Raw genomic sequence first — 72,089 nt, forward strand, 5'->3', positions numbered from 1 at the left:
GAAGGATCTCTACTCCTCTGAAAGGCATTTCTCCCCAAAGTACACTACTATAATTAAGGTAGACACTGTACACTGGCACCGTACAAATTTCCCCTGAACTATTCCCTCAGGAAAGAGAAATAATCCTTAAGGAAAAGGAATCTTAAAAAAAAAAAAAGGAAAGGAAAGATCAATGTGTAAATTAAAAAGAGAGACATTATACGTAGTGGATAGAACACTAGGCTTGGAGTCAGGAAGACCTAAATTCAAAACCAGTCTCTGACATTACCAGCTGTGTGACCTTCTACAAGTCACTTGTACTCTCTGAGCCTCAGTTTCCTCATCTTTAAAGTGAGGGATTTAGACTAAATGGCTTCTAAGATCTCTTCCAGCTCTTAATCTATAATTCTATTATTTATTCCTTTTCTATTCAAAAGAAGGAGAAAAAATTTCTCCCCCTAAATCTGAAAAAGGAGCGGCTCCAAAAGGCATGAGTTTAAGAAAGGCCTAATTGTCACAGTCTCTCCTGATAAAGTAACAGTATATTTTTCAAGTGTGGGGGAAAAAAATCAGACTGCTGTACAAATAAGACATCGGCAAGAAATTAGAAGGGCTATACACTGAAAGGAAGGGAGTTCATCATTACTTGCGAGATGTTAAAGATGGAAACTTTTATTGCATTTGAAGGGCCTACTAGCTGGCTGAAATATAGATCGAGGAATAAGTTATGTCGCCAACTTTTGGCCTAGAGAAAATGATGAAAAAATCTCATATTTGATAGGAGTTTAAGCCATATGAAGCTTCACAGGCCTTGTGCTTCAAATAAGCTCCAAACATCTATTTTAGTTCCTTGGTTCACTAATTTTACTGGGGAAGTCTTACTTTGTGAAGTAAAGACAGTATAGGAATTGTTTCAATCCTTATACATAGCCACCAAAATATAGCTAAAGCCAATCCCTCTGTTCTCTCCCCTAGAATCCACTTTGTTCTCACCTAGAATTAATCAACAAGTACTCTCTTTACTTGGGCAGCTAGGTGGCACAGTGGATAGCATGCCATGCCTGGAATCAGGAAGATTCATCTTCCTGAGATCAAATCTGGCCTCAGATACTTATTAGCTAAGTGAGCAAGTCACTTAACCCTGTATGCCTCAGTTTCCCCATCTGTAAAATGAGCTGGAGAAGGAAATCGCAAACCACTCCATTATCTCAGCCCCCCCCAAAAAAAAAACAAATGAGATCATGAAGAGTCAGATACAACTGAAACAATTCAACAAAAATAAATCTTTGTACTGATTTCAGATTATGTGTCAACCCTCACACTATGTTGGGTAGGCACCTGTAGCCAGAATGGACTTTGTTTTCTTTGAATGACTCAGCTCGCCTCGTTGAGCTTCCCTGGACGCTGGGGCTTGCTCTTCCGGGGCAGGACCAGAGCTTCCTGTGTGATGAGTCCTGGTGCTGGCTGAGGGGAGGTGTGTTAACGTGGTCTACGCTGGGGGAGGGGCCAAGTCAAGAACCAATCGGCCCTGGTCGTTCAGGCGGCGCTTGATGATGTCAAAAACTCTATAAGAGGGGAGAGGACAGCTTGAAGATCCTCCTTTCCTTTTCCGGTTGGAGCCAGAGACACCTACAGCCGAAGCTGAGCTGCCGGTAGCAGAGCTGACTAGAGGCTAGTGGGTAATCTTACCGTAGAGGGGAAGCATGTATACGATTTTGCCTTATACCATCTCGCTTCTCTGTGGCCTTCTGATTACCCTTGTAAGGCGGATTTATTGGGCCTGGAAGCTTTTGATGAAAATATCAAAATGGGGACGCTGGTTTGTGGGCTTGTTATTGTGGAGTATAAATACGTGCTTTAGTTCTCCTGCCTTCTGCCTAGAGAATTCCTTATATCCTGCGGTTCCAGACCTTTTAGGCACATATGAGATTCTCTTCGAAATCATAAATTCTGCCTTCCTAATATAGCACCTAATATCCTTTCCTCTTTCCAAAGTCCATGAACAACTATTCATTTTTTCACTAGAGATCGAACCAAATGTTACTTCCTTCTCAAAGCATTACTTGAATAATCCTATTCCATGCTGACTTTTCTTTACTTTATATTCCCTGACATATAACATTTGTACTAAATATAAAATCCTAGAATAGTAGAGCTGAAAGGGATCTTTTATAATCACCTCTTGATTATCTGTGCTAAATGAACCATAGTGTGGACAATACAAAATGGTGTACAAAATGGCAGCATGGTCTCTTGAAAACATTGGACATTAAGTCAGAAGACTTGGGTTCTGGTCCAACTACTAACTTGCTATGTGACCTTGGACAAAACACAGAACATCTCTGGGCCTATTTTCTAATCAGTAAAGTGAGAAATAATAATATTTGCTCTATTTTCCTCATAGATTACTGTGAAGCTCAAAATGAAATTATGTTTACTGAAAATGAGTTAATAATCAAGCTGCCACTAAAATCCTACTCTTGCTTCATCATGCTACAAAAATGACCTTGAGATCTCAAAGGCTATGCCAGCATTACACAAACTCTTAACTGGTTCTACCAAGTAGTAAAAGCATTCAATACAGGGCTGGTAATTGACTGTGTCATTTACTGACCAGGCTAAGAGCCAAGATACTCACCAAGAGAAGTTTGGCCACCAAGTAATTATTTTTGGCTACCACCAGGATTGCACCAAAGCCAGCTTGTACCAGCTCAGAGCCAATTGTTAAATTTTCATTGTCAGCAGTTACTCAGAAATCAGCAAATGCTACAAATCAGGACTTAATTTATTATTTTGTTGAGTGTTTAGTGTTAAGAAAATGATGGAGAAAATGTTAATAATGAACATTACATTTAAAAGTATGTCATTCATACATTTTTCCCTAGAGCTGATTGTTAAATATTTATCAGCCTACCCTTGGCTGAAACAACTCATGAAGACTATCTATAAAAATCTAGAGGGCAGCTTTTTGCTTTGGTGGGATCTGACAAAGCAACACTTGGTTGACCTGGAAAGCTAAGTAAAAAGGGCAACAGAAATAATAACAACATAAAGTGTCGAGGACTTAAAAATCCTTGTAATAAAGGGTTTTGTCCTTGATTTACAATGGCCCAGCTGGCTAAATGACCTTACCCTTTGTTCTGTGACTTTTTCTTTAACTTTTGAATAACATTGTATGAATATCCATGTCTCCAGAGGACATGAATCATGTTGCCCACTTCCTGTCAAAGAGGTGATGGACACTGAGTGCAGAAAGAAACATAAATTTTGAGGCATGGTCAATGTATGGAGTTGTTTTATTTGACTGTTTGTTACAACAGTGGGGTCTTGGGGTTTCTTTTTTTGTTTGTAACAGGAGGAGGAGATTTGGGGGAGTGGAGAGGTTAGCAATAGTGATACAAAAACTCAGTAAGCCAAGAAAGGAAAGCAACAGCAAGATCAACTGAGACATTCCCTCTAGAAATACATAGAGCCTGGTCCTAATATAAAGAGGAGAAGGAGGCGGAGGGGGAGATGGAGGAGGAGGAGGAAGAGAAGGAGGAGGAGGAGGAGGAGGAGGAGGAGGAGGAAGAGGAGGAGGAGAAAAAAGAAGAAAAAGAAGATGCCTACCATAAAAAAACTCTAACAGATGCTAAAGGCATAAACTGAGAAGAAGAAAATTACTTCAAAACATCTACAAGCAAATTGGCAAAGAAAACCACAGATGAGGCACAAACTCAACTAGAATTTCTAGAAGAAAGGAAGCAGGAGTTTTTAAAGTTTTTAAGTTTTTTAATATTTTCAAAATTTTTTTATTAAAGAAATGAGAGAACTAGAGGAGAAAATGGAAAACGGATGATATGGGGGAAAATAGAGTAATAAATAATGCTTGGCACAAAAGATCCAAAACCTTGACCAAACAACAAACTCCATAAAAATTAGAATGGACCAAATTGAAGCCAATGACTCCATGAGATAAGAAGAACTATTAAAACAAAGTCAAAAGACTGAATGTAAGGTATCTCATAGCAAAAAACAACAGACTTTAAAATCACTGGATAACCTGAAAGCCATGAACAACAACAAAAAAGTAAAGCAACACATTTCAAGAAATCATACAAGAAAACTATCCCTATCTCTTAGAACCAGAAGACAAAATAGAAAAAAAAAATCATTGGCTACTTTCTGAAAGAAACTCCAAAATGAAAACCCCAAGAAACATAGCTAAAATCCAGAACTTGCAGGTCTCTACATATATATATCTATATAGATATATATATAGATATATAGATATAGATATAGATAGATATGTATATAGATATAGATATATATAGATATGTGTGTGTGTGTGTGTGTGTATATATATATATATATATATATATATATATATATATATATATTGCAAGCAACCAGGAGGATCACACATGATTTAGCAGCCATCACTTTCTAGCAGAAAGCTTAGAATATGACATGCCAAAAGGCAAAGGAAATGGGCTTAAGAATAATTTGCCCACCAAAACTGAGTATAATACTGCAGAAGAAAAAAATTGGCTCTTTAATGAAGTAGAGGACTTCTAAGCATTTCTGATTAAAAGACCAGAAGTGTATAGAAACTTTGAAGGGCAATGTTCAAAGGTAAAAAGAGAATGAACAATCATAAGGGACAAAAAGTGTCCCTTCTGAACCTTATCATCATGAGAGGGGGAGGGGAGTCTGTATGTAAGGAGGATTTTGTTATTCTTTTTAGAGTTCAGTTTCTCAGGATTCATGGCCATGGCAATGTCTAGTTTCCAGGTGTTAAATAATAACTCCCAGAATAGCTCCAAGGATTCTAGATAGTAATTCCTAGAATCATAGTGACAGACAGTCCTACTGAGTCTGCACCGTGAGATTTGGGAATGACATAATTGATGTTTACTATGCTTGTGCAGAATGACAATATTGCTAAAGTTAACCTGTGAGCTTAATGTAGGCAAGATGCCTTCTTTGTGCCCTATAAACAAGTGGGCACTGGTCAGTGAGTGGGGAAACCATAGGTAATGCATAGAGGAATGCATGCACCTGCCTCAACCAGACCCCATTGAGGCTTAAGGGGATTTAAGGGAGTGCACAAGCTATGCCTGTCTCGATTGACCACATCGAGAGGTACAGGTAGTTGCCCACCTCCCTTCTCACCAGCCCCTGTGAGGAGGGTTGTTAGGGGATGCTGTAAGAGCTGGTTCTCTCATTATCAGCAACCTTCTGAGAAGATTAGACTAGAATAAAGCAGATAATTAACCCTTCTGAAGCTGTCTTCCTGTCCTTCTTGCCTGACCAGATCAAGAGTGAACCTGTTAGAGGCTGGAGTCTAGAAACTCCAGTGCCTCCTGTGTGTCATCTGTGAAACAGTCATAGAGGGAGTCCTATTAGACTGAAGACTTAGGAGTGATTCTGTTTTGTCTTGATCTTAAAAGAAGAATGGAAAGAGAGGGGAAAAAATGGAAGAGGAGTGTTAGGGAAAGTTTTCTCATATAAATGGATCGTTGAATTTTTGTTGTTCAGTCATGTTGGACTCTTCCTGACTCCATTTCAGGTTTTCTTGGCAAAGATACTGCACTGGTTTGCCATTCCCTTCTCCAGTTCATTTTACAGGTGAAGAAACTGAGGCAAACAGAATGAAGTGACTTGCCCAGGGTCACAGAGTTAGTAAGTGTCTGAGGTCAGATTCGAACTCAGATGTCAAACTCTAGCCATTGCACCACACAGCTGCCCTATTGATAGGTTAGGAGTGGAGAATCAAAGCTGATAAGGAACCTTACAAGAGAATGAAGTTAGCTCAATAATGAACTTCCTGGGACATGGTGAAGAACAGAGAAGTCCCAAGGTAGTGCAGCCAGGTTAAGAAAGGAGGAGATACCTGCAATGCCCATGGTATTTTATTGGTCTTTTTTGCTTATTTGTGATAAGGCCTGTGATTTCACTGATATAAGTAGCTCCAAGTAAGGAAACTCTGCCTGTTCATAGAAATCTATACTTTCTCTGCAACTTGTGGTATATTGAGTTGCCTGAAGTTGGATGTTGAAATTTATTTCACTCAATGGGGAAATGGGAGAGAAGAAAGGAGAAGGGGTGATTAGGAGGGAAGATTAAGGCAGGAATTGGTCCTAAGCAAAACAAACTCTAAACAAATATATGCAAAAATATTTATAACTCTTTTTGTGATGGCAAAGAATAGGAATCTGAAGGAAAGCCCATCAATTGAGTAATGGCTGAACAAGTTATGATATATAAATGTGATAGAATACCATTGTGCTACAAGAAATTATGAAGGAGGTATCCCAGGGGGCGGAGCCAAGATGGCAGCTGGAAAGCAGGGACCACCTTGAGCTCCCTGCCGAGTCCCTCCAAAAACCTATAGAAAATGGCTCTGAACCAATTCTAGAGCAGCGGAACCCACAGAACAGCGGAGGGAAGCAGGGCTCCAGCCCAGGACAGCCTGGATGGTCCTCTGGGTGAGGTCTACCCCAGACGGAGCTGGGAGCTGGGAACGGAGTGGAGCAGAGCCCAGCCTGAGCGGCGTGGACCAACCAAACCAGGAGCCAGGTGGAGCGGGCCCTGGTGCCCTGTATTGGTGAGCTGCGGCAGTTGCCGGTCTTCTCAACCCACAAACACCAAAGACTGCGGAGAAGGTTAGTGGGAAAAGCTGGGGGAGTGGAAGGAGTTCCGCTTCCAGCCCCGGGGGCAGCGGAGGTGGGGCAGCTACAGTTGCTGCTGCTTCTGGCCCCAGGCCCACCTGGTGGGAGGAATTAAGTGGCGGATCAGAGCAGGAGTGCAACAGCCTGCTGAAGATCTAAGCCCAGTCCAGGTTGGGGGTTCTTGGGGAAGGAGTAGTGCGGGTGTGACAGAGCTGGCACCTCCCCCCCAAACGTGGAACATAGAACTCATTAGTCTACAAGCAGTCATACCCCACTGAAAAACTCAAGGGTCAAGTTAGTTGGTTGGGAATATGGCCAGGCAGCGAAAGGACACCCAGATTCAGTCTCAGACTTTGGATTCTTTCTTTGGTGACAAAGAAGACCAAAACATACAGCCAGAAGAAGACAACAAAGTCATAGAGCCTACAACAAAAGCCTCCAAGAAAAACATGAACTGGTCCCAGGCCATGGAAGAGCTCAAAAAGGATTTGGAAAAGCACGTTAGAGAAGTAGAGGAAAAATTGAGAAGAGAAATGAGAAGGATGCGAGAAAACCATGAAAAACAAGTCAATGACTTGCTAAAGGAGACCCAAAAAAATACTGAAAAATATACTGAAGAAAACAACACCTTAAAAAATAGATTAACTCAAATGGCAAAAGAGCTCCAAAAAGCCAATGAGGAGAAGAATGCCTTGAAAGGCAGAATTAGCCAAATGGAAAAGGAGGTCCAAAAGACCACTGAAGAAAATACGACTTTAAAAATTAGATTGGAGCAAGTGGAAGCTAGTGACTTTATGAGAAATCAAGATATTATAAAACAGAACCAAAGGAATGAAAAAATGGAAGACAATGGGAAATATCTCCTTGGAAAAACCACTGACCTGGAAAATAGCTCCAGGAGAGATAATTTAAAAATTATTGGACTACCTGAAAGCCATGATCAAAAAAAAGAGCCTAGATATCATCTTTCAAGAAATTATCAAGGAGAACTGCCCTGATACTCTAGAGCCACAGGGCAAAATAGAAATTGAAAGAATCCATCGATCGCCTCCTCAAATAGATCCCAAAAAGAAATCTCCAAGGAATATTGTTGTCAAATTCCAGAGCTCCCAGATCAAGGAGAAAATACTGCAAGCAGCCAGAAAGAAACAATTTGAGTATTGTGGAAACCCACTCAGAATAACCCAAGATCTGGCAGCTTCTACATTAAGACATTGAAGGGCTTGGAATATGATATTCTGGAGGTCAATGGAGCTAGGATTAAAACCTAGAATCACCTACCCAGCGAAAATGAGTATCATGCTCCAAGGCAAAATATGGATTTTCAATAAAATAGAGGACTTTCAAGCTTTCTCAGTGAAAATACCAGAACTGAATAGAAAATATGACTTTCAAACACAAGAATCAAGAGAAGCATGAAAAGGTAATCAAGAAACGGAAACTGCAAGGGACTTCCTAAGTTGAACTGTTTTGTTTACATTCCTACATGGAAAGATGATGTGTATGATACATGAGACGTCAGTATTAGGGTAGCTGAAGGGAATATGCATATATATATATATATGTATATATATATATATATATGCACATATATATATGTTTATGTATATATAGGTGAATGTGTATGTATGTATATATCTATGTGTGTGTATATATATACATATATATACATATATATATATATATATATATATATATATATATATATATATATATATATATATATAAAAAGAGAGAGAGAGCAGACAGGGTGAGTTGAAGATGAAGGGAAGATATCTAAAAGAAATAAAATCAAATTAAGGGATGAGAGAGCAACGTACTGGGAGAGAGAGATAGGGAGAGATAGAATGGGGTGGATTATCTCACATAGAGGTGGCAAGAGGAAGCAGTTCTGTGGGAGGAGGGGAGAGGGCAGGTGAGGGGGGAATGAGTGAACCTTTCTCCCATCAGAGTTGGCCTGAGGAGGGAATACCATACATACTCAATTGGGTATCTTACCCCACAGGAAAGAAGAGGGAGGAAGATAAAAAAAAAAGGGGGGGGGAATGATGGAGGGGAGGGCAGATGGGGGTGGAGGTAATCAAAAACAAACACTTTGGAAAAGAGACAGGGTCAAGGGAGAAAATTCAATAAAGCGGGATGGGTTGGGAAGGAGCAAAATATAGTTAGTCTTTCACAACATGAGTATCGTGGAAGGGTTATACATAATGATACACATGTGGCCTAGGTTGAATTGCTTGACTTTTTAGGGAGGGGTGCTGGGAAGGGAAGAGGGGAGAGAATTTGGAACTCAAAGTTTTAAAAACAGATGTTCAAAAACAAAAAAAAAGTTTTTGCATGCAACTAGAAAATAAGATACACAGGCAATGGGGTGTAGAAATTTATCTTGCCCTACAAGAAAGGAAGGGAAAAGGAGATGAGAGGGGAGAGGGGTGATAGAGGGGAGGGCTGACTGGGGAACAGGGCAACCAGAATATATGCCATCTTGAAGTGGGGGGGAGGGTAGAAATGGGGAGAAAATTTGTAAACTATTGTGAAAATCAATGCTGAAAACTAAATATGTTAAATAAATTCAAATTTAAAAAAAAAAAGAAATTATGAAGGAGATGGTTTCAGAGAAACCTGGGAAGGTTCGAATGAATTGATGCAAAGTGAAATGAGCAGAACCAGGAAAACTACTTATACAATGACAAGAGTATCGTAAAGACAAACCACTTTGAAAGACTTAAGAACTATGATCAGTATAATCACTAACCACAATTCCAGAGGACTCATGATGAAACATGCTAGCTACTTCCTGCCAGAGAGATGAAAGACTGAGTACAGAATGAAGTGAATGAAGAAAGACATGATCAATGAGTAAATTTGTTTTGCTTTGCCACACTGTACATTTTTGCAATATGGGTTCTGTTTTCTTTCTATTTCAATTCGAGGTAGGTGGCTAAAATGAAATTGATTAAATATCATGATGCAAATAGGCCATTAAAACTTTTTTTTAAATGCACAAAGTGGAAAAGAAGGAAGTTCAGAAGAAACACAGACAAGAAGGAAGTTTTTTGAAAATAATGTTATGAAATGGAGATTTATGGATTCATAAAAACTCCTCTTTTTTCTTCTGTTATGTGTAATGAATTTGGGTGATGTTTAAGTTCAAAATTTTTAACAAGAAAAAAACATAAGTAAGATTTTATATTATAAATATCTTTGTATTGCCAAGGAAGGATAAACCATGTATATGTGTGTATGTATGTATATGATGGGGAATGAGATCTGGACACCCCCCTTGAACTTTCCCATTTATTTCAAGAACCTGGCCTCTGAACCTAGATCCCTGGCATTTGCCTCAGGCATCAGGCTCATCCCACTATAATCCTTCTAACTGTCCTTTCGTGGTGGCCCCTGCCCAGCCCAGCCCTTCATTCTCTGTTACCTTCAACCCAGTTCCCGAATTTTCCCATGCATTTCAGTAGCCCAGATCACCTTGGCCTCTGCCCAAGGCATCTGGCCCACCCCAGCCCACCTTGATTACTTAGTTTACTTGACACTCCTTAATCCCATCCAAATCTTCCCACAATCTTTTCCCCTATAAAAATATCAGTCTTGTCCCTATCAAATGCACAGACTCATTAGGAATCTGGTCCCCTTGTATTAGTGTTACAAATAAACTCCCTACTTTGACTGGAAGGCTTAAGCGGTCGAATTTTTTTTGAAGCAGACCAGTGCCCTGTAGCCTTGCATTTCAGGGTACCTAGCACCCCTAGACTGCCAGATAGATAGATAGATTACATGTATATGTATGTGTGTATGTGTATGTATTTATATGGTATATATATTCTTTTTCTAAACTCTAACAAAAGCTCCCAGTTTCCTAAAAAAAATCCTGTGGTTTGTATTTGTTGATGATTTTTAAGTTTATAAAAGATCCCTAAAGCGTACCTGTGTTCCCTTGTGTTAAAAGGGAGCAACTAACACAAGGATTACACTATTGTTATTCTTCAACTTGGTTCTGTTTGCCTAACACTTTTGAATAGTGGATATATTTGTTTCTAAGTAGTGTAGAGGTAGAAGGTGAAAGGTTGGTGAATGGAAGTGTTGGGGTTTAGACTGTGGGAATGATGGAATTTAGACTGTGGGAGTCCCACCTGAACTGTCCTTGAATCTTCCCACTAAATGAGAGTTTTTCCTGAGGCTATAAGCCTTTCACTATCACTAGGCCCAAATCTCTAGGTTACTCTTAACCTAGCCTAGTCCACCACTGTCTGGCTACTTCCCTTGATCCTATCAAAATGTCTATGCCCAAATCTGTTTTCTCCAAGTAGCCTTTAGCTACTTCCCACCCTTAATCCCAGTCTCTTGGTTCTTGGAGTCTGACCTCACTCCAGTACCATCAAACTCCTCCTGAAACTCCTCCTCAAGACCCTCCCTAAACCTCTCCTCCCATCACCCAAGGACCACCCCAGATCCCTTCCACAATCTTTCCATATATAAGTCTCATCTTGCCTCCATGAAGGGGCTCAGATTCAATCTAGCTCAGCAGATTGAATCTGGCCTGCTCTTACAAATGGTGAGATTTCTTTATTTAATATTTTTAGTTTTCAACATTGATTTCCACAAATTGTGAGTTACAAATTTTCTCCCCTTTTCGACCCTCCCCCCATCCTAAGATGGCATAAATTCTGATTGCCCCTTTATCTAGTCTGCCTTCCCTTCTATCACCCCACTCCACTCCCCAACTCCTTTCCCCTTACTTTCTTGTAGGGCAGGATAGATTTCTATACCCCATTGTCTGTAAATCTTATTTCCCAGTTGCATGCAAAAACAACTTTTTTTAAACATTTGTTTTTAGAACTTTGAGTTCCAAATTCTCTCCTTTCCTCCCTCCCCACCCACCCTCCTTGAGAAGGCAAGCAATTCAACATAGGCCACACATGTATTGTTATGCAAAACACTTCCATAATAGTCATGTTGTAAAAGACTAACTATATTTCCCTCCCTCCTATCCTGTCCCCCTTTATTCACTTTTCTCCCTTGACCCTGTCCCTTTTCAAAAGTGTTTGCTTTTGATTACCTCCTCCCCCTATCTGCCCTCCCTTCTATCATCCCCACTTTTTTATCCCCTTCCTCCTCCTTTCCTGTGGGGTAAGATACCAATTGAGTGTGTATGTTATTCCCTCCTCAAGTTGAATCCCATGAGAGCAAGATTCACTCATTCCCCCTCACCTGCCCTGTCTTCCCTTCCAACAGAACTGCTTTTTCTTGACACTTTTATGTAAGATAATTTACCCCATTCTATCTCTGCCTTTCTCCTTCTCCCAATATATTCCTCTTTCATCCCTTAATTTTTTCTTAGACATCATCCCTTCATATTCAACTCACCCTGTGCCCTCTGTCTATATATATGTATATTTCTTTCAACTACTGTAATAATGAGAAAAGTCTCATGAGTGACAAATATCATCTTTCCATGTAGGAATGTAAAAAAAAATGGTTCAACTTTAGTTAGTCCCTCATGATTCCTCTTCCCTGTTTACCTTTTCATGCTTCTCTTGATTCTTGTATCTAAAAGTCAAATTTTCTATTCAGCTCTGGTCTTTTCATTGAGAAGGCCTGAAAGTCCTCTATTTTATCGAAAATCCATATTTTGCCTTGGAGCATTATACTCAGTTTTGCTGGGTAGGTGATTCTTGGTTTTAATCCTAACTCCTTTGACCTCTGGAATATGATATTCCAAGCCCTTCGATCCCTTAATGTAGAAGCTGCTAGATCTTGTGTTAGCCTGATTATGTTTCCACAGTACTCAAATTGTTTCTTTCTGGCTGCTTGCAATACTTTCTCCTTGACCTGGGAACTCTAGAATTTGGTGACAATATTCCTAGGAGTTTTCTTTTGGGGATCTTTTTCAAGAGCCAATCGGTGGATTCTTTCAATTTCTATTTCACCCTCTGGTTCTAGAATATCAGAGCAATTCTCCTTGATAATTTTAAGAAAGATGATGTCTAGGCTCTTTTTTTGATCATGGCTTTCAGGTAGTCCAATAACTTTTAAACTATCTCTCCTGGATCTATTCTCCAGGGCAGTAGTTTTTCCAATGAGATATTTCACATTGTCTTCCACTTTTTCATTCTTTTGGTTCTGTTTTATAATTTCTTGATTTCTCATAAAGTCACTAGCTTCCACTTGCTCCATTCTAATTTTTAAGGCAGTATTTTCTTCAGTTGTCTTTTGGACCTCCTTTTCCATTTGGCTAATTCTGCCTTTTAAGGCATTCTTCTCCTCATTGGCTTTTTGGAGCTCTTTTGACATTTGGGTTAGTCTATTTTTTAAGGTGTTATTTTCTTTAGCATTTTTTGGGGTCTCCTTTAGCAAATCATTTATCTGTTTTTCATGATTTTCTTGCATCACTCTCATTCTCTTCCCAATTTTTCCTCTACTTCTCTTCCTTGCTTTTCCAAATACTTTTTGAGCTCTTCCATGGCCTGAGACCAATTCGTATTTTTCTTGGAGGTTTTTGATGTAGGATCTTTGACTTTGTTGACTTCTTCTGTCACCAAAGAAAGATTCTATAGTCTGAGTCCCTTTATGCTGCTTGCTCATTTTCCCAGCCAATTACTTGGCTTTTGAGCTTTTTGTCAGGGTATGACTGCTTTCAGAGTGGAGGGTGCTTTGTCCCAAGTTTCAGGAGTTTTGCACTGCTGTTTTCAGAGCTACTTCTATTCTGAGGTGGTTTAATGCTCCTCTCCTGGCCTGTGCTCTGGTTTGTGAGTGCAGGCACTCCTTTTTGCTGTGTAACCACTAGAAGGACTCCCTCTCCAATGCCACCACAACGTTCTGCCACACCAGCACTCCTTCTCCCCCAAGAACTGCTGACCAGGACCATGACCCAGACCCAAGCAGGGCAAGAGAACCTTTCCTCAGTGCCACCAAAGAGATCCCTGCACTCCCATTCTGATCAGTTGCTTGATTCTCCCCGGTGTGTGGGCCTGGGACTGGAAGCAGCCACTGCCTCCACTGCTGCTGTTGCTGCTACTGCTGCTGCTGCCACCACTGCGGCCACTTCCACCATCCCAGGGCTGCAGCCAGACCACAGCACTTCCCTTACCCATATCCAGCAGTCTTCCCACTGACCTGCTCAATTGTCTTTGGCATTTGTGGGTTGAAAAATCTGGTAACTGCCACAGTTGGGTGATTCAGGTCCCTGAGGCCTGCTCCACCCAGTCTACTCCATGCCTGATCTGTCCTGGAACAGCCCACAATGGGCTGCACTCTGCTCCCAGCACAGTGCAATAGACCCTTCCCAGCCACCATCCAGGCCGTCTTGGTCTGGAGACTTATTTCCTTCTGTTATTTTGTGGGTTCTGTAGCTCTAGAATTTGTTTAGAGTCATTTTTTTACAGGTGTTTGGAGGGATTTGGAGGAGAGCTTAAGCAAGTCCCTGTTTTCAAGCCACCCTCTTGGCTTTTCCCCCGACAAATCCTCCAAGATTTCTTAAGACTACTCATTATGGTGAATCTGTAATAAACTTTGTTTTTCTCTTTGGCTGAGAAGGCTTGAATCAAATTCATTCAAGCAAGACCCAGTGTGTTGATATTTTGGGGTCTCAAGCACTCGTAAAAACATATGGTTCCTTAACCTTATCAGGAACCCCCTTGAGCCCCACCCTGAATCTTCCCACTTGATCTGGCTTTTCATGACCAAATTGCCTAGCCTTCCATTGTCTGGTTACCTTTGGATTGCCTTCTGGCTGTTTCCCACCCTTGATCAGATCAAAATATCTATACCCAAGTCTGGTACCCTAGCCCTCTGTTGTCTGTCATTCCTGGGTAGCCTTTAGCTATTTCCCACCCTAGAGTCTGACCTCACCCCAGTCACCCCTAAACCCCTCCTCCCATCACCCCAAACTACTCAACCACCCTACCTCCCTCCCACAATCTTTCTGTATATAAGTTCCATCTTGCCTCCATGAAGGGCTCAGATTCAACCTAGCTCAGCTTAGATTAATCTGGCCCGCAGGCATTAGTGGCACAATGTTCAGACTCCCTAAGAGTCTACCCAGTATGGTGAATCTTTAATAAACTTTGTTTTTCTTTGGCTGAGAAGAACTGAGTTGAATTCATTAGAGCAGGACCCGGCATGTTGGTATTTTGAGGTCTCAAGCACCCCTCAACCCCAAACCTCAATAGAAGAATAATTTACTCCCAATTGACTGACTCCTACCCTTGTGTGGAAGGCTTCTGGTTTTCCCAACTCCTGTTTCCAGGCATGAATTTCTCTTTAGTCAATGCCCTTGACTCTGCCCTCAGGGGGATCTTTAAGTTTCCAAGTAAGAATAAAGAACCCAAAGATTCCTGAAGCAACAGGCCCCAACACAACTTACTCCAGCCCTTCCCCAGAAGAAAATTCTAGAAGGTTCAGTTGTGGTTAGGTATATTTTGGTTTAAATTCACTTAATCTTTCTTTGTGTTTGAGATGTTATACTATGTTAGTATTTAATGGGGGCTGGGGGAGTTGGAGGTGCTGAATGGTGCATGTGAAAATCCCTATCAGCTTCCTTAGCTGGTACAGCCATGTGGAGGATACTGGGGAGCCTGTTATAAGAGGAGTGCCTTGGAGAGACTGTAAAGCATGCCTAGATATTCCATAACAGATTCCAGTTGACTAACCAGTAGGGAGAGGGCTTTGACTGGCTTTAACTGGCTTCAGAGGCATTCAAAAAGGTCTGTCAGCATCAGCCTCAGCCTCAGTAGCTCTCAAGACATCTCAGAGACTCCTTAACCACATCCAGGGCCTTTTCCAATATGAGGCCATATGGGGCCATATGGTCCAGAGAAACAGGTCTCAGTCCTTGGCCTCTTCATTTGTTCTTTTCCATTCAAGGTGAAGGAAATGGAATCTCATGACCTAAGGAATTCACAAGGTCATAAGGAAGGCACTCTAAAACCCCAGAGTTCCCGAGTCTTTGAGTTAGTAGCTCCCTCCCAACACAAAGGGACCTAGGTACACTTTGGGAACCTATTCTGAGCTTAATAATCATCAATAAAAATAAAGCAGGACAAGAAAAGATTTTGTAGGAAACTGAACTTTTCTTAAAGTTTTTTTAAGAATATATAGATATCTGTGTATGTATACAAACATATAAATATATACCTGCATATATGTATGTGTACATGCATAGAACATCTAGAGTGCTCAGTGGATAGAGTGCCAAGCCAGGAGTCAGGAAGATCTGAATTCAAATCCAGCTTCAGACACTTACTAGCTGTGTGACCTTGGGCAAGTCACCTCACTTTGTTTGCCTCAGTTTCCTCACTAGTAAAATGAACTGAAAAAGGAAATGGCAACCACTCCAGTATCTTTGCCAAGAAAACCCCAAATGGGGTCATGAAGAATCAGATACAGTTGAAAAACAACTATGAGAAATGGTGGGAGGAGTTTTGTTTCCACAGGATAGTGATAGTAGATTGTGGGTCAGGGTACTGGTTCTAATCAGAGCTGTGATCTAGCACGGACCAGGCTTCTGATCAGGTGAAAGGTTAGAGGCTTGTACACAAGCTCAATGAGCCATTTGAGGAGGGCATGACATAGGCAGTCGGGGGGTTGCATCTGGCCAATGAAGAGCCAAGCAGGAGATTTGAATTGGGAGTCAATAAAGGGACGGGTATTTCCCTGAGTCCTTCTACTCTGCTGTACTCTGTTCAGGGGATGTACCCATTTATTCAGATCAAATAAATGTAAAATATAATTAAAACCTTCCTGGCTTTCCAACAAGTATTGTTTATTCCTAGACAGTGTAAGTATATTGATCACACAACTGAACAACAGTAGTTGGATGCCTTTAAGGTACCAGAGCACTTCAACATCATTGCCTCACACCCTACTTCTTGATTTGTATCACTTCTTTCAGTTCTTTATCAGCCATCTGCTCTTGTCATTCACAGACAGGGAGAAGGGCTACACCAGGGAACCCAACACAAACTCAGGTAAACCAGTTAACAGAGCTGAGGAGAAGGCTTGCACGAGCATGTCTAAAGCAGTCATAGGTAAATGAGTTTCAAGCCAGCCAGTGAAAAAAATTAAGGAAATTATTAGAAATTATTTTGCCCAATTATATTTCAATACAACTGATTACAAATAAAATATGAAGATTAACTGAATGCAAAAGAGAAAATTTAAATAACCCAATCTTAGAAAAATAAATTGAAAAAACAATAAAGGAACTTCCAAAGAAAAAACCAAATTACAAGTGAATCAAATATTCAAAGAACAGTTAATTCCAATAGTACACAAATTGTTTGCAAAAATAAAGGATATCATCAAACTCCTTCTACAAATATGGTGTTAACACCTAAGCCAAGGAAACATAAAACAGAGGAAAAAAAGTATAGGCCAATATCCCTAGTGAAAATAGATACAAAAACATTGAGTAAAATATTGTCCAAAAGGTTAAAACAACATATTTAAAAGATTTTACAATATGACCAGGTTGGATTTGTACAGAGACATAGTGTTGGTTTAATATTAGAAAAACTATAAACATAATAGAGCACCTTAATTTAAAAAATAAAATCGTGCATCAGCAGTTGCTGAAAAGGCTTTTGACAAAATACACCACTTTATTTAAAAAAATACAAATATTTAAAAGCATAGGAATAAATAGGTGATTCCTTAATATGGTAAATAGTATCTACTCAAGAATAATTATTATCTATAATGAAGAACAAGAGACCTTTCCTACTGGAAGATTAGAAGCAAATGGAGGTTATCCATTGTTACCTCAACTATTTGATACAGTTGCAGAAATACTAGCTGTAGCAATAATACAAAAATAAGAAATTGAGGTAATAAGCATAGGAAAGGAGGGGGAAAAATCATCACTTTTTTTACTTAGAGAACCCTGGAAAGTCAAACAAAAACTAAACAAGAAGAAGAAAATAAATTACATTTGAAATAATATAGAATGGATACACTATCTGGGAATCAACCTACCAAAACATATAAAGGAACTATATGAATATAACTACAAAACATTTTTCATAGATATAAAGGCAAATCCAAGTAATTGGAGAGAAATTAATTACCTAATGTTGAGCTATACCAATATAATAAAAACACTACCTAAACTACAGTTTCTCTTCACCACCTGTGTTTAGTTCCTAGTCACCTTTCATCTAGATAACAATAATCTTGTAAGAATTGTTCTCTGTGACTCAAGACTCTCCCTGCTCCATTCCATCCTACAGAGTACTGTCAAAGTGATTTTTCTAAAGAGCAGATCTGACCACATCACTTCTTTACTCAACAAACTCCAGTCACTCCCTATTGCCTCTAGGATAAAATATAAAGTACTCTGTTTCTCTTTTAAAACATTTCATTACTTTGTTCCAAGTCTTTCCAGCTTCAGTGTATGTAACTTCCCTTCCAGCATTTTACAATCCAACCAAACTGGGCTTCTCACCATTCTTCACACAAGACAGATGATCTCTGGTCTCTGGGCTTTTGTACTGGCAGTACAAAAGAGATACTTTTTATGCTAAACCTCATATGCCCACCATAACAAAAAAGGACACGAATACAATTCTCTCAGTAACATTATTAAAAAAGTTTAGCAGATGTGTTCTAGCATTATGGACGCTAGTCATAGCACTCCTTTCACACCTCTGTCTCACAGAGATTTCTTTTCCCTTCAAGACTCAGCTCAAATACTACTTTCTTCTATATGAAGCCTGTCCTGATCCCTCTCAACTGCTCATGCTCTTCTTCCTTTAAAAACTTTTACATAACTACTTCATTTTTATTTTCTCTTCTCTCTCTCTCACGCACACATGCACGCACACACAGACACACATACACACATTTAGAGTCTCCCATTAGAATATGAACCCATAAGGGTATGGATTGTTTTGTTCTTTGAATCTGTATCCCTAGTACCTAGGAACCTTTATAAATCACCTGGCACTGTTGGGTGTCAGGTGCAGCTCAGATGGCACAGTGAATAGAGTACAGGGCCTGGAGTCAGGAAGACTCATTTCTCTGAGTTACAAATCTGGCCTCAGACGCTTCCTGGTTGTGTGACCCTGGACAAGTCACTTAACCCCATCTGCTTTAGATCCTCATCTGTTAAATGAGCTGGAAAAGGAAATGACAAACCACTCCAATGTCTCTGCCAAAAAAAACCCCAAATGGAGTCAAGAAGAGTCAAATGTGATTGAAACAATTGAACAACTGTTAGGTACTGTGGATAGGAATACAAACATTAATAAACATTAATCTATAGACTCAGTGCCATAAGGATCAAACCACCAAAGGTTTACTTTATTGAGCTAGAAAAAAATAATAAGATTTATCTGAAGAAACAAAAGATTAAGAATCTTAAGGGAAATAATGAAAAAAGTGAAAAGGAAAGAAAGGAAAGTGGCTTAGCAATAACATAGCTCAAGCTATGCTACAAAGAAATGATCATCAACCCTGGGCAAGTTACTTAACCCTGTTTGCCTCAGTTTCCTCATCTGTAAAATGAGCTGGAGAAGGAAATGGCAAACCACTCCAGAATCTTTGACAAGAAAACTCCAAATGCAGTCACAAAGAGCTGGACATGACTGAAATGACTGAACAACAAAATGTTAGGTTTGTTAGTGAAAGAGACTATGTATACAACACACAAAGGGAAATGAACATAGTGTTGGATAAACCCTCAAACCTCAGCTATTGCAGTAAGGACTTACTATTTGACAAAAACTGTTAGGAAAATGGAAAAGCAGTCTGGGAGAAATAAAGATTAATTAGACCAACATTTCACACCACATACCACAATTAAGTGCCAAATGGACACATGACCTACGTATAAAAGGTCTCACCATAAACAAATTGGAGGAACAGGGAAGGAGATCCTTTTACATCTATGCATAGGGGAAAAGTTCTTGACCAAACAAGGGATAGAGTAAATCACAGGATATAAAATGGGCAATTTTGATTACATAAAATTGAAGTTTTTGCCTGTACAAAGTCAATGCAGCTAAAATTAGAGACGAAGCACTTAAGTGGGAAAATAGTCTTTGCAACAAATTTCTCTGATAAAAGTCTGATATCCAAGATATATGGTGACTGACTCAAATACATATATAAGAATAAAAGTCATTTCCTATTAGATATATGATCAGAGGACACGAGCAGTAGGTAGTTCTCAAAGAAAAATAGGTTATTGACAATCAAATAAAAATTCTACAGATCCATAAGAGAAAGTAAAATTAAAACAACTCTATTTACTCAACATCCATCAGACTGGCAAAGATGAGGAGGGGAGGAGAAGGGAAGAAGAAGAAGGAAATGACAATTGTTGAAGGAGCTTTGGAAGGCTAAGAACACTAAAGAATTGGTAATGGATCTATGAATTAGTCCAATCATTCTCTAAAGAAAGTTGGACTTCCATCCAAACTACTAGTTGGCAAAGTGGATAGAGTGTTGTACTATTTTGAAGACCTGGGTTCAAATCCTGCCTCTGACACTTACCAGTTATGTAACCTAGAGTAAGCCACTTAACCTGAGCTCCAATTGTCTCATTTGTAAAATGAGGATAATGATACCTGACTGTTATGAGAATCAAATGAGCTAATACATATAAAACCCTTTTTAAACCTTAAAGCATGTGTGAATGCTAGCTATTATTATTATTACCAGAATTATACCTCAAAGAGATGAAAGAAAAAGGGAAAGAACCTATATTACAATGATAGTTAAAGCAGCACTTTTTATTCTGGCAAAGAACGGAAAACATGAGTAGCCATGAATTGGGGAATGGCAGAAAAATCGTGCCATACAAATATAATGCACTATTAATTTGCTATAAGAAATGAGAATGAAAAAAAAAACCACAAAAATAAATGAAATAAAAAAAGAAATGAGGAATGGGATAGAGTCAGAGAAACCTAGGAAAACCTGTATGAAGTAATATAGAGTGAAATAAACAGAACCAGAAGAACAATTTGTAGGGCTTTATCATTTACTTTTTTTTTTAAGGTTAATATGTACTTTTAAAAAATTTTAATTTATGGAATAAAACAAGCATATTCATAACAGTAGAATAAAAAAGTTGATTGCACATGAAATTGCAAATCTACTATGCACAACTTGCTATTCCTGTGAAATATACAATAAAATTATCATGCAAATTCTTTTTTTTCCTTTTTTCCTTCCCTCCCCTCTCTGCTCCCTGCCCTAGAGATGGCTACCATTAGACACAAATAGGTATGTATATATGTGTATATATATGTAAAATATAAAATATAATAGGTACATATATATGTAAAATTTTTCTATACATACTTCTATCAGTTCTTTCTTTGGATGCAGATAGTGTCTTTCTTCATATGTGCTTTATAATAAATTTAGGTATTTATAAAAGTCAAAATAACTTATTTGCTCAAAGTCATTCTTAAAACAATATTGCCGTTACTGTATACAGTGTTCTCTTGGTTCTACTCATTTCACTCTTCCTTATTTTGTGCACGTCTTTCCATGTTTTTCTAAAATCATTGAGCTCATCATTTTTTTATAGCACAGTAGTATTCTATCACAATTATATACCACAACTTATTCAGCCATTCCCCAATTGATGAATATCCCTGCGATTTCCAGTTCTTTGGCACCACAGAGAGCTGCTATAAACATTTTACGACATACAGGTTTTCTTTTTCCTTTTTCCCTAATCATCTTGAGAAATAGACCAAGTAGTGGCATTGCTGGGTCAAAGGGTGAAGGTAGCTTAATATACAGATATATGACCTATGTATAAAAGATCTCACCATAAACAAATTTGAGGGACAGGGAAGGAGATCCTTTTGCAACTTACGGATAGAGGAAAAGTCCTTGACCAAACAAGGGATACAGTAGATCACAGGATATAAAATGGGCAATTTTGATGGCATAAAACCGAAGTTTTTGCCCATACAAAATCAATGCAGCTAAAATTAGAAGGGAAACACTTAAGTGCGAAAATAATCTTAAGACTATATCATTTAAATAATGTTAGGGCTAATATCACTTAAAAGAAAAACAACTGTGAAAGACAATTCTGCTCAATGGAACAATCAACTACTACACCAGAGGACAGATAACAAAGCTCCCACCTCTTGGCAGAATTGGTAGATTAGAGGTGCAGAATGAAATGTGTTTGCAGACATCGCCAACTTGTTTTGTCTGTATTTGTTACATGGGGGCCTTTTTTTTTAAAGGGGAAAGAATTAAAAGCGCGAGTAGATGAGTATTAATAGTGATAACAAAAAAGAATGAAAAGAATATCAATAAATCTTTTTTAAAATACATAGAAAGGAGCAGTAAGAAGTTAAGAAGAGATAGAGACGAGCAGGAGAGTATTATGTTTAATTGGAAACATAAGTCATTTTTTAAAAAGCTATATGTAGCAGGGATTCATGGTTTCTTATGCAGTCTTTTTTTCCCTATTCTTTATGTAGGGAAACATGAGAATTTGTTGATGTTTGTCAAGGTTATATTGATGTTAAGATCTTTACTGATGTTTGTCAGTAATAAAAAGGAAATTTTTATTTTAAATAGCATTATGGAAGAGGTGAGAGTTGTATGGTCTGCAGACACGAAGGAACAGGCTATGCAAAGGCATCAAGATGGAACATTAAGGAAACATGAGGAACATTAAAAAAAACTATTTTGAAGAGTATCTTGTAATATGTGCTCTGTAGTGTTAGGATAAGTGTCTATGATTCTTACACACGAAAGGGAATAAAGTACAATAAGCCTGGAAAGATGGGTAAGAATCAAATTTTGAAGGGCTCTAAATGACAACTGGAGGAGTTTATTTGATCCTAGGAAGCCACGGAGTTTTATCTGCAGAGGAGTGACAATCAGATTTTAGAAAGACCACTTTGGTAATTGTATAAAGGATAGGTGGGAGAAGGAAGGGGTTTCAGGGAAGTAGAACCACTAGAAAGCTATTAAAAATAGACCAGGTGAAAGATGATGAGGGCATGAACTAGGGTAGTGGCCATATAAGTAAAGTCGGTGAGTCAGTCCATAAGCATTAAATAAGCACCTACTATGTGACAGGTACTTTGCGGTGGAGATAAAAATACAAAAAAGATAGCCTGGGCTCTCAGAGAGGTAACAATCTAATGGGAGAAGATAACATACACCAAAAGGAAAAGGGGGGGGAGACAGGGGGGAAGGGAGGAGAGAGTATATGCCACTCACCTCCTGACTGAGAAGATTTAGATGCAGAAAAAGACATACCTTAACGAACATGACCAATGGGGGAATTTATCTTGCTGCATTATGAGGTATGTATTGAGTGCTTTTTTTTAATTTGAAGAACAAGTTTTTAAAAAGAAAAGTAACAAGATACTTATTTTGTGGTATGCCACATGTATTTCAACATAATGTATTGATGTGCAATAGCACTGCTCTGAATTAAAATTCAGGTATGGAACCACAACACCAAAAAAAGGAGTGAAAATACTATTATTAAATATTATTAAATTTTTAATGTTAAATTTTATTAAATTGTCAATAAATGCTATTAACTATTATTAGATCATTATTATTATCAATTTAATAATTATTGTTAAAACACACTATATAATTTTCCTACTAAAAAAAATAATTCAATGCATTGCCTTAGTAGAGTAAGACTGTTATTGATATCCGTTATTGAGAATGAATGAGAAGTATTAATTGAAAAAAAATATAAGGGCACAAGATTTAAAGTGGACATTTGTATTTTTTAAAATCATTGTATTGCTAATATACATGTTACTGTACATAATTTAAAAAATGAAGAAAAATATATAATAAATGTTTAATGAATGTTTATTGTTTGCTGAAGTTCAAAATTCCCCATGATCCTTCCAGTTCCGACTCTGGGGCATTCTAGGGTGCCAAGCCCCAGCAATTTCTTCCCAGCTTTCAGAGCGCCTTCAGAAAGCTTTTCATCTTGAAAGAACACTAGCTCTGGGTTCACAGCCTGTGGTTCTTACTCATGACAGCTAGGTGGCACACTGGATAGACTGCTGAATCTGGAGTCAGCAAGACGGGAACTAGTTGGGCAAATTACTTAACCTCAGTTTTCCCCTCTGTAAAATGGGAGCACCTTCTTCCTAGGGTTGTTTTGAGGACAAAATGAGATATCTGTAAAGTCCTTCGCAAGTCTTAACTATATAAATGCTAGACGTTATTACCTGTGTAATCCTAAGAGAGTCACAGCCTCTCTAAATCTGTTTCTTCATCTGTAAAATGAGAAGGACCCACTGCAGCAGTAGCTATAGGTCAGAGACTGGTCCTATGATTTCATTGATACAGGGAACTCCCGCATGAGGAGCTCCCTTCTACCACTGCATGTAGAGACCTTCTCTGAAACTCCTAGGCTTAGAAAACGGCCGAGATTCTTAGGCCCTAGAATGTACAGATGTGACTATATCCGAATTCGAGTCTCGGTTTTTTGGTTTAGCGGCCACCTTTCCATCCATTCTTACGCCACGTCAATCCTCCCAGGGGGGAAGCCTGACTCCGCCCAGGGCTTTCCCCGATAGGCGGGGCTCCAGTAAACCGGAAAGCAAGCCCAGAGAAGGATGGAGTCAGCCCCGCCCCTATCTCCCAAACCGTACCCGAACTTCCTCCTTCTCCTCCAATCAGACCCTAGATTCTTCGCCTTCTTTTTCCCGCCCAGTCATTTTGACTCTGCGCCTGCGCTCGGCCTTTCCAGCTCTCTGTGCCACCCAGGATGGCTCTTAGGGGACTTCTCTTCAGGGCGGAGAAAGTATTTCCGCTTCCTGCGTCATGGCCGACTGTAGTCCGGGAGATATTTCTGCTGCTAACGGCGGAAAGAGAGTACAGTTTGGCACTCGGTTCTTGAACGATCCGGCCCGTGTTTTCCACCATAATGCCTGGTAACAGCCTCCCCTGCTTCCAACCCACCCCTTTGCCTTCTCTTCCGCTTCCTCAACCTCTGCCCCTCCCCCAGCGTCGCCATGGAGACAGTCCTAGGGGCAGCGGCCGGTCTCTTCGTAGCCGGAGGTCACGTGCTGCCGTTCTGGGAATCCCTTTTTTCCCCCGGCGGTCCTGCAGCCCTGCAGGATGATGGGGGGGGGGGGGGGCAGGGTCAGCCCTGTGGGTCCCTGAAACACCCGTTTGCTTTTCTCCGACAGGGACAACGTGGAATGGTCCGAAGAGCAGGAGGCGGCGGCGGAGAAGAGAGTCCAGGAGAACAGCGCCCAGCGGGTGCCGCCCGAAAAGCAAGGTGCTGCCCGACCCCCAAGGGCCCCTAGCTGGGACACCCGAGGGTCTTGTAACCTGAAGGGGTGGGGCGAGGGCCGGCAAGTATCGTACCGTGGGTTACGTTTGTCTTTAGGCACGTCATTTCCCCACGTCTGGAAACACCCACACTTTGCTTCCTTCTTTTGAGCTCTCAAAATTTTGTTCCTGTTACGCATTTTTTCGTCTTTATTTACATTGTTGTCTTATTCTGCTCCCACCGCCTTTAAATTAAAGGTTAGAGATTGTGTCTTTACTGATTTTTATAGAATCCTAGATTTAGAGCTGAAAAGGACCTGAAAGAGGGACCTGAATCTAAAACCCCCCATTTTATGGATAAGGAAACTTAGACATTGAGAGATGAAATGATTTACCCACGGTCACATTGCCAGTAAATGTCTGAGGCTTTCTGACTCCAAACCCATTGCCCTATCCCCTAAGTCGGTAGTGTCAAACTCATATGAAGGACGGCCACTGAAACCTGGGGCAGGGGCAGGGGCATTTATTTTGTTAAGTATTTCCTAATTACATTTTAATCTGGTTCAGGAGCACTTGGGAGTGTTGCATTGCAGGGTTTGATGCTTTTTCACTAAGTTTAGTGTTATTTTGTTGTATGATAGAGCTCTAGTACAGGCAAATCATTTGCTATAGAAAAGGAACTTCTGTCAGGTTGTTTTGTATATATATCTATATATAGTTTTTGTGTTCATGCTAAAAAAACAGTCTTGGTGTCCTAAGGATAACATTTTCAGTGTTTATCCCAGTTGAGTAAGACACCTCCAGCAACAAGCATTTATTAAGCCCGGTGCTGAACCCTAGGGATACAAAGAAAGCCGCCATTTGTGGTGCTCTCCTTAACCTTGTTTGTAGTTGAAAATTAGTGCGATTTGACCTGCTTAGTCACTTGAACAATATACTTTTGAAAATACATTTTCTCTACGTGCCTGCCTGGATTGCAAAGTGGGAGATCATTCAACAGGTATTTATTTATTTATTAGGCCTTCAGGTCCCAGCCAATTAAGGGGAACAGGGCAAATTTTATGTTTTTACTAAGTACCAGTCAGAAGAGGTACCTGTGTTCAAGTGTCAAATATCCTTAGAAAATAGGGTTAAGAACATTTATCTTCTCCTTCCCAATCCCCTTCCTCCATAGAGCAAGAAGCGGGGGAAACCCTCATAACAAATATGCATAATCAAATGGCCCTGTCCAAAAATATTTATCTCATTCTATATTTTAAGGCCACCACTTCTGTGGCAGGAGGTGGGTGGTGTGCTTAGTTTTCAGTCATGGTTGCATTTATCAGTGTTCTAAAGTCTTTCAAAGTTGTTGGAAAATAGAATGTTGTCTTAGAGCTGGAAGGAAGTTGGGTCTAATAGCTTTTACCCAGAAAAGTTCTGCCAGGCAGGTAAAAAGAATATAGAGATGAAACTAAATAAAGGAAGGGAGAGGAGAGTCTGATAAAGTGAATGTAGGATGTCAGTGTAATACCCTTTGGGTAATATATTGGGTAATAGGGCAAAAAATCTCAAATGCCAGGACTATCCTAAAGAAAAACCACCTTTTCTGCAATCTGTGCTGTTTTTATTCTCTTCTGTCCTTTCATTCAGTAACTTTTTTTTTATTTCTAACGAGAGCATTTTTCCCTTTAGCCAAAGTTTCACTGTCTCTGCTTTTTTTAAAAATCTGAAGTAATTTGAGGACATATTAATTTGAAACAGTGTTCGGAGAAACCTTTTATGTCCATAAATAAATTCAATTAAATATCAAATATTTGGTTAATAAAAGTGCTTTGTAAACCTTAAAGCACTATATACGTATGAGTTATAATTGTCTTTTTCTCTTTACAGTTGAATATGAGGTCAATGCACATGAATACTGGAATAACTTCTACAAAATCCACGAAAATGGGTTTTTCAAAGATAGACACTGGCTTTTTACTGAATTTCCTGAACTGACTCCTCGCCAGAACCAAAGTAACCTGAAGAGCTTGCTGTTAAAAGACAGTGGCCATGAAATAACAGAACACAGAGACTGTGGAGATGGGCTTGGGTTAATAGTATCTAATACTCAAGAGCAGCACAAGGCTTCTTCATACAGCCTTGATCATAAGGAGCAGAAGCACCCCATAGATGAAGCAACTCAGAAACTCTGTCATCTGGATATAAATACTGATGGCTATCCTGGTTCCTCAGCCACCTACCGCATACTAGAGGTAACCCTCATGCATCAAACTTTAAAATTTAAATATTGAAACTTTTATTGTACTTGGTACGCTATAGATAACAGCAGACTGAAGACTGTTGCTGTTTGATGATGGCAGTGACAGAAATCAACCAGGCTTAAGCTTCTGGGTTGATACTCATATCACTCTCGTGTGTTCGGGATCTTTTGAAAGAAAAGTGATCCAGACAGGACCAGACCAAAGTTTTAGAGGTAATTCCACTCTGGAGTGGACTACCTTCAAATGTGTAGGGTTTCCCAAAAGTCTTAATGCAGTTTTAAGCTACTAAAACTTTAATAGTATAACTTTAAAACTATTCAAACTTAACAAATTTAAAATTAAAACTGGTAGCCTTGGGAGGGAGGGGAGAGAGAAATTTACGTGATAACTTTATTATATATTTTAAAACAATAGCAAGTTGTACGTGATAGATAAGCCATTTCATGTGCAGTTATCTTTTTTAATTACACTGTTATGGAAATGTTTGTTTTATTCCATAAATTAAAAATAAAATAAATTTAAAAAAATTTAAAACTATAATAAGACTTTTGAGATACCCTGTAATCACCAGATGTTATTAACTAAAGTGATAATACAAAAAGGTTGTATATTGTGTTATCTCAGTCATGTAAATGGTCCCAAGACAGTGCTATCTTGTAATGTTAAATCCTAAGGAGGGTTTCAAGCCTTCAATTAATTTCTGCCCTCTACCATTTATAGTTCTAAGAATTCAAGATAGGGGCAGCTAGGTGGCACAGTAAGTAGAGCACCGGCCCCGGAGTCAGGAGGACGTGAGTTCAAATGCGGCCTCAAACACTTGACACGCTAGCTGTGTTACCTTGGGCAAGTCACTTAACCCAAATTGCCCTGCCTTCCCCCTGCCCAAAAAAATAAATAAATAAATAAAAGAATTCAAAAGATAATGTTCGGGTTTCCAAGGCATGGGCAAAATTTCTTCAGTCTAAAATTGAACAGTGCTTGAAGGGCAATCCTAGAATTGAGAAAGTGTTTATGTAGTATAAACTTCCAGTACCCAACACTTCATAGGGCTGGCTAGAAATATTTGCCAAAAAATTTCAATTGAATTTATTAGGGATTTTTCTGTGAGATTGTATTTCTGATTGTATAGTGAAAGTTATTAGTAAAATAGTATTTGTTTTAGAGCCAATTTTGTGGGACTCTTATGTGTTCCGTAAAGTGAAAGATAATTTCACTCTATTCTATACCAACTCTTTTTGCCTAGAGAGTGTGTACTGTTGTCTTTTAAGCCTACTTCTCCTCAGTGCCTAAGGTCAAATTGTTTAGTGATCAGCTCTCAGAAATGGTGATTCTGTCTGCCTATAGTCAGAGGATAGTGGTTGTGAGAGAGCAGTGGGAGGGTAAAAAGGCAACTTGTTACAAGAACGTTGTAATTGTAGTGAGTAAATCAGTAGAATAATCCCAAACTTTAATGAATAACAATTCTTCCCTCTGCAGGTTGGCTGTGGTGTGGGAAACACAGTCTTCCCAATTTTACATACTAACAAGTAAGTGGTGTAAAGTTTAAACATAACAGCAAAGAGATAGAAAGGGAGTTTTATTTTCGGTGCCCTGATGTAATTTTAGCAAGTCCAGAAATGAAAGTATTATTTTAATATGTAGTGCCTCTAAGCTCCAAGGCAGAAGTTCTTAACCTTAACCTTTATAGTGTGATGAACCTCTTTGGCACTCTGGTGGGGCAATGGACCCCTTTTTAGAATTATACTTTTAAATGTGTAAAATAAGGTGTAGGGTTACAAAAGAAATCCGTTATATTAAATATAGTTGTCATTATTTTAAATACCTTGTTTTCTGTAGCTTCCCAAATAAGACCTTCCAAAGGATTTCTTACCCTAGACAGCTAGCCTAAGAGTCCTCCACCTTAAGTGGAGGTGATAAAGATTGTTCCCTAATTTACCCCTTCCCTGTTTGCCACACATAGTGAGGAATCACCCTCCTTTCTTCTAGTCTTTTCCTCTCCATCCATTTCAGGTGTCATACACCACCTGTGCTCTAGCCCATAGAAGTAATTCTCTCTTCTCTACAATACCAGACATGCCTGAAACATATTCTACTAGCTGGATCATCCTGATGTTTTTTGGTTGGTTGGTTATTTTTTAATCATATTTACTATATGCTTAATAAAAGGAGACTAGCTGATCAAAGAAAGCTATAGTCACTGCCCTCCAAGACATTATGCGGTCAGCATCAGATTGACAAACTGAGTTATTGTCACATTGCTAGGATAGAAGTTGTACATCACACTCATTGAAGTTTTTACAGGGAAAAAAGGGATCTAGGGATAACTGAGGAACACATTGCCACACTATGAATTTACTAGGGAACGACCAAATAAAAGATCAAGGAATCATAAGTTAGTTATGATTTGTAATATTTAAATACATACAGATCCTAAGACATTTAATTTGCACTGCCTCTTAAATATGACAAGTAAATTGCCTTTAGTTTGAATGGTTAGTGTTTTATAAATTTGAATAAAATGGATTTTAGTTGTTGTTAATTTGAATTGCAGCTGTTGTGAAGTGATAAAGAGGTAAGTAATGTTTTTAGAATGACCAGTAAGTTATAGATGTTTAATACAACAAACACCCTAAAGACAATTGCTCTGATTGTGTATCTGCCATACAAGGTAATTTGGCCCCACAAGACACAAGGCTTCAGAGATTATAAACAAGAATTTTAATCAGAATAGAACATAAGAGCACTGACAGCAACTAATTTTTATCTGCTGCCATCACATGTATCAGTTCAAAAACCCAAGAAAGGGAAAAAGAGCAAATAGAAATGTAGGCCAGTTTATCTACTTTTATGTCACTTTCTCTAATAATTGTTTATTGGGTAGAAATATAGCGTTTTGCAGTTGAAGGTAAAAAAAATGTAATTTCTATTTCTTTTGCTTATTTTAGTGATCCAGGACTCTTTGTATATTGCTGTGACTTTTCTACCACAGCTGTAGATCTTGTCCAGGTAAGTGGAATATTGCATATCCGCAACTTTCACCTGAGGGAACTGTCAAGGGAACAGATAAATCTGTTAAGTATCCAACGTACTTTACCATATTCTCTTCATACTAAGGCTTAAAAGTGAAAAGGTTTTTGTTCTTCTAAATTTATATCTGCTTGACTCTTTGCCTAAACAAGGCCACATGTGGCCCTCTAGGTCCTCAAGTGCAGCCCTTTGACTGAATCCAAACTTCACAGATCCCCTTAGTAAAAGGATTTGTTCTCTTGCATTCAGTTAAAAGACCATGCCCAAGGACCTGGAAGGCCACATGTGGCCTCAAAGCTGCAGGTTTCCCACCACTGGTAGGTTAGAACCCCCATTTGCTAAAGACCAGAATGGTGTGTTGCCATAGAAACAATATGACACTCTCTCTGCTATTAACTCACTGTGTGGCTTTGATCAGTCAATCAGCAAACATTTATTAAGCACCTACTTTGTGCCAGGTACTGTGCCAGCCTCTCTGGGTCTCAGCTTCCTTCTCTTGAAAAGGAGGGGGAGACTAAATACTCTTCTAGATAGGCTTCTCTAAAATTTTGTGATTCACTTTTATTTAACTTAATAAAATTTCATTGAGGTACCTATTATGTTCACAACTCTTGAGAGAGATACAAAAATAAATAAGATGGTCCCTGTATTTAAGAGTCTACAGTTGAATAATACAATATTAGCAGCAAAAGGTGTTGTAGCTTCTCTGATAACTAAGTAACTGTATGTTTACTATGTAGAAGTTGTTAAAAGTGTCTTAGCTTCTTTAATAACTAAATGACTATATAGAAGTTGATTTTTTTTTAATGAATCTTATGGTTTTCTCTAATATTTTTCAGGCAAGAATATTTTTTAAAAGACTAAGGACAGGTCAATCTCTTTTAACCTTGAACATTTTCATGTGTATTCTTAGTATCCTAAGAAGCAGGTGTCGTCCTTCTTTTACAGAGCTGTCATCTTTTTTCCAGCTCTCACTTCCTGTTGCATCAAGTGCAGCATTGGGTTAAATGATCAGATTAGAGAGCTAAAGGAGTTTAGTTTAAGGGTTACCAATGCCCACTTAAGGTGTTTTCCTTTACACTTTTACCCAGCCCACACACAACTAAGTTCCCTAAGTTACAAGCCGAGTACTTCTTCTAAGTATTAGTGAGAGGCTGCATGTCACAGAGAGCCAGCCTTAAAACTAAGAAGACCTGGATTCAAGTCCTGCCTCTCAAGTGTATTTATTTTGTGACCCTGGGCAAATCACTTAAATTCTCAGTGTTCTCTCTAATACTGTATTTTGCAGAGAAAATGCCTGACCTGCCTTAGTAGACAGTCTCCTCACCAGGGAATTAACCTTTACTAATGAAATCACAGGTCTGCTCCCTAACCATATTATGTATGCAGTCATTCAGTGGGTAATCATTGCATTTCCTGCAAGGTATGTTTCTCAAGATTATTGTTAACATTTCCACCCTTTTTGTCCTTGTTGAAAATGTTGCTACAGACAAATTCAGAGTATGATCCTTCTCGATGTTTTGCCTTCGTTCACGATCTGTGTGATGAGGATAAGAGTTACCCGATGCCCAGGGAGAGTCTTGATATCATTATTCTCATCTTTGTCCTTTCATCAATTGTCCCAGACAAGTAAGTCTTGGATCTTTCTGAAATTGGTCACAAAGACAAAACTCTGCTTGGTGATCATGTCTTCTGTATAAAACTTGGGGACTCTCAATTGAAAATAAATATTTATAGAGGCAATGAGTATTTCTCAGCAGTTGTCATTTCCCCCTTCTAGCTGCCCCTGAAACCATGGAACAAACAACAAAATCCCTAAAGTGTGTCTTCTTTACAATTCAGTTGTTAAACTTTGCCCTGTATCATCACACGGATTAAGCAAATGAATGATGCAAATCGTAAACTATAAAGTGCTATGTATATAGCATCAATTATTATTATATGTCTTTGGAGACAGTGTAGCATAGAGAATATAAAGCCAGCCTTGGAGTCAGGAAGACCTGGGATCGAGTCCTTTCTCTTGATGCACAGTAGCTGTATGACACTCAGACTTGGCGAGTTACTTAATCTTTCAGTGACCCAAACAACTCTGTTAGACTACAAATTGTAGAGTAGTTGCCAGTGAGGGGAGTTTCCATACTGGGAGTTACCTACACCAGTGAAATTGTAACTCCAGACACCAAAAACAATTCAGTTTTCCTAATTAAATCTCTCAAAAGAGTTTATTCAGTCTTCTTACTCAGTCATCTGCAGACATAGGAATTGATGACCTGTGTCATTTTCATGACAGCCCTTCATATACTTCATTTTCTGTCTCTGTCCACTTCTTCCCCCCCCCCCCACCTACCCTGTACACACACCCGTTACACTCACTCAGTCTTTTTCACACATATACACGTATCCTGCCCCTTCAAAAGAAGCTTCTTTGGTATGAGTTAACTTGATCCGTTACTTTGGCCAGGAAGGTCAGACACCCTAATTGGCAGAATACTCCTCTGAATCTCAGCTACCAGCAAAGTAAATAGGTGGGACAAATGCTGGGGTGGATTCTACAGATTCTACACATACCCTCAAGTACCCTTTGTAATTCCCCTAACATCCGTACCTGTGACCTGCATTATAATTACATAACCTTTTCCCCATTCCCTCCCCCTCCCCCTGTTCCCCCATGATGTCATTCTGCCACCTTAGCCTTATTCTCTTGGGTCTTGACTACCACTTTTCCATGTTCAGTAATACTTTCTTCAATTGCAAACATCTCTAGAAATACATTCTACTTTAGTTAATAGAAGACAAAATGGGCTGTTATAGAAGTTTTCAGGAGTGAGAAAAGAAACACTGCTTGGTTAGATGGGAGAGCACCTTTCTTCATAATTTTTCCCTATAGCTAAACTTGGCCATCAATGAAGTTCATCTTCAGCAATTCAGTAGATACTAATAAGTACCAGGATATTGAGTACAAAGTACTGTACTACATAGATTTAATAAATGCTTTTTTAATCGAATGGAGTTAAAAAATAGTCACTGCTCATAAGCAGCCTATGTTCCACTTCGATGAAAGGGTATGGTTGACAACAGTATGGTGTTATGAGGAAAATCAAAGAAAAAGAGCATCAGTAGCCTCAGGGATCAAGGAAGGATTCCTAGAGGAAGTGGTAACTGAGCTAAGCCTTGAGAAAGATAAGGATCCTAAAGGGTGAAAGGAATAAAAAAGTCGAGCCACAAGACGACTTGTGAAAGCACAGAGGTAGAGAGGAGTGTTGAGTTCAGGGAACATCAGTGAACAGTCTAGAGAACATAAGGTTTGTAGGAGGATTAGTATGACAAAACTAAAATGGTGGGAGCCACTGGAAGGCCTTAAATGCCAGGCTTAGAGTTTTCTATTGTAGCCTGTTGGCACTGGAGAGCCATTGCAAGTTTTTGAGTAGTAGAATAACATGGTCAGACCCTTAATATAGAAAGATCATTTTGGTGGCTGTTGTATTAGAAAGGGAGAGAAAATTTGGGAATAGGGCAATTAGGAGGCTATGACAGTATTCCAGGTAAGAGGTAATGTGGTTCAGACCTGCAGCGGTTGCTGTTTTGAGTGGACAATAGGGGTGGATACAAGAGATGAGGTAGAGTCACAATGACTGGGCAACTGATTGAATATGAGGGTTGAGGAAGAAGGAAGAGACAAAAATAATTGAAAATTTGCAGATTTAGAAGACTTTAAAATGGTGTTGCCCTTGACAGAAATAGGAAAGTTTAGAGAAGAAACAAATTTAGGAGGAAGTTAATAAATCCATTTGGACATTGAGTGAGGTCCTGGCAAAACATCCAGGTAGCACTAGATATGTAAATTTAAGAGTCTTTGAGGTAGAGATAGTCATGGAACCCCTGGGAGAAAGAATAGAGAAGAAGACTAAGAACAGAGCAGGGGGACAAGAGATGGAGGATTATCCTGCAGGGATTACTGAGAAGGAGCAGTCAAGTAGAAGAACTGAGAGAGCAGTGTCTATACAAGCCAAGAGAAGAAAGAATATCCTGAAGAGGGTGTGGTCAGCAGTCTAAGGGACTCTTAGTACCTTAACATACTTTAAAAATACTACAAAGAGTTGGCCAGTTGAAGAGCTTTGGCATTTTATTTTTTTCTCCACATAATTCAAAAATAAAAAGGGGAAGAGAGGTATAGGACACTAGCTAGCAGGCATGGTAGGATCTAGTGAAGAATTTTTTTTAAGAATAGGAGACATGAATATGTTTATAGGCAGGAGGGAAGCAGCCAGTATATAGAAAAAGATTAAAGTTTATAGAGCAGGAATTACAAGAGGAACAATCTGATGGTGAAGATGAAACATGATGAGGCCAAGGGAACATGAAGATGGGATGTCCTTGGCAAGTAGAATGGTTATCTCATTAAAGACAAGAGGGGATAGGGACAGTATTACAGGAAATGTGAAATGAATAAGAGTTGAACAAGGAGCTCTCAGTGAATAATCTCAGTTTCTTTTGGTAAAGGGTATAATGTGAGGTCCTCAGCAAAGGGTAGAGGAAGGAGTAGCATGCTGCTTGAAGACAGGTATCACATCTACCTTGAGTCTTTTCCAGGCCAAATAATACCATTTTCCTCGCCCACTTCTCTTCTGGCATGGATTCAAGGCCTTTCAATGTCCTTCCTAAACTGTGGCATCCAGAGCTGACCACTTTGCTCCAGATACAGTATAGTGTAAGACTTGCATTCTTAAATGTACAGTTTATTTCCACTGATTGCATCATCTATTGGCTGCTTTCCAAAGCATAATGCTAATCTCATTTACGTGCCTCCACGTTTTACTGTTGGGTGAGCTCCTTTGGAGAGAGTTTCATGTAGATAGCTCATCCCATCCATGCTTTATGGATTCTTGTAAATTTTAACCAGGAAGGGTGGCATTTTTAATCTCTGTTTCTCATCTCGTTTTCCATCTTGGGGATCCACCTTAGTTTGGACCTCTGGCTCTCTTAGCCATTGGCTACAATAGTCAATATTTGACTTTTTGTGCTATCTTGGTTTTAACCTTTCTAGATAATGCAAGTTTTGACAGTGTATGAAAAGAAGTTCCCACAGCTAATAGATTCAGCCTGTCTTTTATATAATTATCACTGCCTTTAGGTTATCTACAGTTAGTTTTAGGTCCTCTCCAGTTGAATTTTAGATACTTTAAATTAACTTAACCTCCTTATCAAAGTATTAATTTTGAATTGAAGTTTAAACTGGTTAGATAGCATTTAAATTTTCCCTTATTTTAATCTCTTTGGAAAACAACAGTAGAACTCTGTTATGGCAAGGTTAACTTCATCATTCCACTCATATAATAGGACAACTCATGTTCTATGAAACATCAATATGTGCCTCACATAAGACTGCATATCTGTAAGGCAGGCATTATTCTTGTTTCTGATGTATAGGGGGCATAGACAGACAGGACGTGAGCAATCCAGGTATGATAGATCTGGAGCTAGGCCAGGAGTTGAGTATACTGGCTGCCAGAAGGCAGAGCAAGTCAGGGATTTAGAAACCCTTAAAACAAGACAGAGGCCAAGGAATTTATAGTTAATTATGTTCAGATGTATACCATTAATCTGAATGCCAAGTAGTATAGCAATAGAGGGTAGGGAGATTTGTCATTTTCTGTTGGTGGTGGCAAATCAAAAACTTAGGAGCCAGAGAGTTAGTCAAGACAGTTTAGAGCAAAGAGGCCTCAGGGGTCAAATTAAGGAATCAACAGTCAGTTCAAGACAATGACCTAAGTAATCAGAAACACCAAACTGAGCCTGATCCTAGGGAAAGATCCGCTTCCTCTCTAACTTCTTTTTATGCTTCCTGCTGGGTAGCCTTGGGCCAACAGATGTATGTGGGAAGCATTTGCAACCAGAGAAACACCTGTGCACCCTGATTCTGACCAGATCAGAGACAAAAACTAAAACTTTAAAATGGTTCTATCATAAAGGGGTTCTGCTATATTTTTAAAGTGTTGAATGAATAGAATGCCCTGTCATTAGGGAGAACTTAATTTTCTTTATGGCCTTTTCCCTCTTTCTTCTTTCCTTTCCCCTCACCCAGGATGCAGAATGCCATCAACCGACTGAGCTATCTTTTGAAACCTGGAGGGATGATTCTCTTGCGAGATTATGGCCGTTATGACATGGCTCAGCTCCGATTTAAAACAGGTATTTCTGGACACTTAGTTTTTTAAATTACATCTACTGGTCTGTTCTGTTCTAGAGCCTATCTTGCCCTTTGTAGGGGAAAAGATAGCAGGGATTTCAGAATACCCTGTGTAACCAAGAAAGAATGATGTGCTCTGCCTAGAAAAAACATCTTCTTGCACAGTTATTAGTAATTGAGTATCTTCATATAAAAGAGAAACCTTAGCCATGTGACTTGGGCAACATATCAATCTCTTCTTCAGGTCGATGTTTGTCTGAAAATTTTTATGTGAGAGGTGATGGTACCAGAGTTTACTTCTTCACACAAGGTATGATATGACTTCTCTTTACTCCAAGCTACAGAACAATTAGAAGGATAAAGGACATGCACAAGCCAGAAAAAAGCTTTCCTCTCATCTGCATTGACCTGTGTCAGTTTCCTTACCTATAAAATAAGATCTCCAAGGTCCCTTCCAGCTATTAAAAATATGATTCTTCACAGGCTCCTTCTTTGTACTTTGACCTATCAGACTCCAGTGGCCTCATAAATTATACTCTGTCATTTCTTTTCCCTTCTTATAAATAGAGGTAGTAAACTTTTATAGGGACAGACACACACACACATGTATAGTGAAAGCATTCAAAGCATAGTACTTCCACATGAAACACCCTTAAACTAGGGTTTCACTATGTTTGCTGGAGATACAAATAGAAAAATCAGGATATTCTCCATCCTCAAGAAGCTCATGCTTTAATGGGGGAGATAAAACATGTAAGAAAATTCAGGGCAGAGGAAGGTTCAGAAGTTCTAAGGGTCCAGAGGTACATGGTAAGATCCAGAGCTCCTTAAAGTGCCTCAGCCAGGCATATGGAATTACCTACAAGTCCAGAGGATATCCCAGTGAGGCAGATGATAAGGGCTGATGATCCTCTGTTTCAGCAAAATAATTGTCACTGGTGACTCATCAGTGTGATGTGAGCAGCCATATTGCTCTTCCTTCGCAGCAGCCCAGTGAGAAGCCTGGGGGAGGAGTGAAGGGAAGATAAGGGCAAGGAAGAGTGCCTTACCCTGACTCTGCCTTGTACATTGTTCTTCCAAACCTCCCTAAGAACATCAAGGGCACCATTATCCTTTTAGTCATCCAGGTTCATAGCCTAGATGACATCTTAAACTCATGACTCTCATCCCACATATCCAGTCATTTTCCTAATATTGTCATTTCTGGCTCCACATAGGACTATAGATAGCTAGAAGGGGCCTTTAAAGACCATTGAGTCTAGTCCCCTAATATTACAGATGAGGGCACTGAGGCACAAAGAGGTTAAGAGACTTTTCCAGTCACACAGCTAGTGTTTGAGATGGATTTGGACCCAAGTCTTCCTTACTTTTAAGGCTAGTGTTCTGTTTACTACTCTTCTCTCACCTCTGTCCCCTTCTTGCTGCTCCCATAACCATCACCCTGGTTTAGCTCTTACCACCTATTGCCTTATCCTTTGCAGTAGCTTCATAATCAGTTGTCCTGCCTCTAGTCTCTCCCCTCTCCAGCCTATTGTCCACACAGCTGCTAAAGTGATTTTCCTAAAGCATAGGTCTGACTATATCATTCCCCTACTCCAGGGTCTACCTATTGCCACCAAAATCAAGCCTTATATCATGTTTATCTCATTTTTAAAAATTAATACTGCACTAGTACGTGCATTTAATTTGTAAGTAAATGGGGGTTCACAATCCAGACTTTTGGAGACCACCGACTCAGCATGTTCATATGTGTGGAAGGAAGAGCAGGCATTTCATCATAGGAAAAATCATAAGAGTTTAGGTAAATATGAGGCATGGTAAACTGAATGTTTTTCTGTTGGACAAACAATTTTGCCAATGTTATCTTTCCTAAACCAGATGAACTAGATACACTCTTCACTACTGCTGGATTGGAAAAAGTTCAGAACATGGTGGATCACCGGCTCCAAGTAAACCGGGGGAAACAGCTAACAATGTATCGAGTTTGGATCCAGTGCAAATACCGCAAACCCTTTTCCCCAAACAGGAGCTGAGAGGAAAACAGCTATTTATCTTGTTAGACGTGGGAATGAGCGCCGCACTAACAAGTGATACGTTTCTGTGCCTTTTGTAAGAATGCAGGATTTCTATGATCACAGTGTTTGTTTCAAGTTCTTGTTGAATATTTTAAGGATCTGTAGATGAGAAAGCTTTGAATTTGAAAAATTACTTTTTATCTGCAATTCTTATTTGAGCATTTCTTTTGACTTCGTATGTTTGCAAAGTGCTTTAGGAGTGGTTTTATTCTTTTCCTGCATTCTTGGCCTGATGTCTTAACGAAGCCTTGCTGTCTCTTAACACCTGAAAAAGACTATCTGTGGAAACCTTGAAATGTGTAAACTCCAAGGAGTTAATTTACAACAAGCCTTCAACTTGGCCTTTGGCACCATATTTATGATACTGTGTGCTAGAGTTAAGATAAGATACTGGGCCAAATTTCCTGTCATTAGTTTTTTGTTTTGTTTTTTAATAAAAATGAACAGATGAGTCCATTAGAGTACAAGCATAGATCATCTTTGAAGCACCTTCTTGGTCTTAACAATTCAAGTTTTGTTGATGACGTAGTTTGGAGAAAAGAATAGGAAAGACAGATAAGAAAAGTCATTCCAATCTTGAGGTTAGTTGACTGAAGAAGCTTTTGTTTTTTCAACACTTTAAATTTATTCTACATTTACGAAGGTTGGAGCTTGATGCAATGGAAGACCTTTGTACTTGTAATTAGTGTAGACCTGATTTTGAATCCTTAATTAGCCTTGCACCTTAGATGAATTATTTAACCCTTCTAAGCCCCTTACATCACCTGTAAAGTGAAACAGTGCTACTTGAGATCCAGACATAAATTTCCTCTTGGTCCTTGTAGAGTATGAATCCATTTTGAGGATTTCATCTAGGGTAATTTTGAAGCACCTCACATTTTCAAGACCCTCTGAAGAGATTCTCCATCTAGTATTCTCTTTCTTGAATATCCTAGTTTTGCCTTAAGGAATCCCCTGATGCAGAAATTCTTTTTTTATTATTATTATTATTAATTTTTTCTACCTTTGCAAAAAATGTGTAATTTTATTTAATCAGTTTTCATATTCTAGATCCTTGAGGGTTAGAGCATCACTCGGATCCTGTGTTGAATGGCCTTGGCAGGAAGATTGCTTCTGAATTTGGCCCGAACCATTCCACTGTTTCCATGAGCCCAAGTAACTTCTCCCCAGATAACTCTTGTTCTGTTTGGTTTCCCACCAGGAGTCACTGTGTTGTTTTTGGCTTTGTAAACATATCCCTTGCCCAGATAGAATTCAGTTTCATCCTGAGCATAGACTCCTTCAATTTCCAGAAGAGCTGTATGTTCCCTCTGGTTTCGTAGGCCTTGCTTGTAGCCAGCAAAAACGTCCTTGGACTACAGTCTTCCAGACATTTTGCTGTTCTAGAAGTCTTGTTTCGACCAGGCCTCTCAGGCTCCAAGATGGAGGGAAAAGCTATTAATTTATTTTTAATTTTCAACATTCACTTCCACAAGGTTATGAGTTCCAAATTTTCTCCCCATCTCTCCCCTCCTGTTTCAACAATCGGGCTAGCACCTGCTATGGGGGTGAAAGACCAACATAAGCCCAACAACAAGAACACTGCCAGCACAGGTTCTTTTGATCTGCTTTACTAAGGAAAGCAGTGTTAAGGGGTTAACAATCTTATTTCAATCCAACATACAAATATCATTCACTTAGTTCAGGGGGAAAAGCCAGCACCCTGAACTTCAGAGCAAATACAAACAAATTACAAAGATACATTATAAACAAACCAAATACAATTCATAGTTACCAAGAAGGCATCAACATCTGGGTTCACAAGCTGGAGGGCTCTTAACTACAGCTGCCCAGTCTCCACATCAACACTCCTGCAAGAGTGAGAGCCCCCAGCCAATAGCCCTGTTCTCTCTTTTTATACAGTCTTTGGACATCATCAGTCCCCATCTGAGCATCCAGAACTTAGGTGCATACTATTGGCTCTGACCTTAGCAACTCCTCTTAGGGCCCTGGGGGCTTCACGCCCACATCAGTTTAGCACCTAGTAGATAGGGTTTAGGCCTGGGGCTTTGCACCTTGTAAGGCTCAAAGACGCTTAATTTAGCATTCTAAAATAGTGAAAAAAAGTCCCAACTTAATATTACACCTTCCCACCCCAAGACATGTGTTCTCATTACCCCTTTTCCCCAATCTGCCCTCCTAACCCACACATGCATGCGCATGGCGTGCACACACACTCCTCTTATTCCCTTCTGTTTTCCTGTAGGGCAGGATAGATTACTATACATCATTGCCTGTATATCTTATTTTCCAGTAATGCAGAAATTCTTAATGTGGAGTCTGCAAGCTTCATTTTTTTTTCAATATTTTGAGACCACGGGAGATGGAGCAGGATGCATTAGAAGACTCTGGCCCTTTCAGGCTAAGGTCTTTTCAGGTTCTCACTTTGGGTGAGGTAACGCCCATTCAGTGAATAGGCCTCTTTAAGAAGTTAATCAGGGATGATTAACTTAAAGAATGGCCCATTCAATCAAAAACTCAAAAAAACTGGCAGAAGACCCTCAGAGTTCCTGGTCAAAAGAGAAATAGTTACTATATAGTATTTATATTCACTCTGTGCTAGGAGGGCAGGGACCTATTATCGAATCTATGAGCTCCAGAGTGAGTTGGGTTTAAGGCTTGGTTTTTGAGAAAGAAGTCTAACCAGTAAACCCAAAGTTAAGGAGGCAGCCTTCTGCTATCGAAATGTACCTTCCTTTGAGCAAAGTACCCTCAGGTAAGGAGAGAAGAGGAGAGGCTACTCAGGTTGTGTTTGTCCTTCCATCTTGAAGAGGACCATGACGTCAGGGAAATGATGACATGACTTGCAGTTAACTTTGATTTGAGTGAGGAAGGGCTGTGCAAGGTCACCAGCTTCACTTTCTCCTCCAGAGCCATCTGGGTCCAGTGGCCTAATATTCACCAAGACGACTGGAGATGGCCCAGGATTAGATTGAGTGGGAATGATGATGGCACAATCTGGAGAAGATGATATCAAAGGGACTTTCCCATAAAGATGAGTAAGAGATAGTGGGGAACATGTTAGAGTTTTGGGAGAGGAGAGGAGAAAAAAGAACTCTATGGCCTTAATTTTTTTAAATTTATTTTTAGTTTACAACACTCAGTTCCACAAGTTTTTGAGTTCCAAATTTTCTCGCCTTTGCTCTTCTTCTCCCTTGCCCCCAAGACGGCATGTGATCCCATACGGGTTCTACATATACCTTCACATTAAACTTAACTTACACAATAGTCAAATTGTAAGGAAGAATTGTAACCAATGGAATGAATGATGAGAAAGAAGAAATAAAACCAAAAAAGAAGGGAAAAAAAAAGAAAGCAAATAGTTTGCTTCAATCTGCGTTCAGACTCCTCATAATTCTTTCTCTGAATGTGGATAGCTTTTTCCATCATAAGCGTTTTGGAGCTGTCTTTGAACTTTGTGTTGCTGAGAAAAGCCAAATCTATCAAGATTAGTCATCACAGATAACATGTAATCATGTATAATGATCTCCTGGTTCTGCTCCCCTCACTTAGCATCAGATCACGTAAGTCTTTCCAGGTTATTATGAAGTCCATCTGTGCCTCATTTCAACTTGTTTAGCCATTGCTCAATTGGTGGGCATCCCCTTGATTTCCAATTCTTCGCCACCACAAAAAGAGCTGCTATAAATATTTTTGTACACGTGAGTCCCTTTCCCACTTTTATGATCTCTTTTGGGATACAGCCCTAGAAGTGGTATTGCTGGGTCAGAGGGTATGTATGCACTTTTTTATAGCCCTTTGGGCATAGTTCCAAATTGCTCTTCAGAATGGTGGGATCAGTTCACAACTTCACCAACAATGTAAGTGTTCCAATTTTCCCACATCCCCTCCAGCATTTATGATTTTCCTGTTTTGTCATTTTGACCAATCTGACAGGAGAGATGTGGTACCTGAGAGATGTTTTGATTTGCATTTCTCTAATCAGTAGTGATTTAGAGCATTTTTTCATATGCCTATAGATAGCTTTAATTTCTTCCTTTGAAAACTGCCTTTTCATATCCTCTGACCATTTATCAATTGGAGAATGACTTGTATGCCTATAAATTTGACTCAGTTCCCTGTATATTTTAGAGATGAGGCCTTTATCAGAGACACTGGTTGTAAAAATTCTTTCCCAATTTTCTGCTTCCCTCCTAATCTTGGTTGCATTGGCTTTGTACAAAAATTTTTCAGTTTAACAATTTTCATAATGCTCTCTATCTCTTGTTTGGTCATAAATTCTTCCCTTCTCCATAAATCTGACAGGTAAACTATTCCTTGCTCTCTCAAATTGCTTATAGGATCAGCCTTTATTCCTAAATAATGAGCCCATTTTGACTTTATTTTGGTATGTGGTGTAAGATATTGGTCTATGCCCAGTTTCTGCCATACTATTTTCCAGTTTTCCCAGGAGTTTTTGTGGAAGAGTGAATTCTTAGCCCAGAAGCCAGATTCTTTGGGTTTATCAAAGAGTAGATTGCTATCGTCATTGACTACTGTGTCTTGTGTACCTAACCTATTCCACTGATCCACCACTCTGTTTCTTAGCCAGTACCAGGTAGTTTTGATGACTGCTGCTTTGTAATACATTTTAATATCTGGTATAGCTAGGTCTATGGCCTCAATTTTAGAGAGTGAGGCTAGGCCCTCAGGTTGAGAATCTGGGGAGAGAGTCCTTTGAAAACCTTGAGAAGAGAAGAGAAACCTAAATCTTTATTCAGTTAGTGAGATGGAGAATCAGTGAGGGAGGAGGAGAATTACTTTGCTGTAATGAGGAGCCAGTTGAGGTTACCATAAGAAATCTGTGATGGACCCAATCATCATGATTCCATTCTTCCACATGTGAGTAGCAGTGAATGAGGCAGAAGGTGGGACCCAAGGATGGGGTTTGGCAAGACAAGATGGATCATGAGACAAGAAGGAAAGGGATTCAAGATTAAAATATAATGTAGAGTTAATTTAATTCACCGAAGGGTCAAGATAAGGATGGGAAAAGAGCTTAGTCCAGGGGTGATGGGATAACAACTGAGGGGTGGAAGAATTAGACATCATGGACTAGGACCAATCACAGAGGAGTGTCAGGTATAGAGAAAGATGGATTGATAAAGATAATTTGATCGGATTAAAGAATGAACATGGAAGAGGAAATTTTGGTTCAAGATCACTAGTCACCCTATCAGAGGTATAACCATCTCTGCATTTAGTTGAGGTGGAGTGGAGAAGTAGATCCTGGAAATTGAATAGGTTGACAAACTATGAAGTTGGGATAGCTGAGGGAACATCCATATATGTATTGAAATCCCCTAATACAAAAGCAAGAGTTGGGGTTGAGAGCTTGACTGAGTCAGTCACAGTACTAACATTCTTTTGTTAATGACCCATTTCTAATGTAGGTAAATAAGGTATGTAGGTAAAATATAGGTATGCCAGGAACAAAATGTTGCACTCTTACTGTAAGACCTCAGCAAAACAGATGCATCCCCATCATTATCAAAAACTTCCTTACTAGAGGCAGAATTTTTAAGAGAAATATTGCAGAACTTGAGACTGTCCATCTGTTAATGTCTGCATATGCTTATGAAAATTCAGCATGAATGGAAAATAGGATCACGTTAAAACTGGAAGAGACCTTGAAGATCATCCATTCCAATTCCCTTCTTTTGGAAGTGAGTAAACAGAGGCCAAAGAGTGAAAGTGTCTAACTGTAGCCTACATACATGGTAAACCTGGATCCAAACTCATGTCTTCTGCCTCCAGATCCATTGTTTTTACTATACTTCACCATTTGAAAAAGATAAAAAGATGGAAATTTTTTTCTGTAATACCAAATTTGGGCTACATAAGGAGATTCCACACTTGCTTTCCGGAGAAGCAAGTTGTCTTTCTCAGTTGAAAATGGGGAAAAGCTACAATCACTGTAGACATTTCTCATTTTTTCTCTTGGAATGGATACAGGGATGCCATGTACCCACCTCATCACTGAAAGGCCTGACGAAATAAATAACACATCCAAACAAGTTTAAAGTTAATTTGGACTATTTTGTTTTATTAGATCTGACTGTCATTGCTAGGGTTGAAAGACTAGTCTTTCCCTGCCTTCTTGCACATAGAACCATAGATTTAGACCTAGACCCTTGAGGGTCATGTAGTCCAACCTACTCTTTTTACAGACAATTTACTGAAGTTCAAAGAAATGGAATGGGCAGCTAGGTGGCTCAGTGGATAGAGCACTGTGCTTGAAATCAGGAAGACTCATCTTCCTGAATTCAGATCTAGCCTCAGACACTTGGTAGCTGTATGACCCTGGGCAAGTCACTTAACCCTGTTTGCCTCAGTTTCCTCACCTGTAAAATGAGCTGGAGAAGGACATGGCAAGCCATTCCAATGTCTTTGCCAAGAAAATCCTGAATGGGATCACAGAGTTGGATGTGACTGAAAAGTTATTGAACAAAAGAAATGGAATAACATGCTCATCTTCACAAAGTTGGCCAATTTGTATTTGAACCCAGGTATTCTGACTGAATCCAACACACTATTTCCTTTTGTTCTCTATAATCAGACTTTTTTGTTTTTACTGATGCATTTTTATATATTTCCCATTATATTCCTTCCCCCTCCCATGTCATCCTCTCTAACAAAGGAAAACCAGCTCAGCAAAACTGAACACAACCAAGTTCAACCTTACATGCAGTATTCTGCACCCACAGTTTCCCACCTATGCAAATCTCTTTGGTCATAGTAATTTGACAGCATTCAGTTTCAGATATATTCTTCCAAACTTCAGACTGTTATGTGTATAGTTACACATTTGACCTTTTTGTTTTAGTGGCCTTTGACTATGGATACACTGGACTCATAAGGCATTGATCCAAATATCATCCCAGGCATTAACATGATAGCTTAGAAGCTGACCTGTTTATATAGGAGTTTGAGTTCCAACAAATTTGTTGTATTTTTTAGTCCGTAATAAACTTAAAATATAGATTCAAGAAGTTTTTAGGACAATCTATGAGCATAAATATCTAATGTTTTATGTTTGAAAAGCAACATGGTCCAATAACATTCTCAGGATAACACATTCAAGAGGCAAACTACCATCTTATAAACTCTTTATACCACTGTCAAGTACTATTATTATCATTTCTTTGGACTCAATACAGGATAAAGAAGCAGCACCCTAGCAGAAGGCTGTGAATGCTAATTCCATCTCCAAAACAGGTTTTATACTTGAGATGTGGGAGCCATTTAATTTCTGAAAGTCACATGCACATCATCCTGAGTAGTATCTGGCTGAGAAGATGGTTTCAATGATGAGCATTGAGGAGGAGGTCAATTAGAGTAAGATTACTTGGTGGGTGGAAGAGAAGTAGAACCTGTGTCATTGAAGCCTGCTGATACTAAGATGTTAAATGCAAAAGATCGTTAGCTAGAGGATCTGTGGTGCCCTCTGACTCATGAAGCATTTAAGTGACTTCCGTGTGCTTCATTGAGAGCCTCCGCCTGTACCAAAGCTGTCAGACCTAATGCATCTATTTGCATAAATGTTCTCCGTTTCTCTACAATTAAACACATCCCCTTCCAGGCTTTTGCTGTGAGGTTATATCTTTGTAAATGTCACAGGAAAAGGAAAAAAAAAAAACACCAATTCTCATCTTCCTTTGGAAGCATGTAATTTGGAAGGATGTAATTCCTTTGCTTGTTTGAAGATGATTTTACTCATGGTGCTTTTTATCTGTGACTAAAAAGACCAACTTGGGATAAACAGTCTCTGTCACATTTATACTTACAAAAGCCTTTTCTTTCGCTTGTGGCTGCAGCTGCCATTTCCAGAATCTCTTTGCACCAATGCATTGAAGACTCTTGCATGGTTAATTTGTTCTACATGTTGTGACATAGGTCCCTCTTCTCAGGTTTGGTGGGGGGATTTAACCTATTTTGATAGTTCAGACAGTCAAATAATGTGTTAACAACTTTGTCTGTGTACATTCTGCTGTATCATTTAGGAAGTGTTACTGGGATTAATTGAATGATTCAGCTTCTGATCCTAATCTCATTCCATACCATAGCATCATAGAAAGGATTAAAATACAACCTTTCCTTGAAGATTTGTGAACAGGTATAGCCCAGACTCTTAGGGAAGCAAACCTGACATTGTCTATATGCCCCTAACAGTTATTGTTACTATAGCTGACATTCACTTTAAGGTATGCAAAGCATGATACATACATTCTCCCATTTGATCTGGAACTAGGAGCCTTTATAAAGTAGGGTGCTAAGTTTCTGTACCTTCCCAACCAATTTCTTTAGATTTTCTTATTAAAATACAATTCCCCAAGGAGGAGTTATACCTATAGCTTAGTATCTTAAATTAGCAGGAATGGGACTCTGCTATAGATACCCCAAGGCTCTGGTAGCCACTAAATCTTTGCTGTCACAGCCCTGGAGTTGTTAAAAATATTCTCTGCGACTTTTGGTATCCATGCCATAGGTTACCAACTCCTGCTCTATATAGTGTTTCATGCTTTATATAGATTTAGATTATATAGGCTTATATGTGCTTAGAAGTGCAAGGCGGTTGGTGATAACTTAAGGCTCTGCATAATCTGTCTACCTGTCCTATCTTAAATCTTCTTACATGGAAATAATCAAAGAAGTCAAGTCAACACTTATTTTCTAAACACCTCTGTGCCAGGCATTGTAATAAGTTTTGGGGATACAAAGAAAGGCAAAAACATATCCTGTCTGAAGGAACTTGCAATCTCTTTGTGAAGACAACATGGAAACAATATATACAAATGATACATAGAGGATAAATTGGAGATAATCTCAGAAGGAAGGCACTAGATTAAAGAGAACTTGGCAAGGCTCCTCACAGAAGGATCCCAGCTGAGGCTTTGGGAAGCCAGGAAGTTGGGGTGAGGAGGAAGAGAGTTTTGGGCCAGGGAGTATTCTCAGAGTTGAGAGGTTTTGATAAATATTTGTTGACTGAAATGTCTAGTAATCATGCCCTTCCCCCATCCATTTCTTTCAGAGCAGGAGAATATTCATTTTTATTATTTTTATCTCATATTTTCCTTTTAACTTTACAATGTGGGCATTATTTACTTCATGTAGTAAGAAGAAGGTCATATGAGGGTGTGTCAGAACTATTGACTTCTATTCACTTTGTCGTATGACAGATACTCACTTGGCCGCTAAGTGGATAGAGCTGTGGACCTAGAGTCCAGAAGACCTGAGGTTCAAATCCAGTCTCAGATACTTACTAGCTGTGTGACTCTGGACAAGTCATTTAACATGTGCCAGCCTCTGTTTCCTTTTCAGTAAAATGCAGATAATAGCACTCACCTCCCAAGGTTTATTGTAAGGATGAAAATAAGATAATATTTTCTAAAGTTTTGCAAACCTTAAAGCTTTGTATAAATGCTTGCTATTCTATTATATATGTATGCCCAGGTATTGATTAAGAGAGTTTCCAGTCACTAAATCCCCCCCCCCCCGGGGTGTGGGGAAACATAAGATCCTCTTGGGGAAGTTTGAAGCAATGACCCAAATCATTGGGTCATGACAACTCCCACTTAAACATATCCACTCTTCAATGAAAACAAAGTTAAATCAATGTCAACAAAAACAAAATAACAGAAAATTCTCTCTAGCTATTGAGGTGGGGAAGATGGAGAGAGAAATGTCATCTGCCATGGGCATAGGCAGGAATGGATGTTCTGCTACCCCTTGTGTTCTAAATGGCTCTGCAAGAAGACCCGGGTACCTTTCTCCTGTTCTTTGCTCTGCTTCAGCACAATGACGGAATGGAACCCTTTGCCAGAGGGAACATATTGGTGTGCTCTGGTGCCAATTGGTTGCCACTTTCACGCCTACCCTCTGGAGAATGTGAGGCTAGAGCCCATGACATAGATAAAGGGGCTTGTAGGGGATCCTTGGCAATCTTGTTTGCTGGTCCTGGGCCTACCATCTTCCCACCCCAAGGTAAATTAGGTTCCCATGGCCTTGCCGGGGTGCCAGATGGGAAGGGTCCTGCTTGAGCATAGCATGGGGATGATATGGCACCCCCATGTCTTTTCTATACCCTCAGCACCAAGCCTGTCTCAGCACTGAGGTTGTTTTTAGACTGAGGGAGCCTCTCACCACCCTCAAGTTTCTTCCCCCTTCCCCCTTGGAAGGCAACCTGTTGCACAGAAAGATTGGAATTGAAATTAGGGGAGCATGGAAAATTTTACCTGCAAGATCAATAAGGGAAGAATTTATGACCAAGCAAGAGATAGAGAGGATTACAGGATGTAAAACGGATAATTTTGGCTACATCAAACTAAAAGTTTTTACACAAACAAAACCAAGATTAGAAAGAAAGCAGGAAACAGGGGTGGAGGTGTGTGGGAATTTTACAGTAAGTTTCTCTGATAAAGGCCTCATTTCTCAAATATATAGAGAACTGAGTCAAATTTATATAAATAAGAGCCATTCCCCAACTGATAAGTGGTCAAAAGATATGAATGGGCACTTTTCAGATGAAGAAATTAAAACTATCTATAGTCATAAAAAATGTTCTCAATCACTATTTTTTAGTCTTTTTAATTTAATATTTTATTTCTTCCCCAATTACATGTAAAAACAACTTTTAACATTTTTTTCAAATTTTTCCAACTTCTCTCCCTCCTTCCCTTCCCACCCCCCCATTGAGAAGGCAAGCAGTTCATGCAAAACACATTTCCATGTACGTCATTCTGTGAAAGAAAACAGACAAAAAAATCCAAAAAATAAAGCATTTTTTTCTTTCCTTTTTTAAAGAAAATGTATTTTCGATCTGCATTCCAGCTCCACTAATTCTTTCTCTGGAAATAGACAGCACCTTTTATCATAAGTCCTTCAGAATTATCTTAGATCATCAGCTAAGAATAGCTAAGTTATTCATAGCAGATCATCATACAATATTGTTACTGTGTACAATGTTCTCTTGGCTCCACTCATTTCACTTTGCATCAGTTCATGTAAGTCCAGATTTTTCTGAGAGCATCCTGCTTGTTACTTCTTACAGCACAATATTCCATCACAACCATATACAACAGTTCCCCAATTGATGGGCATCCCCTTAATTTCCAATTCTTTGCCACCACTAAAAGAGCTGCTATAAATATTTTTGTGCATATTTTTGTTTTTTATCTCTTTGGGATACAGACCTACTAGTGGTATTGCTGGATCAAAGGGAATATATGCTTTTTTTTTTGGTTTGTTTTTTGGCAGGGCAACTGGGGTTATGTGACTTGCCCAAGGTCACACAGCTTGTACATGTGTCAAGTGTCTGAGGCCAGATTTGAACTCAGGTCTTCCTGACTCCAGGTCCAGTGGTCTACTCACTGTACCACCTAGCTGCCCCGAATATATGCTTTTATACCCCTTTTGGCATAGTTCCAAATTGCTCTCCAGAATGGTTGGATCAGCATACAACTTCATCAGCAGTACATTAGTTTTTTAATTTTCCCACATCCCCTGCAACATTTATCATTTTCCTTTTCTGTCATATTAGCCAATCTGATAGGTGTGTGGTGGTGGCTCAGCGTTGTTTTAATTTGTATCTCTAATCAATAATGATTTAGAGCATTTTTTTGTATGACTATAGATAGCTTTGATTACTTTGTCTGAAAACTGACTGTGCATATCCTTTGACCATTATCAATTGAGGAATGGCTCTTCTATAAATTTGACTCAGTTTCCTATATATTTGAGAAATGAGGTCTTTATCAGAGAAACTTGCATAAAAAATGTTTTTCACAGTAATGATTACTAACTGTTTATTTCCCTGCATCCTATTTTCCCCATTTATCCAGCTCTCTTTCTCCTTTCACCCTGTCCATTCTTAAAAGTGTTTTGCTTCTAACTTTTCCCTCCCCCAATCTGCCCTCTCTTCTTTCAGTCCCACCCCCTTCTCTTATCCCTTTGCCCTCCCACTTTTCTGTATGGCAAGATGGATGTCTACACCCAGTTGAGTGTGTGTTATTCCCTTTTTGAGCCAATTTCAATGATAGTAAGGTTTACATGCTCCTCCCTCACTTCTCCCTTCCACTATAACATCTCTAAATCACTCTTAATTAGAGAAATGCAAATTAAAACAACTAAGGTACCACCTCAAACCTATCAGATTGGCTAATATGAAAGAAAAGACAAATGACAAATGTTAGAGGGGTTGTCAAAAAAAGAGGGACATTAATGCATTTGTGGATGGAATCGTGAACCAATTTACCCACTCTGGAACTATGCCCAAAGGGCTATAAAACTGTGCATACTTTGACCCAGCAATACCACTACTGGGTCTGTACCCCAAAGAGATCAAAGAAAGGAAAGGGACCTATAGGTATAAAAATATTTTATAACAGCTGTTTTTGTATCAAAGAATTGGACATTGAAAGGATGCCCATCAATTGGAGAATGTAATAGGTGATTGTGATGTAAAACTATTATGCTATAAGAAATAATGATCAGGATGCTCTCAGAAAAACCTGGGAAGACTTACATGAACTGATGCAAAGTGAAGTGAGAAAAGCCAGGAGAACATCGTATACAGTGACAGCAATATTGCATGAAGATCAATTGTGAATACCTTAGCTATTCTTAGCAATACAATGATCCAAAAGAATTCCAAAGAACTTATGATGAAAAATGCTATCCATCTCCAGAGAAAGAACTGATGGAATCTGAATGCAATAGAAGCATAATTATTTTTAATTTATTTTTCTTGGGGGTGGGGATTTAGTCTGTGTTTTCTTTTGCAACACAGCTAATATGGAAATATGTTTTGCATGACTGCATATGTATAATTTATATCAAATTGCTTAAGGTGAGGGGGAGGAGAGAAAAATGAATATTAAAATTTGTTTTTACATGTAATTGGAAAAAAGTTAAATATTTTTTAAAATATTTAACTTTTTTCCAATTACATGTAAAAACAATTTTAATTGTTTATTATTAATTATTAATTAATTATGAATTAACAATGTTAAAAGGGAAATGAAGAACAGGATGGTTTCAAAGTAACTGGGAAGATTTATATGAACTGATGCAAAACAAAGTGAGCAGAACCAGGAGAACATTGTACACAATAACAGCAATATTGTACAATGATCAATTATGAATGACAACTATTCTGATCAATATAATGATCCAAGACAATTCCAAAGGACTTATAGTAAAAAATGCTATCCACCTCCAGAGAAAGAATGGATGAACTCTGAGTTCAGATGAAAGCATAATTAAATTAAAGCATAATTTTTTCACTTTATTTTTTTTCTTTTGGAAACTTGGCTAATATTGGAAGTATGTTTTGTATTACTTCATATATATATAATTGATAGCACATATCTTGACTTCACAACAGGTGGAGGAAAGGTAAGAGGGAGAGAATTCAGAACTCCAAATTTTTAAAAAATGGATATTAAAAAAAATGAAAAAAAGATTGGAATTGAAGTAAAAAGATTAAAATTCTTGTTCTGCCCCTTATTACCTGCGTGACCTTGAAGAAGTCACTTATCCTTCTTGGATATCAGTTTCCTCATCTGTAAAATGAAGAGGTAACACTAGATAGACTCTGAAGTCTAATGGTCTTATGATACTAAATGTCCAACAGAGATTGTTATTTATATTGTATATTTACATATGTATATCATAAAAAAGTATAATAAGTTCTTAATTTTATTTGAGATAGAAACTAAGAAAATTATTTGGGTAGATTATTTTGTTTAAAGGGGCTGGCTGTGATCATTTTTGTTAAACACAGGAAGTGGGGAATTGCTACATAAATTTTGAAAACCCCTGATTTAAGATGTTTAAAAGCAAAATATGTAAGAGGCTTGTAAGCTAAGAGCTAGAGGCATAGGGAAGCTTTGGATCATCCCTGAGTATGGGATATACATACATAGACCTATACATAAGTAGGTATCCCTACGTATTTTATGTATTTAAAAACGTTCTGGGAAGGGATCCGTAGGCTTCACCAACCTGTAGCCAAAGGAGTCTGTGACTCACAAAAAAGGTCTAGAACCCTTATGACTCAGAAGAAGATGTTCTCTCACTCTGGGCTGTAGTTGATGGGGCAATTGGGGCCTGCGGATTAGGGCAATAGGGGAATACCCTCTGTGAAAAAATTGATATTTCAAAGAATAAAATCTCTCAAATTCTCAGACCAAAAACAAACAGATCTCTTCTGGCTCAAGCTATAGTTCACTATCATAGCACAAAGCCTTGGGTACTAGGTGTGATTAACACTGAAAATTCCATCTGCATATGCCCAAATGAACTAAGTGGGTATTGAAGTTTTTAATTAACTAGTAAGAGTAGCCTCCTGCAAAGACCTCTGCTGGCAGGCTGGCAAGCTGTTATTTAATCTTTCCATTGCATTTCTCACCTGCGCAAATTGTCTTTGCAGGATTCTGCATTTATGATTCCCCCCAGCATCCTCCAGGGTGCTTTACATAGCTCCCTCTACTCTACAGAGGAACAAATCAAAAGACCAGACAGTTTGTTGATTCATCAGTCCCTAAGAATCCTCAGCTTTGGATTTCTTAGGCTTACTGAGTAACCTGCAGGCAATGCTAGCCTTCGACCTTGGGTTTATTCGCACATTCACCTTTTAATTGATGACGCATGCTATTGCTTTACTCAGTCATGATTATTCTTATATTACCTTGCAAGTTTATCCTCTTCCAACCTGTTTAACACTACCACAAGCTGGGGGGGGGGGGGAAGCTGCTATTTATAGGTTTGTGGGTAATGGCTCTTGGCTCCTAGCCCCATCATCAGACAAGGAAATCAGAGGTAATTTTGAAAGACTGCTGTAGTACCCTTTTGGGAAAGATGCCAAGCATATAGAAGGTATTCACTCAATTGGCAATGTGAGTCACTGTTCTAATGCCTTTGAGTCAGTCGGTCAGTCAGTGAATGTGAACCAGGCACCGTATTAAGCTAAGTTTTAAGGCTGTTTAGGTATCATAGGAAAGAGTTTTGGACATGGCGTCAAAAGGACCAGATTTCTAATCCTGGCTCAGACACTTCTGTGTGACCTCAGAAGCAAGGCACTTAACTTCTCTGTGCCTTAGTTTTCTCACCTGTAAAATGAGGATAATCATACCTGAAATATTCATGTGACAAAGTGATGGCGAGGAAAATGCTTTGTGCAGATATGAGCATGTCATACACACACCCATTCAATAAATTTCCCTCCCTTCATCTGCAGAATAAAATATAAAATCCTCCATTGGGCTTTTTAAAAAATTTAATTTAATTCGTATTTTATCTTTTTCTCAATTACATGTGCACAAAATTGTTTAACATTCTTTTTTTTTTTAGTTTTGATGATTACCATTTTGAATACAGTTTGAGATCTGGTACTTCTAAGCCACCTTTCTTCATATTTTTTTCATTGATTGTATTGATATTCTTGGCCTTTTGTTCTTCCAGATGAATTTTATTTATTTTTTTTAGTTTTGTAAAATAATTTTTAGGAGTATGATTTGTTATGGCACCGAATAAGTACATTAATTTAGATAGATTTGTCATCTTTATTATATTGGCTACCTATGAGCAATTAATATTTCTCCAGTTGTTTAGATATAACTTTCTTTTATGAAAATGTTCACATAGTTCCTGGATTTGTCTTGGCAGGTAGGCTCCCAAGTGTTTTATATTATCTGCAGTCATTTTAAATGGAATTTGTTGGTAATATATAGAAATGCTGACAATTTATGTGATTTTTTCATATCCTGTAACTTTGCTGAAGTTGTTAATTATTTTAACTGGTTTTTTAGTTGATTCTCTAGGATTCTCTAAGTATACCATCATATCATCAGCAAAGAATGATAGTTTTGTTTGCTCATTGCCTATTCTAATTCCTTCAATTTTTTTTTCTTGTCTTATTGCTATAGCTTGAATGTCTAGAACAATATTGAAAAATAATGGTGATAATAAGCAACTTTCCTTCACCCCTTATCTTATTGGGAGGGCTTCTAGTTTATCCCCATTTCAGATAATGCTTGCTGATGGTTTTAGATAGATACTATTTGCCCTTTTAGGGAAAGCCCCATTTATTTCTTCTGTTAGGTTTTTAAAGCCCTTCACAACATGGCCCCTTCCTACCTTTCCAATCTTCTTATACTTTACTCCCTTCCATATATTCTGTGATCCAGCAATGTTGGCCTTCTTGCCGTTCCTCACACATGACACTCCAACTCCCAACTCTGCCTTTTCACTGGCTAACCCATATGTCTGGAATGTTACCCCAGTTTCCTTCAAAACCCATATCAAATACTTTCTTCAAAAGGCCTTTCCTAGTCCCCTCCCCCACCCTCCACTGTTAGTACCTTCTTTGCTGAGATTATCATCTGTTTGTATTGTATGTAACTTGCATTTATGTACATAGTTGCTTGTACATGCAAACATTAGACTATTTGCTTCTTGAACTCCGTGAGAACAGAGACTATGGTTTTGCCTTTTGTTTAATACCCAGCACTTAGCACAGTGCTTTGATAAATGCTTATTGATTGACTGATAATAAAGTGCCAGATAGCAATGTGAATAATTATCCAAAGTTATTCCAAGACTTTTACTTCTCATTAGTCTGGATATGCTGTGTTAAGCCTGATCAAAGTGATCATATAAAAACATAGGTCAGCTAAGATATGTGGTAGCATGCAGAATTAAAGCCTCAATTGTGTGATAAAATATTAAATAATATAGTGGCAGTATCCTGGTCTAAAGTTCTTGGTCGCACTTAAAGCAAAGACTTAAGCAGAAGGACTTCTAGTTAAGATAGTTCTGTGAACGGTGGCAGAGCAGTCCAGATCTCCCAACAAAAAACTAAAAAATAGCCCTAGATCTAATAGTAATTTAGGCTTAGAGTCAGGAAGACCTGAGTTCAAATTCAACCTGAGACACTTAGTAGTTGTGTGGTGCTAGGCAAGCCAATTAAACTCTGTTTGCCTTGGTTTCCTCAAATATAAAATGTGAGTGACAGCACCTACCTTCTAGGGTTGTTGTAAGGATCAAATGAGACATTTGTAAAAAGCCCTTATCACAGTGCCTGGAAAATGGTAAACACTGTATAAATGCTTATTTCCTTCCCTCCCCACTTCAAGAAAGAGAATGCCCTTATACAGTGTCCTTATATAAGAAAGAACATTGAGTGTCCTTATACAGCCTAGAGCAGCACAAAATGACAGCCAAGAACATGTAGGCCATAAGAAAAGGACTCTACCAGAAAAGTCAGCTTAAATCCAGCAAAACAAGATGGAAGCCTGCCTACATAAAGCAGAGGTGTTCTAAGGGTACTGAAAGCCTGCAGCCATCTATGGAAAAAGAACAGGACTAGAAGAGTCAAATGAGGAAGCTGCAAGTGGTCGGAAACCCACAGCTTTCTGACCTCAAGCAAAGGTTAAGAGCCAGCAGCACAAAGACCAATATGACAGCTTTCACACCAGGAAGCCCCAGAGGCTCCAGAAGTCAGCAATACTCTGGACTGAGATACTCCATGTGAACTCCAACAATTCAAGGGGGCCTGAAACCTACCAGGACTCTGTGGGCAATTACATCACATCAAGGAAAGTGGAAGCCATCATCAAGAGACCAGACAATTGAGATCAGACAAAATGTGACCCTGTGCAAGGGGCTGCAGAGTGTGACCCTGACCCAAAATGTCATTTCAGGAGCTGAGACTGAAGATAGGAGTGAAGAAAAGACATCAAACTTTGTAAAGAAATGTTATGGATTCATAAATATTGAAATGTCCAGCTCAGAAGAAGAAAATAAATCAAGCAGAACAGCAAAGGAAAAAAAATTGTTTGGACACAGAGACTACAAAAGTACCTGGAAGGGAAGGAAGAGGGAGAGAGAATATACTTTTGTTCACCAAAAAAAAGGTTTCAAATTTTTTTTACATTTTATTATTTGTTTAATATTTTTAGTTTTCAGCACTGATTTCCACAAGATTTTGAATTACAAATTTTCTACCCATTTCTACCCTCCCCCACTCCAAGATGGCATATATTCTGATTGCCCTGCTCCCCAGACAGCCCTCCCTTCTGTCACCCCACTCCCCCCCATCCTCTTTTCCCTTACTTTCTTGTAGGGTTAGATAGATTTCTATGCCCCATTGCCTGTATATCTTATTTCCCAGTTGCATGCAAAACCAACTTTTTTTTTTGAACATCTGCTTTTAAAACACTGAGTTCCAAGTTCTCTCCCTTCTTCCCTCCCTACCCCCCTCTCCCTAAGAAGGCAAGCAATTCAACATAGGTCACAAGTGTATCATTATGCAAAACCCTTCCACAATACTCATGTTGTGAAAGACTAACTATATTTTGCTCCCTCCTATCCTGTCCCCCTTTATTCAATTTTCTCCCTTAACCCTGTCCCTTTTCAAAAGTGTTTGCTTTTGATTACCTCCTCCCCCTATCTGCCCTCCCTTCTATCATCCCCACTTTTTTATCTCCTTCCTCCTCCTTTCCTGTGGGGTAAGATACCCAATTGAGGGTGTATGTTATTCCCTCCTCAGGTCAAATCCGATGAGAGAAAGATTCACTCATTCCCGCTCACCTGCCCCCTCTTCCCTTCCAACAGAACTGCTTTTTATTGACACTTTTATGTGAGATAATTTATCTCATTCTATCTCACCCTTTCTCCCTCTCTCAATATATTCCTCTCTCATTCATTAATTTGATTTTATTTTTTTAGATATCATCCCTTCATATTCAATTCACCTTGTGCACTGTATATATAGTGTTCTTAAAAAGCAAGCAGTGTGAAATTGAGGTTCACAGACTTATAAGGAATCTTCTTTTTGTGTGCTTGTATGTATATGGAAATAATCTCTTTTTTTAACTTCAGAATTTAATAAAAAGAAAAGTTAAAAATAAGCTAAAAAAAATCACTTGATGGGCCACTTGGTCATTTCACCTTATGGTGCTGATGAGGAATATAAGCAAAAGGTGAGCCAAAGATGCTTGAAGCTTAGGCATCAATATCTTATGCCCTCTACATTTGATTTGGAGATTCAAGAGTTAATGAAGTTCTGGAATGATCCTGACAAGATCATCCAAAACAAGCCAACTTATACTTTGATATATGCTGAATTTGATTCAAAGGTAGCCATAGGGGACACTGGCAAAAAGTAGCTTGGAAGTTGGAGTTTCAGAAATGAAAGAGTCCCAGGGGTTGTAGATAACTAAGAAATCTTATGCATATGAATACTTTCTTCAAGAAGGGAATCAGAAGGCACAGGACATTTCTAGTGTAACCCAAGTAACACTAGAACTAAGGCACCCCCTTACATTATAGTTCTTTTCTCATCTCCTCTCCCCCTCACCCATCCAAAGCCCACTGGTATGAGACTCTTCTCGTTGCTGGAAATCAGTGTCCCCACAAACTGGGGGGTAGGGCAGAGTTGACTAGAGAGAGAGGGAGAAGAAAGCTCTGTTCTTTTCAGTCCTCTTTGGAGTTTCTTCAGGCACTCCAGTTGCTTCAGGATTTCTGGCTTCCAGCTTTGAGATGAAAGATGCTAACTTCACTTCAGGGTGCTGAAGGTGAAGATCTTGGAAAGAAGCCAACATGACAGGAGCCAGAAATCCCCATCTTGCTACACTAGGGACTTAGGGGAACTTCCCCTTGGGTGAGATGTAGGACTCCCTTGGTTGATCCTGGTTACCTCATTCCGAATGGGAGAATTCTTTCACATAGTATTGTCTGGTATATATTCTTTTATATACACTTCCTCTGATTTCTGGATTTTTTTGCTCTGGACTTGGATAAATGGATTTATTTGCTGCTTCCTATGTGTGTTCATTATGGAACTGGAAAGAGAGTGAAGCTTCAGATAAAAAACTTGGGGTCCTACTGCCCAGAAGCCCGAGTTACACTAGCACTGAACAAGAAATGAAATGGAACCACTTTATAACACTGGTGGGTCTAAAGTAGGGATGCTAATATTCCCTGTTGGATAGCTAGATGTGGCATTGGGAGGTTGGGGGGCAGGGTGGAGTGGAGGTAGATGTGAATCACTGTTTCCTCCCTGGGGGATGGTTTTTAGTGTGATTTCCTGCCCCCCGCTGAGTTATCACCCCTCCCTCACTACTCCCTTTCTCTCTGGAAATCTAATCATCCTCAGCCTTGGGTCAAGGATACAGGCTGTTTGGAAGGCATCTGCTTCCTTCACCAGCAACAAGGGCAAAGGCACAGACCAGGTTATGTGCCACCTGTTGGGAAATGTTTCTACTATTTTTGCTACTGCTAGGGAGACTAGTGAGGCTTTAACTTTGTCTAATGTAGTATGAATGCAACAAAAGCCAACCGTAAAGTTTTATATAAGCCAAATTTGAGGGCAAAGTGGTGGAATAGAGCATCGGGGAGACCTGGGTTCAAGTTGCTGACACTCTTTAGGCAAGTCCTTGACCAAGTGCTCTAGGTCAGAGGTGTCAGATTTGCAGCCACTGGCTTTGGGGCCGAACCAGATTAAAATGCAATTAGGAAATGTTTAACATAATTTTTAAAAATACAATAAGACTTAGATAATGTGAATTTGTAGTTTTCTAAGTCAATATGGTGGTTTCTTTGAATTTGACACCACTACTTTGGGCAACTCTCTAAGACTAAATTGCAGAGAAGGTGCTGACCAGCATTGGTAGAGGAAGTTCCTCAATGGAAGCCCACTAGACTAATGAAGTCATAGGTCCAGTACTTATCACTGTCTCCTGTATCATAACAGTCAAGAAATGTCTAATTCTTGTCATAGTGGTCATATCAGAACCAGCTGTTAGTGTGCAATCAGATCAGGGATGGGCTAATAAATGTTTAACAATCAATCCTCCAAAAAATGCATGGCATTTTAAGTTTAATCTGAATTATTAATACTTTCTTACTTTCTTAAGTATAGACAATCAACAAAACAATAAATCAAGCCCTGGTTTGTAACACTTGTTGATTTCCAAAGTCTAGGTGCTTACACTGAAAATTTAACAATCAGCTCTCAGGAGCCAGTTTGAACTCCTTAAACAGCTCCTTAAAGTGTATGGGGGAGGATTCCAATTTAGGTTTTCCATGTTTCACATCTAGTACACTACCCACTGAGCCACCTAACTGCCACTTTTCTACAGTGGAGTTCCTGGGTAAGTTTGGTGCTGTTTAATATTTTTATCAATGATTTGAATAAAATATAGATATCATGTTTATCCAACTTGTCAATGACACAAAACTGGAAGGGATAGTTAACATACCAGATGATAGGGTTAGGATTAAAAAAGACCTTCACAACCTAGAATACCAGAACAAATCAAATAAGATAAAATTTAATAAAGATGCATGTAAAATTTAATAAATAAAATTTTAATAAAATAAAATTTAATAAAGGTGCATTTAAAAAACAACACAACTTTACAAGTATAAGATTGGGAGGTAGGGAAATGGCCATGCAGAAGTTTGAAAAAGAATTGTGGCATGGGGGAAGTTATTGAACTGATAGGCAATTAGTTGGTCTATTGGATAGTGTTCTGGATCTGGAGTCAGAAAAATTTGAATTCCAGTATGCCTCTGATGCTTACTAGCTGTATAATCCTGGGCAAAGCAGCCTTAGCCTCAGGCTCCTTATCTGTAAAGTGGAGATAATGCTAGCACCATCCACACAGGATTGCTGTTGAGGATCGAATGAGATGATATATGAAAAGTGCTTTGCAAACAAACCTTAAAGTGCTACAGAAAATGCTAGCTAGCGTCGTTTTTGTTCAGTTTTGTCTGACTCTCTATTTATTACCCCATTAGGGCTTTTCTTGGCAAAGATACAAGAGTAGTTTGCCATTTCCTTCTCCAGCTCATTTTATGGGAAACTAAGGAACAACATGAGGAAACTGAGGGAAACAGAACTAAGTGACTTGCCCAGGGTCACACAGTTACTCAGTGTCTGAGGCCAGATTTGAACTCAGGTCATCCTGACTCCAGTCCTGGTGTTCTATCCACTGCACCACCTGGCTGCCCCAGCTATAATAATAATGATGATAATAATTATTATTATGAATATTATTATTGGCCAATATGAGTCAGCGGTGTGATGTGACAGCTAAGAAAGCTAATATAACTGTAGGTGGCATGAAGAGAGGCACAGGATTCCAAGAATAAGGGAAGAATGGGGCTCTATTCTGCCCTGGGAAGGCAACATTTCATATACTGTGTTTAATTCTAGATCCACTTTTTAGTATAGCACCTATCTAGAGCACCTCCCTCTTTCACACACACCACCTTCCCCCAAGGTTAACTCAGTTTTAAGATACTTTATAGATTAAATCCACTCAAAAATCCTAGCCTTTACCAATGTGTTTATATCTTAGTCACAGAACCCCTGGGTAACCCATAAGCCCCAGAGACAGAAGGCATGGAGAGGCAATGGCAAAACTTCCACAGCTCAGGGGTGGAATAGTGGAAGAGAGTTGATACACAGGATGCATCTCTGCCTCCAAGGATCTAAATATGATTTCTGTGTGTAACTCTGACAATTCTGTATTGCTTATCTCTATAATAGCCTTGCCCCATTCAGATCATCCCTCTGTCCCAACTTTTTTTGGAAGTCTCCAAAAAAAGGACTTAGACACAGAGCAAGGGGTCAGAGCTGCCAATGGGCTGGCAATCCCCCTTTCTAGCACCTTTTAAGCTCCAAGAATATACCTGAGGCTAAACCACCCAGAATACTGTTGTTTGATCTAGATCCTGAAGGAGGTTGAACTCAATGGCCTTCAAGGTCTCTTTCAGCTCTATATCTGTGATCTAATTATTGAGTGACTACTTTTGTTTCCAATTCTTTGCTACTACCAAAAAAAAATTGCTGCTATAAATATTTTGTTGGTTAGGAGGTCTTTCTGTTTGTCATTGAAATTCTTGGTGTACATGCCAGAAGTAGGACTCTCTAGGCCAAAAGATATGGATATTTTAGTCATTTTCTTTGCACAATCCCAAATTCTTCCCCAAATGATTGGACCAATTCACAGCTGTGTCAACAGTGATATGTTGTGTCCATCCTTCCACAGTTCCTCCAACACTTGACTATAACCATCTTTGGTAATCCTTGCCAATTTACTATGCCCTTGAGGTGAAATCTCAGGATTGTTTAATTTGCATTTTTCTTATTATTAGTGATTTAAAGCATTCTTTCATATGATTGTAAATTGTTTGCAATTCTTCTTTTAAGAACAGTTTGTTCATATCCTGAAACACTTGTCCACTTGTATATTGAGGAATGGCTTTTGGCCTTACGTATTTCTGTTGTCTTGGATTCATATCCTTATTGGAAAGATTTAATTCAAATATTTTTTCCCAGTTTCTTACTTCCCTTTTTATCCCAGTTGCATTCATTTTATTCTTGCAAAAGATTTTCAATTTCATGTGTAACCCAAGTCCCAAAGCCCATTGGGATAGGACTCTCTACTGCTTGGTGGAGATCAGTGCCCCATACTTGTGTCAAGGGTGGGGAGGAGATAGCAAGAACCCAAGAAAGGAGAACTCTGATCTCTTCAGTCTCTTGACCTTCTGAATCTCTTCTTTGTGTTCTTGATTCTCTTCAGGTTCTGTAGTCACTTCAGTTACTTCTGACTTCTAGCTTCAAAAGAACAGATGGATGATGCCAACCCTACTTCAGGTTGCTGAAGGAAAATGAGATTCTGAGAAGAAGATGGCAAGAGAGAAGAGGTAGTAGGCCCCATCATGTCCCTATCACTGGCTTGCTACACTAGAGATTTCAGAGAACTTTTCCTTTGGTAAAATCTGGTACTCTCTCTTGTTTGGGCTGAGTTACCTCACTCTCAGTGGGAGAGCTCCTGCATTATATATTGTCTGGTATATAGTGTCCTGTGTATACTTTCTCTGATTTTTGTTTTGCTATCTACTTGTATAAATGAATTTCTTTGCTACTTACCATGTGTGTTCACATTGTGCAACTGGTATTTGGTAGGAAGTAAGTCAAGCCTTGGATAGAAAGCTTGGAGTCTTCATTCTCCACTAAACAAACAGTGATCAGAAATTTAACATGAACCTTAAAACCACATCCCCTTGGCTAACAATATTAAAAAGAAAAGATAGATATTGTTTTAGCCTGGTATCCCCCTCTCTCTGAGGACAGCAAAGTGGCCAAGTTTCTGATCCCAACCTTCTGCTTCCCCTTTAATTCCCAGGAATTAGAGCCTTCCTTTAGAAGAGTAGAGAGAGAAAAGAAAAGATGTCTATTTGGCCTCTCTTCAAGCCACATAACAACAACAGTCCCACCTACCCCATGCTATAAGAGGGGACAGCTTCACTATACATGTACTCAAAATTATCTATGTTTATCTCATCATTGACTCTATCCTTTGTTTGATTAAGAAGTCATCCCCTTCCATAGCTGTGAAAGGTATCAGATCTGCTTCTTCTCTAATTTTCAATGGTATGATCTTTAATATTCAGGTCGTTTATCCATTTTGAATTTATTAGAGAATAAGATACAAGTTTTAGTCTGAACCTAATTACTGACAGACTGTTTCCTGGTTTTTTTTAACTGTTGTTGTCAAATCAGGAATTTTTCCTAGGTAATTTATGTTTTCAGGTTTGTCAAACACTCAACTATTGAATTTAATTATTTTTGATTCTTCTTTTTCTAGTATGTTCCATTGATCTACTTTTCAATTTTTTTTTAACAAGTAACGAGTACTATTCCCTCTCTCCACACACACAATCTTGCCCTTTTTCAATATTTCTCTTGATGGTCTAGATCTTTTGTTCTTCCAGATGGATTCTGTTACTATTCTGTCTAGATCTGCAAAGTATCACTTTGATAGTTTGAGTGATATAATACTAAATCAGTATGCTAACTTTGGTAGTATTGTTATTTTTTTTTATATTGGCACAGACCTGACTGGAACACTGAATATTACTCAAACTATTTAAGTTGTCCTTAATTTCTTTAAGGAACATTTTGTAATTGTAACTGTAAGTATTGAGTATGCTTTGACAGTTTGCCAGATATTTTATGCATTTTGTAATTATTTTGAATGGGATTTATCTTTCTATTATTGCCTCCTGAATTTTATTACCAAATTGAAATGCTATTGGTTTTTCTGAATTTATTTTGTAGCCTGAAATTCTGATGAAGCTACTAATTATCTCAATGTATTTGCTGATTCTCTAGGATTTTTTAAGTAAACAATCATCATCATCAACAAATGGTATAGTTTTGTCTCCTCTGTCAGTCTTTATTGTTATTGCTAAAATTTCCAGAACTATGTCAAATAATAGTGGAGAAAGGAAGTATGTTCGCAACTGTACAGACTGAAATATTTTCTGAGTTTGTGTGTGTGTGTGTGTTAAAATGTGGTGGTCATTTAAATCTGTACCAATTCTACTTACTTGAATGCAAGCAGTGAGACTTGGAATTGAGAGAAGACAAAACCCTGAGACAGAAGCAAATTTAAGGTATTGGTATTTGTAACTATACAACCCTAGTTAATGCCACCAAAGTGAGATTTCAGGGTAGGAGTTCAAAGAGCCTAGCATTAAGGGTGATTGTAGTTCATCTGAGGGAGAAAGGAAACAACCGCTTGGACCTGATACCTCTAGCACATACAAGTCCAGTAGCCATGGGGAATGAATAAGCCAGACAGCAGCCACCCTTTTGCTCTGAAAATCCACAGTGGGCTTGAAAAGAATCTGAAAGGGAGGAGGAGCAAATCGTCAAAGCACACTCAGTTGGTGCTGGTCAACTAGTAGTTCAGCTGACCTCGTTCTTTGCTTTTCTGTACCACCTGGTGCTCATATCTAAGAGCTAGAACTCCATCCTTCATTCTCAGTAAAGTGTGAATAGGACATCCACACCATTCACAGTTTCCTGAAGAGGCAGAACAAGGGCCTCACCATTTAGCCTCATTAAAGTCAAGTCAACAAGCATTTATTAAACATCATCTATATGTCAGGCACTGTGCTAAGCACAGAAAAGTGCAAAAACAGTCCCTATTTTTAAGAAACTTACAGTCAAATGGAGGAGACATTTTAATGGACCCAGGCAACAATGTTTTCATGATTTTCTCCAGCCTTGTTTAGCAGCACATCATGAGGAGTGAAGGCAATGGATGATGGGAGTAATCCAGGGCTGGAGCTTGGCAAGGAGAGACTGGCAATAATCTAAGAGGGTTGGTACTCCAGAGAAGAGAATGTAGTAGACGTAGTAAATGAAGAAGTATAGAGTTGAGCTGGTTCACCAAGGCATCAAAATAGGGAAGGAGACTGTAGCCAGTGCAGGAGTGATAGCCTGGGAAAGAACTGAGGAGTGGAGGGATTAGAATTCAGAGTGAGGATGAAGAAGAAGTTTAGGGGTTGTAAGGCAGAGGGGAAAATGTAGTGATAAAAGATTATCATTAAAAAAATAAATTTCAGAGTTCATGAACATGAGAAATGGAACACTTCAAGTGTAGGACCATTAAAATCTGTAAGATGGTGGGGTGGAGCCAAGATGGCAGCTGGTAAGCAGGGACTAGAGTGAGCTCCGTACCCGAGTCCCTCCAAAAACCTATAAAAAATGGCTCTGAACCAATTCTAGAACGGCAGAACCCACAGAACAGCAGAGGGAAGCAGGGCTCCAGCCCAGGACAGCCTGGATGGTCTCTGGGTGAGGTCTATTCCACACGGAGCTGGGAGCTGGGAGCTGGGAACGGAGTGGCGCAGAGCCCAGCCTGAGCGGCGTGGACCATCCAGACCAGAAGCCGGGCGGAGGGGGCCCTAGCGCCCTGAATACCGTGAGCTGCGGCAGTTACCAGACCCCTCGACCCACAAACACCAAAGACTGTGGAGAAGGTTAGTGGGAAAAGCTGCGGGAGTGGAAGGAGTTCGCGGTTCCGCTTCCAGCCCTGGGGGCAGTGGAGGTGGGGCAGCTACAGCTGTTGTTACTTCCGGCTCCAGGCCCACCTGGTGGGAGGAATTAAGTGGCGGATCAGAGCAGGAGTGCAACAGCCTGCTGAAGATCTAAGCCCAGTCTGGACTGGGGGTTCTTGGGGAAGAAGTAGTGCGGGTCTGACAGAGCTGGCACCTCCCCCCCAAACGTGGAACATAGAACTCGTTAGTCTACAAGCAGTCATACCCCACTGAAAAACTCAAGGGTCAAGTTAGTTGGTTGGGAATATGGCCAGGCAGCGAAAACGCGCCCAGATTCAGTCACAGACTTTGGATTCTTTCTTTGGTGACAAAGAAGACCAAAACATACAGCCAGAAGAAGACAACAAAGTCATAGAGCCTACAACAAAAGCCTCCAAGAAAAACATGAACTGGCCCCAGGCCATAGAAGAACTCAAAAAGGAGTTGGAAAAGCAAGTTAGAGAAGTAGAGGAAAAATTGGGAAGAGAAATGAGAAGGATGAGAGAAAACCATGAAAAACAAGTCAATGACTGGCTAAAGGAGACCCAAAAAAATACTGAAAAATACACTGAAGAAAACAACACCTTAAAAAACAGACTAACTCAAATGGCAAAAGAGCTCCAAAAAGCCAATGAGGAGAAGAATGCCTTGAAAGGCAGAATTAGCCAAATGGAAAAGGAGGTCCAAAAGACCACTGAAGAAAATACTACCTTAAAAATGAGATTGGAGCAAGTGGAAGCTAGTGACTTTATGAGAAATCAAGATATTATAAAACAGAACCAAAGGAATGAAAAAATGGAAGACAATGTCAAATATCTCCTTGGAAAAACCACTGACCTGGAAAATAGATCCAGGAGAGATAATTTAAAAATTATTGGACTACCTGAAAGCCATGACCAAAAAAAGAGCCTAGATACCATCTTTCAAGAAATTATCAAGGAGAACTGCCCTGATATTCTAGAGCCACAGGGCAAAATAGAAATTGAAAGAATCCATCGATCGCCTCCTCAAATAGATCCCAAAAAGAAATCTCCTAGGAATATTGTCGCCAAATTCCAGAGCTCCCAGATAAAGGAGAAAATACTGCAAGCAGCCAGAAAGAAACAATTTGAGTATTGTGGAAACCCAATCAGAATAACCCAAGATCTGGCAGCTTGTACATTAAGAGATCGAAGGGCTTGGAATGCGATATTCTGGAGGTCAATGGAGCTAGGATTAAAACCTAGAATCACCTACCCAGCAAAACTGAGTATCATGTTCCAAGGCAAAATATGGATTTTTAATAAAATAGAGGACTTTCAAGCTTTCTCAGTGAAAAGACCAGAACTGAATAGAAAATTTGACTTTCAAACACAAGAATCAAGAGAAGCATGAAAAGGTAATCAAGAAACGGAAATTGCAAGGGACTTACTAAAGTTGAACTGTTTTGTTTACATTCCTACATGGAAAGATGATGTGTATGATTCATGAGACCTCAGTATTAGGGTAGTAGAAGGGAATATGCATATATATATATATATATGTATATATATATATATATATGTTTATGTATATATATATAAGTGAATATGTATGTATGTATATATCTATGTGTATATGTATGCGTATATATATGTGTGTGTGTGTTTTTGCATATGTATATATATGTGTATATATGTATGTGTATGTATATATATATATGTATGTGTATGTGTATATATATACATATATATATATATGTAAAAGAGAGAGAGCAGACACGGGGTGAGTTGAAGATGAAGGGAAGATATCTAAAAGAAATAAAATGAAATTAAGGGATGAGAGAGCAACATACTGAGAGAGGGAGATAGGGAGAGATAGAATGGGGTGGATTATCTCGCATAAAGGTGGCAAGAGGAAGCAGTTCTGTGGGAGGTGGGGAGAGGGCAGGTGAGGGGGGAATGAGTGAACCTTGCTCTCATCAGATTTGGCCTGAGGGGGAATACCATACATACTCAGTTGGGTATCTTACCCCACAGGAAAGAAGAGGGAGGAAGATAAAAAAAAAAAATAAAAGGCGGGGGGATGATGGAGGGGAGGGCAGATGGGGGTGGAGGTAATCAAAACAAACACTTTGGAAAGGGGACAGGGTCAAGGGAGAAAATTCAATAAAGCGAGATGGGTTGGGAAGGAGCAAAATGTAGTTAGCCTTTCACAACATGAGTATTGTGGAAGGGTTATACATAATGATACATGCGTGGCCTAGGTTGAATTGCTCGACTTCTTAGGGAGGTTGGGTGGGAAGGGAAGAGGGGAGAGAATTTGGAACTCAAAGTTTTAAAATCAGATGTTCAAAAACAAAAAAAGTTTTTGCATGCAACTAAAAAATAAGATACACAGGCAATGGGGCATAGACATAGGGAAGGGAAAAGGGGATGAGAGGGGAGGGGGGTGATAGAGGGGAGGGCTGACTGGGGAACAGGGCAACCAGAATATAAGCCATCTTGGAGTGGGGGGAGGGTAGAAATGGGGAGAAAATCTGTAATTCAAACTGTTGTGAAAATCAATGCTGAAAACCAAATATGTTAAATAAATAAATTTAAATTAAATTAAAAAAAAGAAAATAAAAAAAAAGAAAAAAGAAAAAAAAATCTGTAAGATGGAATTGAGAATTAGGTCTCAATGAGGATATCTACCCCTTGTATAGGAAGATATCTTCAGCTATTCCTGGTAACTCTCTCTACATTTACATCTCAACATCATACAAGATTCCTTAATTAGTTATTTTTAACATCATGTAATGTATAAAACAACCCAGCATGTCTAGGAGAAAATTGAAGGGGTTTTCCCTTTGAATGGTGAGGTCCTCCAGACACACCTGTTTGGGTTTGATACTATGCTGATTATGCCAAGGCTCAGAATATTTTAGGTCCTCTTCAATGGGATCTATGATTACTCAAAAGAGATGTACTTAGTAATCCATATAGGAAAAACTAAATGGATAAAAAATGTCCATTGTTCATACATAAATCTGAAACAAACCCTACAGATGGACAATAAATAAGTTGGGACCAGAATCAAATAGGAGGAAGAGAATTGTACTGCATTTGAGTAACTGTGCAGTGCTTCTAATCACTCCGAACTGCTTCCCTGTACAAAAGCACAGGGTTTGTTTGCTTGTTTATTCCTTTTGTTTGTTTTGTTAACACAAATGTCCTCTCACTGATTCACACACAAATCTTGGAATTTCAAAGTCTCTGAAGAATCAAAGTTATGAGTAGAGCCACCTGGGCCCAGATAGCATAATTCCAGTGATTATTTATGTATAAGAAATAGTGCAAGGGATATCATCCACGAAATGATTGGATGATAAAAAAAAATGAGTTCATCATCTGGCAAGGAGGGATTTTTCAAAAGAAGAAATGGGAATCATCAAAACCATATGAAAATACACTCCAAATCGTTAATAATTAGAGAAATGCAAATTAAAACAACACTGAAGTTTCGCCTAACAACCGTTGGATTGATAACAATAACAGAAATAACTAACATTTATTTATTAAGCACCAACTAGGGGCCAGACACTGTACTAAGCATTCTACAAATATTATCTACCCTAGGAGGCAGGTGCTACTATTATCTTCATTTTACAGTTGAGGAAACTGAGGCAAACAGGTTAAGCAACTTGCTCAAGGTCACACAGCTAGTAAGTGTCTGTGACTTGATTTGACTCTGAATTTGACTTCGGAATATTTCAAATAGTCAGGTATTCCTGGCTCTAGGCCTAGTGCTCTATCTGTTGTGCCACTGGTTTATGGCTGCCTGGTAAGATGGCAAAAGATGAAAATGGCAAATGCTAAAAGGGCTCTGAGAGAACTGTTACAATACTGCAAGTTTGGTGGAGTTGTAAGTTGATTCAACCATTTTGGCAAGCAGTTTGGAATTAAATTGTTCATACCCTTTGATCCACTAATACCATTATTAGGCATATAATCAAAGGAGGTCAAGACAGAGAGAAAAGACACAAGCATACAAAAATATTGATAACAAAACTTTTTTTTGTGGAAACAACTACAAATAAAATTGGTGCTCATCAATTGAAGAATAGTTGGACAGATTATAGTAAATAAATGTAATGAAATATTTTTTACTATAAAAAATTATGAATATGAAAAATTCAGAGAAACTTGAGAAGATTTGTATGAACTGATGCAAAATGAAGAACAGAACCAGGAGAACAATTTACATGATTGCTATAATAATATAAAGAACAACAATTTTGAAAGACTTCACAACTCTGATCACTAAAGTGACTAGTCATGACTTCATCAAATTAATACAATAATACAATTATGTATTAATTAGGTTAATAAATAATACAAGAAGCATACCTTTTGCTTCTTGGCAGAAAGATGTTAGAATGGAGGTATAGAATGAGACATTTTCAGAATGGCTAGGGTGTTGAAATAATAACATTTACATAGAACTTTCAGTTTTGCAAAGTACTTTTACCTATGTTATCATATTTGATCCTCACAACAACCCTGTGATGTAGATGGTAGTATCCCCAATTTGTAAATGAGGAAACTAAGGCTGAGAGAGGTTAAGTGACTTTCCCAGGGTCACACAGCTAGTAAGTGTCTGAGGCATGATTCAAACTTAGTCTTCCTGGCTCCAAGACCAACATTCTGTCCATGTGCCTCCTTGTTATAAGGGGGAGCTTCTATAAAGGCTTTTTTTTTTTTCCAATTCAGGAAGGTTTCCAGTTTTATTCTGAAAATGAAGACTTGAAATCTCAATACAGAGAAGTTACTACCCTTCTGTAATCTCTTCCTCCTTTCCATCTTTCCTCTCTTCTTTCTTTCCTTCTTCCTCCCTCCCTTCATCTTTTTCTTTCTTTTTAATTTTTTTCCTTTTAAAATTCATTTTAACTAAATACAAAATGAGAAAAAAAAGAACATTTCCTTGTACACAGCATACATATAAAGAGAGGATTCAACATAAAACAATAAATTTACATTTCAAACTGTTTACTTTTTTAAAAAAACTATATAATAAATTCTACACATTATTTTCTAAGTACCCAGCTTTTCTGTGCTTTCCTCTAAGTTTTCTTTTGTTCTCTGCTGTGCATTTTTTATTTTTTTCTCTCTCCCTCCCCACTTCACCCTAGAGAAGGCTACAATTTTAAACACTAATATATACACATGCATAATATATACATATATCTATATACACATATGTATACACATATAATAGCATAAGACTATACTCTACATATTTCTATTTATTGATTCTTTCTCTGAAGGTGGATAGCATCTTCCTTCATAGGTCCAAGTCTTTCCATGTTTTTCTAAAATCAAGCAACTCATCATTTCTTGTATCACAGCAATATTCCATCACAATCATATACCACAACTTGTTTAGCCACTCCCCATTTGAAGGACATCTATCATTTTAGTCAATCTGATAGGTATAAGATGATATCTCAAAGTTGTTTTAATTTGCATTTCATCAATAATGATTTAGAGCATTTTTTCATATGGGTACATATAGTTTTGATTTCTTCATTGAAAAACTGCTAGTATCCTCTGATCATTTTTCTATAGAGGAATGACTCATATTCTTACAAATTTGAGAAAGTTCTTTATATATTTGAGAAATGAGACCTTTATATGAGACTGTGTCTGAAAGTTTTTCCCCCAATTTTCTACTTTCCTTCTAATCTTGGCTACAGTGGTTTTATTTGTAAACTTCTAAATATAATATAGTTGAAATTATCCATTTTATACCTCTCTTGTTTCTTCATAAATTGTTCTCATATCCATGAGTCTGATAGGTAATATGTTCCATGTTCTTCTAATTGATATCTCCCTTATATCTAGATCATGTATCCATTTTGACCTTATTGTAGCACATGGTTTAAGATATTGTTCTGTGCCCAATTTCTGCCAGACTATTTTCCAGCTTTCCCAACAATTTTTACCAAATAATGAATTCTTAACCCTAAAACTTAAATCTTTGTATTTGTCAAACACAAAGTAACTATAATCCTTTACTACTGTGTGTTCTGGGTCTACTCTGTTGCACTGATCTACCTTTCTATTTCCTAGTTAGTACCAGATAGTTTTGATATTTACTGCCTTATAATATACTTTGAAATCTGGTACTGCTGGTACTCCTTCTTTTACATTTTTTTCATTAGCTTCTTTGAAATTCTTGACCTTTTATTCTTCCAAATGAATTTTGTTATTATTTTTCTAACTCAGTAAAATAAATTTTTAGTAATCTAATTGGGATGGCATTGAATAAATAGATTAGTTAGGTAAAATTGTCATTTTTATTATATTGACTTTTCCTACCCATGAACAATTAATAATTCTCCAATTGTTTAAATCTGCCTTTGTATAAAGAGTGTTTTGTAATTATGTTAATGTAGTTCTTAGTTCTGTTTTGGCAGGTGTATGCTGAGGTATTTTATACTGTCTATAATTATTTTAAATGGTCTAAAACAAAATTGAATAATATTGCCAACACGTTGTGCAGTTTTCCTGTTTTTCTCTTTTAATTAAATCTAATTTAGCTTTAACTTTGTCTGAGATCATGATCTTTACCCCTGCTTTTTTTTTTTTTTAATAACAGGGGAAGCATAATAAATTCTTCCCTAGCCCTTTATTGGAATTCTGTGTGTATCTCTCATTTTTTATTGTGTTTCTTGTAAGCAACATATCGTTGAATTCAGATTTTTAACCCATTGTGCTATCTGTTTTTCTTT

General features: G+C 38.7%; 1 protein-coding gene and 1 pseudogene across 1 annotated transcript; one reads left to right on the forward strand and one right to left on the reverse strand.

Moving 5' to 3' along the window:
• The first annotated feature begins 24,312 nt into the window (after nucleotides 1–24,312).
• On the forward strand, nucleotides 24,313–39,370 carry METTL2A (methyltransferase like 2A). The gene is made up of 9 exons (XM_036756163.1): nucleotides 24,313–24,538; nucleotides 24,797–24,888; nucleotides 26,751–27,115; nucleotides 28,601–28,650; nucleotides 30,070–30,130; nucleotides 31,641–31,780; nucleotides 36,234–36,340; nucleotides 36,583–36,648; nucleotides 38,217–39,370. Exons 1-9 carry the CDS (start codon nucleotides 24,429–24,431, stop codon nucleotides 38,369–38,371), a joined length of 1,146 nt encoding a protein of 381 aa, XP_036612058.1. The 5' UTR covers nucleotides 24,313–24,428; the 3' UTR covers nucleotides 38,372–39,370.
• An 89-nt stretch (nucleotides 39,371–39,459) lies between these two features.
• Nucleotides 39,460–39,786, reverse strand: LOC118847618 (annotated as a pseudogene).
• Nucleotides 39,787–72,089: the final 32,303 nt, after the last annotated feature.

Source organism: Trichosurus vulpecula, chromosome 4, assembly GCF_011100635.1.
Source record: "Trichosurus vulpecula isolate mTriVul1 chromosome 4, mTriVul1.pri, whole genome shotgun sequence".
NCBI lineage: Eukaryota > Metazoa > Chordata > Mammalia > Diprotodontia > Phalangeridae > Trichosurus > Trichosurus vulpecula.

Excerpts from the sequence above, each read along its gene's own strand:
- METTL2A (XM_036756163.1), top strand. The coding sequence starts at position 24,429 with ATGGCCGACTGTAGTCCGGGAGATATTTCTGCTGCTAACGGCGGAAAG. Across the intron at positions 31,781-36,233 it reads TCATCAATTGTCCCAGACAA|GATGCAGAATGCCATCAACC; the intron begins GTAAGTCTTGGA and ends CCCCTCACCCAG. Across the intron at positions 36,341-36,582 it reads TCAGCTCCGATTTAAAACAG|GTCGATGTTTGTCTGAAAAT; the intron begins GTATTTCTGGAC and ends TCTCTTCTTCAG.